At 46.6% G+C, this 72,089-nt stretch overlaps 2 protein-coding genes across 2 annotated transcripts; both read right to left on the bottom strand.

Moving 5' to 3' along the window:
* Window positions 1–23,674: 23,674 nt before the first annotated feature.
* On the bottom strand, window positions 23,675–25,590 carry LOC109778405 (cytochrome P450 CYP94D108). Its single transcript, XM_020336957.4, has one exon. It carries the CDS (start codon window positions 25,330–25,332, stop codon window positions 23,758–23,760), a length of 1,575 nt encoding a protein of 524 aa, XP_020192546.1. The 5' UTR covers window positions 25,333–25,590; the 3' UTR covers window positions 23,675–23,757.
* Window positions 25,591–41,011: 15,421 nt separating this feature from the next.
* On the bottom strand, window positions 41,012–43,095 carry LOC109778406 (cytochrome P450 CYP94D108). Its single transcript, XM_020336959.4, has one exon. The coding sequence runs from the start codon at window positions 42,917–42,919 to the stop codon at window positions 41,333–41,335; it is 1,587 nt and encodes a 528-aa protein (XP_020192548.1). The 5' UTR covers window positions 42,920–43,095; the 3' UTR covers window positions 41,012–41,332.
* Between the last annotated feature and the right edge of the window lie 28,994 nt (window positions 43,096–72,089).

Raw genomic sequence — 72,089 nt, 5'->3', positions numbered from 1 at the left:
CCCAGATTCCGCAAAATGGCTTGAGGCCATCAAATCTGAGATGGGATCCATGTATGAGAACAAAGTATGGACTTTGGTTGACTTGCCTGATGATCGGCAAGCCATAGAGAATAAATGGATCTTCAAGAAGAAGACTGACGCTGACGGTAATATTACTATCTACAAAGCTCGACTTGTTGCGAAAGGTTTTTGACAAGTTCAAGGAGTTGACTACGATGAGACCTCGCCCGTAGCGATGCTTAAGTCCATCCGAATCATGTTAGCAATTGCCGCATTTTATGATTATGAAATTTGGCAAATGGATGTAAAGACTGCATTCCTGAATGGATTTCTGGAAGAAGAGTTGTATATGATGCAACCTGAAGGTTTTATCGATCCAAAGGGTGCTAACTAAGTGTGCAAGCTCCAGCGATCCATCTATGGACTGGTGCAAGCATCTCGGAGTTGGAATAAACGTTTTGATTGTGTGATCAAAGCATATGGTTTTATACAGACTTTTGGAGAAGCCTGTATTTACAAGAAACTGAGTGGGAGCTCTGTAGCATTTCTAATATTATATGTGGATGGCATATTATTGATTGGAAATGATATAGAATTTCTGGATAGCATAAAAGGATACTTGAATAGGAGTTTTTTAAAAGACCTCGGTGAAGCTGCTTATATATTGGGCATCAACATATATAGAGATAGATCAAGATGCTTAATTGCACTTTCGCAAAGCACATACCTTGATAAAGTTTTGAAGAAGTTCAAAATGGATCAAGCAAGGAAAGGGTTCTTGCCTGTGTTACAAGGTGTGAAGTTGAGTCAGACTCAATGCCCGATCACTGTAGAAGATAGAGAGAAAATGGAAGAAATTCCCTATGCTTCAGCCATAGGCTCTATCATGTATGCAATGCTGTGAACCAGACCTGATCTGTGCCTTGCTATTAGCTTAGCAGGGAAGTACCAAAGTAATCCAGGAGTGGATCACTGGACAGCGGTCAAGAATATCCTGAAATACCTGAGAAGGACTAATTAAGGATATGTTTCTCATTTATGGAGGTGACAAAGAGCTCGTCGTAAATGGTTACGTCGATGCAAGCTTTGACACTGATCCGGATGACTCGAAGTCACAAACCGGATACGTATTTATATTGAACGGTGGAGATGTCAGTTGGTGCCGTTCTAAGAAAAGCGTCGTGGCGGGATCTACGTGTGAAGTAGAGTACATAGCTGCTTCGGAAGCAGCAATTGAAGGAGTCTGGATGAATGAGTTCATATCCGATCTAGGTGTCATACCTAGTGCATCGGGTCCAGTGAAAATCTTTTGTGACCATACTGGTGCAATTGCCTTGGCAAAGGAATCCAGATTTCACAAGAGAACCAAGCACATCAGGAGACACTTCAATTCCATCCGCGACCAAGTCAAGGAGGGAGACATAGAGATTTGCAAGATACATACGGATCTGAATGTTGCAGACCCATTGACTAAGCCTCTCTCACGAGCAAAACATGATCAGCACCAAGACTCCATGGGTGTTAGAATCATTACTGTGTAATCTAGATTATTGACTCTAGTGCAAGTGGGAGGCTGAAGGAAATATGCCCTAGAGGCAATAATAAAGTTATTATTTATATTTCCTTATATCATGATAAATGTTTATTATTCATGCTAGAATTGTATTAACCAGAAACTTAGTACATGTGCGAATACATAGACAAACAGAGTGTCACTAGTATGCCTCTACTTGACTAGCTCGTTGAATCAAAGATGGTTAAGTTTCCTAGCCATAGACATGAGTTGTCATTTGATTAACGGGATCACATCATTAGAGAATGATGTGATTGACTTGACCCATTCCGTTAGCTTAGCATTTGATCGTTTAGTATATTGCTATTGCTTTCTTCATGACTTATACATGTTCCTATGACTATGAGATTATGCAACTCCCGAATACCGGAGGAACACTTTGTGTGCTACCAAACGTCACAACGTAACTGGGTGATTATAAAGGTGCTCTACAGGTGTCTCCAATGGTACTTGTTGAGTTGGCATAGATCAAGATTAGGATTTGTCACTCCGCGTATCGGAGAGGTATCTCTGGGCCCCCTCGGTAATGCACATCACTATAAGCCTTGCAAGCATTGTGACTAATGAGTTAGTTGCGGGATGATGCATTACGGAACGAGTAAAGAGACTTGCCAGTAACGAGACTGAACTAGGTATTGAGATACCGACGATCGAATCTCGGGCAAGTAACATACCGATGACAAAGGGAACAACGTATGTTGTTATGCGGTTTGACCGATAAAGATCTTCGTAGAATATGAAGTAACCAATATGAGCATCTAGGTTCCGCTATTGGTTATTGACCGGAGATGAGTCTCGGTCATGTCTACATAGTTCTCGAACCCGTAGGGTCCGCACGCTTAACGTTCGGTGGCGATCGGTATTATGAGTTTATGTGTTTTGATGTACCGAAGGTAGTTCGGAGTCCTGGATGTGATCACGGACATGACGAGGAGTCTCGAAATGGTCGAGACATAAAGATTGATATATTGGACGGCTATATTTGGACACCGAAAGTGTTCCGAGAGATTTCGGAGAAAACCGGAGTGCCGGAGGGGTTACCAAAACCCCCCGGGGAAGTATTGGGCCTTAGTGGGCTTTAGGGGAGAGAGAGGGCAGCAGCCCAAGAGGTGGGGCGCCCCCTCCCATGGGGAGTCCAAATTGGACTAGGGGAGGGGGCGCGGCCCCTCTTTCCCTCTCCCTCTCCCTCTCTTTCCTTCCCCCTTCCCCCTTCCTAGTAGGACTAGGAAAGGATGAATCCTACTCCTACTAGGAGGAGGATTCCTCCTCTCCTTGGGGCGCACCAAGGCTGGCCGGCCTCCCCCTTGCTCCTTTATATACGGGGGCGGGGGGCACCCATAGACACACAAGTTGATTGTTCCAAGCCGTGTGCGTGCCCCCCCTCCACCATAATCCACCTCGGTCATATCGTAGCGGTGCTTAGGCGAAGCCTTGCGTCGGTAGCATCATCATCACCGTCACCACGCCGTCGTGCTGACGAAACTCTCCCTCGAAGCTCTGCTGGATCGTGAGTTCGTGGGACGTCACCTAGCTGAATGTGTGCTGAACTCGGAGGTGTCGTGTGTTCGGTACTTGGATCGGTCGGATCGTGAAGATGTATGACTACATCAACCACATTGTTATAACGCTTCCGCTTACGGTCTACGAGGGTACGTAGACAACACTCTCCCCCTCGTTGCTATGCATCACCATGATCTTGCGTGTGCGTAGGAATTTTTTTTAAATTACTACGTTACCCAACAGGTAGTGTCATATATGTCATAACATAGTACTACATGTCTTCATTTATTACTTTGTAGACTCATTTTGCATTGGAAAGCGCTATGTGATGCCTCTCTCCTCATTAATTACTTGCCACCTCATCATTTTTGCTTATGTGGCATCTATGTTACTACCTATGTTCCGCACGTCGAAGCCACCGCCGTGCTCGCACTTCTGGCACTGCCGCTGGTTCCCGGGGCGCTCGACGCGGCAGTCCGCGCAGGCCAGGTGCCCTCCCTTGCACTGCACAAATCAATCGAACAACACATCAATCAAGAAACCTGCACTTGCTCGATCAGCCGAACGGACGAGGTGTATTCGAACCACATACACTGGAGGCTTCAAGGGGCGAAGGCACAAGGGGCAGTGGAGCAAGGTGAGGTCCATCGAGACCATACAGAGCTCCATCATCGGGTCCTGTTCCGTCTGCATGATCTCACCCTCCTCGTGCACAACCATCTCTCGCTTTATTAGGGCCGGGGCATTACAAAGCTTTACTGTCACATATTCATACTACTTCAAGGTGCATTAAATCAACACATGCAAGTATCAAAAGGAGAGTCACGTCATGCATGCATGCTTTGTAATTAATGCATCAGTAAACGCAAATTATTGAAATATATCGAGTGCAGTGCTTTGATGTGTCGCGTCAACTCGTACAAGATCGAGAAGTTTGATTACTACAATGCCCTCTCGCCTTAACCGTACCTGCCTTTGGCTACATGACAGGTGGGCCACCCACCTGTTGGGCCCACCTGTCATACACGCAAAGGCAGGAGCAGTAAATCAATGAAGCTGCGTCCCTCCCTCGCCCATGAGCGTGGTGGCTGGCAGGACTAGGAGAAGCTTTCGTTCGCTACACGCTCTGCCCCCCGCACGTGGTGGACATGCAGCAGTTCAATTGGTGTCAGATGGCCAGAAGCATACTGTAGTACTCCTCCACTGCAGTAGTACTCCATCATTGTTCGACTTCCCGAAGAGGCGAAGAGCCAAGTGCAGGCCGGACGCTCGTGTGGCAGTTTCATGTGTAGAGTAGTCTAGGATAGCGTGTATCGTACCTATAAGATTAAAATCGTTGGGGTAGGCTCCATGCTTTTTTATTAAAATAATCTTCTGGCCCTACCTATCATGCTGGTGATTGTAGTTTGCACGCTCATCTGGTCAAGACAGGAATATATATTTTAATTTGTGGTGGGGTAAATGTTAGAGGTTGCAGCAAATGGAGTATTGTACACTGCGGGAGAGCCAACATCCGGGTCGACGTGTCATGCACCAGATTAGAGTGCGGAATGGAAGGGGGGCATCACCCCGGTCGTACCGCCAGTAATTCATGACTATAGTGAGTAGTCATATCACAAGTCTTTCCAGCAGTAACGCGTCGTCAAATCGCATAGCCCAACCTTTCCAGCAGTAAGTAAGTTGAATCCGCTACTCCCTCACCCTCCTCGCCTCTCTGTCAAACCGCCTACGCGAAAACTGTCGCGCGTACTGCTCGGGAAAAGCCCGCCCTCAACTTTTAACTACGCGAAAATAGTTCGAGCTTGTTCAATGAATGGAGGGCTGGGGAGCACAAGTGAACAATACTACTACTAGTAGTAGTAAGTAGGAGTCGTACAGTTAGTCACCTTAAATAGAGAGTTTCTTTTCTTTAATGCCACGTACACAAATTGAAACGCTTGTTGTGGAGAGAAAAAGATAATCACTCCACTATATATGTACGCAGGGGCCTGAGCGCTTGCTTTACTAGGGTTGCTCTCTTCATTCTCTCATCCTCCCCAGATCTAAACAAGAGAGCGGTAGTGACATTTTCTCTCTGCTCAATGCTGGTCACAGATCCGGCCGGATCCCTTCGGCTGGTGTGTGTAGAGGACTAGGTGCATCGTTCACGCGGTCATCGCCGGCGAGGGAGGAAACCCACAGCTGCCAGAGGGGCCCGATCCTCTGCCCGTGCCGTTCTCTCCGACACAGCGCCGACTCGGGAGGTCCTCCGACCCTTCTTCCTCCTTGCCGTATTGTGCGTAGATATGACCTGCCGCCGCCGACATCCCGACGACCCTCAGGTATAAGTTCTTCGAAAGCGGCCTTGCTCTACTACCCCAGCTACCCACGTGTCTGCATGTGCATCTTTTTCTACTCCCATCAGCTCTTCCAAAGCCACCTAAATTTTTAGTATTATTAGAGGTAATGCTACTTCATGCATTCGAATCTAGGACTTGGTTCAAACAACGAAGAAAGGGGGGAAAGTTGTAGCATGAATCTAGGACTTGATTCAAAGAGGAAATAATATGGTGAAAGTAGTAGAGACAGGATACCCAACCGGTCTCTTGGTTGAAAAGGGAAATAATGGGAAAACGCGGTACAAACTGGATAAGGAACAGATCTATTATTGGTTGAAAAAAGGATAGAAAGTGGCGGCTGGTGGACAAGTCAACAGAGTATGTCCATGATTAGATTTGTTGCCCTCACATAGTAAAAGGCCTCCAGAATTAGAATTACTGCCCTCACATAGTAAAAGGTCTCCAGGATTAGATTTGCTGCCCTCACATAGTAAAAGGTCTCCAGGATTAGATTTGCTGCCCTCACATAGTAAAAGGTCTCCAGGATTAGATTTGCTGCCCTTGCATAGTAAAAAGTCTCCAGGATTAGATTTGCTGCCCTCACATAGTAAAAGATCTCCAGGATTAGATTTGCTGCCCTCATAGAGCATGAACAAACTCGGCATCACCACTTTATGCCTCCTTGTAGGTACATTGTGTTGATGCGTCCACTGTCGCATGTCCTTATACCAGCCTTTTGCTGTTGTTAATGTAAGGGCGCATGTAAAATGAAGCGATCACACTGTTACCTTAGGGACATGTCTAACCAGTATTATTGTTAATCTAATGCCTCAGTGATATGATGCAATTAAACTGTGTTACAAATGGTACTCCTGCTGTTTTCCCCAGTATGATAAGTAAGTTGCTCCTTTACACTGCTGAGTGTCCTGGTGTCCCCACGGTCCCATGCCCTTAAACCAACTCTTTAGCTGCTGTTGATTTACTGTATCTGGTAAACAAGCAATGCCACCATTAAAGTAATCCCATATTTGACGAATGTCATTGTTGATCATAATGCTTCCGGTAATATGAAGCATTGCTGACGTTTTAAAATTTCTACTGTCCTTGCGTGATTGCCATGAACATAATTAAGATGCTTCTTTTCATTTCGTGTATGTTTCGCATATTCTTATTGACCAACAACTGTTTACTTTCTATCTTTTTGTGCAGATAGGGATATCCATTTCACCTTGTTGCTATTATGACCTTTTGGTGAACTGCACAAAACACTTTTTTTGGAATGAGTGTCTTGTGCAGTTCAACTAAAATGTCACGTGGGCAACATCTCTCAATTTTGGTGGAACTGCACAGAATGGTGATTGGAGTTTCCAATATCTCCGTCAAATTCTGCTGGTAATCTCGTGCAACATTTTATTAGCCTTTGCAAGATGAGCCGTCACTGTCACCACAATGGCACTTTATTTTAGTGGAACTGCACAAAAGGATAAGCAAATTATAGTTGCACCTTACATGAGCCGGACAACCAACCTTAATGTTCCTCAATTTTAGTGCAACTACTAAAGAAGAACCTGCCAGCTCGCGAGAGCAAGTACTTCTTGCTAGCTGAATGATGCAATCTTTGCTTCATTTCAGGTGAACTGCAGAAAAAGGCGCATGAATTGAATCATGGAACTCCAGGCAGACCTCATCCGAGTGGAGCTACAGGTTGAGTTCAAGGAGTGCCATTATTATAGTAATCAGGCTCCTCTTATTTGTGCTGTGCAAACAGGAATACTCAACTACAAATGTTGTGACGGTCAAGAGCATTCTCCATGTTCTTCGGTTGTATGACACGGCTAGCCAAGATGGATTTAATTCCGATATTCACTTTATCAAAAGGCTCTAATGGGTTGGTTCTGAATCTTGCAAGCTGGGAATCAATGAGATGTGTAGGCATATTTGTTGTACTTATTATTTGAATCTTATTTGTTGGTTATGAATCTTGCAAGCTGGGAATCAATGAGATGTGTAGGCATCTTTGTTGTACTTATTATTTGGATCTTATTTGTTGGTTCTGAATCTTGCAAGCTGGGAAACATGGCATGATGATGCAGAGGACAACAACCATAACAAACAGCTCAAACTTGGTAGTATTATCTGTGTGAAAGTGCGACAAATGTGCTGATCATGTGCGTCCTGAGAATAATAATTCTAATTGTTGTGCATGTTGATCCTGTGGCACTGATAGAACGAGCCAATGCATTGCTTGTTTTAAGTATAAATTTCTATTAAAGCTAATTAAATTTAAGTAAAGTGACCACTAACTCTTGTTATTACAGTACCAATACACACCCGCTCGTGAACCGACGTGTGGTCGGAGTAGGTTTCTTAATGGAGGCATTTGAATGCGCCGAGGGTGCATCTTCTGCCGGGCGTGCAGCGGGCGAGGGAGGGGTAGTAACTGTTGTCGCTTGTACACACTCAGTTTACTGTTGAATCCAGTTCCCCAAGAGCTGAAAAACGAACTGTTGTCGCCGCCTACCCACCCGTTCACTTGAAGAGACTCCAATGGCGATCCGAGGGGTGAGCCTGCTGGATATGGACTTCAGCAAGGAGTTCCCCTTTGAGTTCGCCGTTCAGTCCTATGGCTGCACCAAGTTGAATGTGATGTACACCAACGATCCGGACTCGGTGAAGCTCTGCCTCCCCGAGTTCAAGCAGTACCTACAGGACAAGAAAGCACAAGGTCGCAGGACTAGACCTTGTGCCCATCCATTTATCTCCTGACAGGGACCAGCGGATCGCCGTCGCCCAGGTATGTGTGCGGGACGAGGTTCTCATCTACCACTGCTGTAGGGCCATCAGAGGTTCTGGAGCATTCTCCCGTTTCATCGGCAGCGCCGACTGCACCTTCGCTACGGTGGAGAGAAGGAAGAACGCGATGATTCGGCCATCTGGTGCAACAAGCTTGTCGACATCCAGAAGCAATACAAGATCATCGGCAACAGGCAGGAGAGGGACTCCGTGGTTGACCTCGCCGAGACCATCATCGACCCTTGATACGCCAACATGAAAGAAGACAACGATACCAAGGACCTGAACACGTGGGAGGTACCTCTAAATCTAGCCTACATAACCTACGCGGCCAAGGACGCATACGCATGCTACGACATGTACAGGCAGATCTTGGACATGAGGGCGTGTCTGCTTCCCGTAACCGACGAGTACACGGACACTCGCAGCATCATGATCAAGCGTGCCAGGAAGGTCTAGATGTTGTACTTTATCTGTTTATAAGCACCTTTATCATCTGAGTGTTTCATGCATTATCCTATGTGTCGTAATTATCTATTTTGTCCGAAATATTTCTTTTAAGAACCCATTAACCTGTTTGCTCTTTTTAGTGGTTATTTACTTATGTATGTAACTAGTTCACTTGTCCGTTAAAAAAAACTAGTTCACTCGGCTGCCGTGCTTTGAATCTCCTTCCTCCCAACATATTCCCCTTCTCAGGTGGACCCAGCAGGTCTCGTACACAGACATATGGGACCAACCACCCATTTGTATTTCTTTATTTTGTTCAATCTTTCGTCCTCTTCCTATACAGCGGCTGGCCATCATAGCCTATGGTGTTGGCCAGGCCATCCCTCTACCCCCACACATTGTGCGGCGGCGGCGGCTCCACCGGCCCACCCTGCACCCGAACAAGTCAACCCTCGTACTCCCCTCCGCCTGCGTCTTCCCCCGCTCTGGTTCGTTTGTTCCGAGGTCTCGATGTCGTCCTGCGCCTTGGTGCTCTCGCCGCGGCGCCGCCGTCTGTCGTTCCCAACATGGTCAGCAAAACAAGAGGAATCGGGAGACAACTGTTCGTCGAGAGGCTGACAGTCCCGGGCCCACCAGGTCCATGGCATAGGTTTTGTTGTTTAACATGGGCAGCCCACGACATGTTTCAACATTTTTTGGATCCAGCAGGTATCAAGCGGCCTCTGGGCCTCCAAACCTAGCTTGTCTATAACATCAGCAGCCCAAGTTATGTTTGTTTTTTCAAGACGACGCACAGCTCAGTTCTATTTTTCTATAAGAATGCAAAACTAAACCTATATTTTCTATAAGAATGCAAAACTGAACCTATATTTATATCTTATTTTATTACATATATATATATATATAAATAGAAACAACATAAGGTTCCGTTAAACCTGTCGTTCGTCCAACCATTTTATAGACCTTCCAACTTCCTTTATTTTTCGTTTTCATTAATCCTATATCTGAATTTTCTCCCACTTTCTTTTTCGATGTAAACTGAGTTTTCTCCCAGTACTTTTCCCTAGAACCAACTCAACTATCACGCGTCTAGCCTAAAAAATAATAATACCCCACGTCCTATTAACTCATCAAATTAAAATGATATTTTATTTCGTAAGTTGAAAGTTCTTACAAAATAATAATAATAATTGTTTATATATAACTTGACAAGTTAACTCCTAGTGATTGCATACATAAGCTTGCAAAGATTTTACTGACCAATGCAGTAATAGACGTGCAATCATGTGTTTATGTTTTTATAACATTTCTCCGTCCAGCCCAACATGTATTTTCACCCAGCCCAGCAAGTCCACAGATTTCGAGAAAAATGCAAATGGGCTTTAAATTCTACCATATATATAAACGGGCTGCATAGATGCTACATCATTGTTTCACCGAGCCCACCAAATGAACTAAAAAACAAATGGACGGGCTGACATGTGGGCCAGTAGGTCGAAGCCTAAGAAGGCGTTGGATTTACATCCAACGACCGGCATTCTTCTTCAATCTCTCATCTTATTCCCCCAGCGCTGCCGGGACCGCCTGCTCTAGCCTCCGGCGTCCAGCGGCATTGTTTTGCGCGCCTCAGCGAAACGCTACCCCGCCGACGGCCAGGCCATCCCTCCACCCGCTAACAACAGCTGCAGGCTCATCAACAACTAGACAGTTGCGCTCGTCGGATTGACGGCACGCTTCCCGGCGTCGTTCAATGGTGGTGCGGGCATCCTCTACCCGCCTCTCTTGCAGCACCTGCCGTTGTTCTTGCCGCGCGCATGGATCTGAAGAGGACTGTACGTGGAGAGCCTGACGGCTGGGACCCACGAGGTCCATGGTCGCACGCAAGGAAAGTTCCTCCTTATTAAGCTGATTCCTCCCACTGACAGCTGGGACCCACCGGCTGTATCCTTGCACGGAAGCAAGTGCCTCCTTGTTATGCGAAAAAAAACCATTCCTCCCGATGACAGCTGGGACCCGATAGATTTGGTGGCTGACTTGTGGGCCTACTAAGCAGACGTGTACGCATGGCTTTGTCAACTTAATCAACAAATCATTCTAGCAGCCGGACCGTTGGATGTTAATCCAATAGCCGTGCACCTTCTTCAACCTCTGTTCTTGCTCCTGTCTCCCGTGGGCGGCAGTGCTGCCGCGCACCCGAACCAGTCAAGTTTCCCACTCCTCTCCATCTGCGACTCCACTGCCGTGTCTTCCCCATCTCCGGGTCGTTCCAGTCTGGGGCCTCGCCGTCGTCCACCGGCCTTGGTGCGCTCGGCACGGTGTGGTCAACGTGGTCAATAACCGAGAGTCATCGGAAGATGACTGTACGTGAGAGGCTGACAGTGGGGACGCACCACGCCCATGGACGCATGCATGCAACTGCATCCTTTTTACCCTGAAAATAATGTTTTCTCCCCCTGACTGCTGGGACCCACCAGCTACATCTTCGCACGCAAGGAAGTGCGTCCATATTATGGGCAAAAAAAATTGATTCGCCCCCTGACTGCTGGGACCCACCAGCTACATCTTCGCACAGAAGGAAGTGCCTGACAGTCCGAACCCACCGGGTCAAAGCGTACACAGCGTTATCATTCTGGTCACGAACGTGTACGTACATACTGGTCGATGTAGAGGCGCGCACGTGTCGTAGTAGAGGCGCGCACGTAGCATGTACACGTACGTACAACGGCCAGGGTGCAAGAAAGAAAATACGGCCACGTACGTACATACGGGCGGGTCTCAAACGCCTACTCGCGCATACGTACGGCCAGGGCTCGTGTACATGGCTGGGTCGGAACGGAGAAACTGCGTCGTCGCCGTGTTCATGGGGAGGCAACGGAATACGTCGTGTTCATCGGGACGCAACGGAACGCGTGATGTTCATCGGGAGCCAACCGGCTTGGACGGAACAGCCAATGGAAACAAGGCCTAGCGTACCGCAGAATGGAGGAAACGGCCTTGTGTTTGATCGGGCACGGTCGAAACGGGATCTTGTTCATCGGGAGGGGTCTGGCGTACCGCAAAACGGAGGAAATGGACCTCCTACGGTGGAAACGGGGTCATGTTGATCGGGAGAGGTGTGGCGTACCGCAAAACGGAGGAAACAGACTTGTGTTGGAGCGATACTGTTGAAACGGGGGTCCTGTTCATCGGGAGGGGTGTGACGTACCGCAAAACGGGACTCCACGGGATACTGTTCATCTCCACCGTCAACTGCCTCCACGGGCTACTATTCATCCACCGTCGACGTCCTCCAGCCTCCACCTCCGACTGTTCATCCACGGGCTCCTGTTCATCCAGCCTCCACCGCGCGCTCCTCCACCGGCTACTGTTCAACCAGCGCTCTCCACGGGGTCCTGTTCAACCACCCCTCCATGGGCTACTGTTCATCCTGCCCTCCACCGGCTACTGTTCATCCAGCCCTCCACGGGGTCGTCCTGTTCATCCAGCCCTCCACGGGGTCCTGTTCATCCAGCCCTCCACGGGGTCCTGTTCATCCACCGGCTCGATCGATCGGGGTACTGTTCATCCAGCGGCAACGGCCTCTACTACCATGGGGTCCTATTCATCCAACCCCCTATCGGGAACTGTTCATCCAAACCCCCCAACAATGCTCACTGTTCATCCAGAGGCAGCATCGATTGGCTTCAGTTAGCAGCAATAGCGAAGGAATCACTCGGGTTCAGTTAACAGCAAGGGATCGATCGATCGCTCGGGTTCAGTAACGCGTAGCCTGCAGTGCAATCGCTCGGGTTCAGTAACGCGTAGCCTGCAGTGCAATCGCTCGGGTTCAGTTAGAGCCCAACGCCTCGCTCGGTTTCAGTTAGAGCGTAACGCCTTGCACACACGCACGTACGTACGAGAGAAATGCGCATCGCTCGATGTCGGTGTCAAAATCGGCGGATCTCGGGTAGGGGGTCCCGAACTGTGCGTCTAAGGTCGATGGTAACAGGAGATGGGGGACGCAATGTTTACCTAGGTTTGGGCCCTCTCTATGGAGGTAATACCCTACTTCCTGCTTGATTGATCTTGATGAATATGAGTATTACAAGAGTTGATCTACCACGAGATCGTAATGGCTAAACCCTAGAAGTCTAGCATGTATGACTATGGTAATGAGTATCCCCCTATCCGGACTAAGTCCTCCGGTTTATATAAGCACCAGGAGGATCTAGGGTTACACAGGGTCGGTTACAAGAAAGGGAATCTACATATTTGGTCGCCAAGCTTGCCTTCCACGCCAAGGAGAGTCCCATCCGGACACGGGTGCAGTCTTCGGCCTTCGTATCTTCACAGCACATCAGTCCGGCCCATGGCTAACAGGCCAGACGCCCGAGGACCCCTTAGTCCAGGACTCCCTCAGTATCCCCTGAACCTGGCTTCAATGACAAGGTATCCGGTGCGTAGATCTGTCTTCGGCATCGCAAGGCGGGTTCCTCCTTCCGAACTCCAAGATAGTCTTCAGACGTATTGAATGTGTCCGGGCCTGTAACACGCACCACACACAAGCACAGAGAGAGAAAATATAATACTCCACGAGTCCGATCCATTGACAACTTTTTACAACATGACATCACGTCTGCCCGGTCATAATTTTGAACCTTTTTCGTCTGTCACTCCACGTTCCGAGACGCAGTTGTCATTGGCACGTCATATCCAAGCAAAGATCGTGTCCCCTTATTAAGGGATTCTTTATCGACACGTACATGGGTAACCCAACCGTCTTTAGGGTACAACTCCTTGGGAATAGGCAAGCTTCAAGGCCCAGGAGGAGGCGTTCGATATTCACGGCCTTTATAAAGGGGTACAGACCCGTCTTTCTTCTCCATGCTTGCTTCTTCCTCAACCCTTAGTACTTCGAGTTCCAACACCTGGGTTTCAATCGCTGCAAGCCTCAGTCATGTCCGGATCCAGCCATCGAGGCCGGTGGGTGGCTTCTTTTGTCACAGAGGAGGATATCGCGAAGCTTCGGGCGGCAAGATATCTGACCGCAGAAATCCTCCATCGGCTTCCCACAGAAGGGCAGGTTATCCCCACCCCCAGATCCGGCGAGAGGGTCGTGTTTGTTTCCCACTTCCTCCGAGGATTAGGGTTTGCCCTTAATCCCTTCGTCCGGGGGCTCATGTTCTATTATGGACTAGATTTTCACGATCTCGCCCCAAACTCTATTCTTCTCATCTCGTCGTTTATCGTCACGTGCGAAGCCTTCCTCCGAACTCCTCCGCACTTCGGCTTGTGGCTCAAGACCTTTAATGTGAAGCCACAAGTGATGGAGGGGGAGCAGGCGGAGTGCGGTGGAGCCTCAGTGAGCAAGCTTACCAGCGCTGTTTGGCTAAAAGGATCCTTCACAGAATCTTCCGACTTATGGCAGCAGGAGTGGTTCTATATCACCGAGCCCCGTGGTTCCAAGTGGGCAGCTGCGCCCGCGTTCTGATCCAGCCCCCCAATTCAGCTTGCATCATGGATTAACAAGGGGTTGGACTGGGGATCAGTTGATGAAGTGCGAACTCTGCAGAGTCGCATCTGAAGCCTTATTGAGAAGGATATTGATCTTGTCAACATTATTCAGGTAATGCTAGTCCGCCGGACCCTGCCGTGCCAGCGACGGCCTCTCCGCATGTGGGAGTTTAATCCATAAGGGCCACGGACTCTTCAGCACTTCTTCGGCACTACGCACGAAGGAATGTGGAAATTATTTTTTGGGAAACGAAAACAATGGCCGGAGACCACCGAAGATACCGGCCTAGACTGTAACCATCCGGATACCACGGTAAGTACTCGTCCGCTGAACACCTCATAATCAGATATCCTGTGGTAAGACACTAAGCAAACCATCTTTTTCCAGGGCTGGATAAAGAAAGCGGAACGGATCAGGTGTCCGGCCCCTCTTCCCGAAGACTCAGCGGCCCCCTTGTTAACAAGGATGCTGGCACCGGCGCCATACCAGGCACCAGTAGGGGAGGGCAAGGCGGAGAGTGAGAAGACCCGGGATGACCTTTGTTCCGGAGGTAAATTAGATACTGAGTCTGGAGAAATTGACATTTCCTCGCCCGAAGACAAAGGTGAAAGAGAAGCAAGTATCCCTTCTCCATTCAGGAAAAAAAGGGCCGCCTCCGAAGGTTGGGAGGGGCGGTCTCCTAAGAGGGGCAAGATGCCACCGTCGAGCGGCTCGGGATTGGAAGGCGACGCCGTTGAACAACTCCGTCATGAGGACAAGCCCTCAACCAAATCGTAAGTGAATCCGGGGTGCTTTGATAGCATCCCGCTCCTTTCTTGTTACCGAAGAGACATGTGACGTGCCTGTGTATTTTTACAGTTTGGCATAGATTTTTCTGGGCAATCCTCTTCTTCGGGAGATCTCCTACCAGAGATGATGGAAAGCGAGACGCCTCCCCCGACCTCCTCGCCCCATAAGGCAGACGACTCCGAAGTGTCATCTCGGGGGGTTTTCTTGATCAACAAGCGGTGCAGGGGATGAAAGAGGCAGTACCCGAAGGTGGACCTCTGATCGTCCGGGATTCGGGAGCTAATAATGAAAGCCCCGGACTGTCCGGTTTTCAGCCAACGATGATTCTGGAGATGGGTGAACAGGTTCCTTCAAAGGATGGTCGTGCTCCTACAGCGGCTTCAGGAGACCCGGCGGCGCCGGATATATTGAGGGATATGCTGCGACAAGCATCTGTCTTGGGGGAACAGCGTACCTTGATGGGTACGGTGGTTGAGAAGATTCTGTCCGCGAAGAGCGGATTGAATGAAGCCTTCATGAGCCTGCTAAGAGGCTTCGAGGTTTGCGATGTAATATTTTCAACTATATTTTATTTGCAAAGATGACACCTGTGTATAGGTAGTAGCCCCTGAGACTCGGGTTGGTTTCCCATGGGAGGCAAACGGAGGATCAAGAACAAATACTCAAGGACTAATCTGATTAACTGGAACACAGGCTGCTTCCCCCCTGGCTACTTCCCGGACTACGGATATGGCCAAGCTGCAGCGAAAGCTTGATGTGGCAGGGGATGACATTGCATTAATCAATATGCGTCTTGACGAGTCGCAAGGTATGTATTCGGAGCAGTCCTTTCCCATATATTTTTGTAATATAAGCATGACGTTGAAAGTTATATACTGGGATATGCATGGCTGCAGATGGTGCTACCGCCGTTGAGATTCTTCGGGCGGAGCTGGCCTGAGCCAAGGAGCGGGCCCGGTTTAGTAATGCGGCTGCCGAAAAGGCATTGGCTGAGTTAAAGGTCGAACAAGCTGCTCGGCGCCAAGACGAGGAGAAAATATCCACGATTGGGCTTGAACTAAAAAATGCTACTAGCCGCTGTGAATTTCTTGAGAAGGAGAATGAAGCCAAAACGGCTGAACTTGACAAGGCCGTACGAGAGGCGAAAGAAGCGCGGCCTGAATCCAGAGCGGCCCATGAGGAGATCCGACAAGCTGGGGAGATTGCGGCCGGTAGGCCCTTTTTGCTGCAGGCTAAGTTCGGCGATCCGAACTATGCTCAGCTTAACCAAGTGTGGAGTTCTCCGGACGAGTTTTTAGACTTGCCGAAGAGTTCTTCCGATGCGACGCAGTTTTACCATGCGCGAGAGGGGTATGCAACGGAGAAGCTTTTCTGGTCACAATTTGGCGCGTCAAAGCGCCCTCTGTTGCTGAATGAACAGATGTACCAATGGGCCGAGCTTCATAGGATATCCGGCGCTGCCATGAAGAACGTCATAATCCGGCTGTGGCCAACTGAGCCTGTTCCGAATAGCTACTTCAGCTTGGGCAGCGGCTTGTTGATGCGGCGCCACGTATCGATGCTGTGAGGCGGTCGGCGTGCATTGAGGGTGCACGGATGGCCTTTGCCCGTGTCAAGACATACTGGGGGAAGATGAAGGCTATCGATGTTGCAGCGAAGAGTCCACCCAAGGGCAAGGACCATCACGCACCGGAGCATTATTTTGAAGACGTCTTAGAGGCTGCCCGCTTGATAGAGGGTCAATGCTCGAAAGACATAGTATTCGACTGAGGTGTAAGGGAATTGTAAAAGACAATTTTATATTTCATCTATTTTTATGTTTTGCTCGAAAGCTTTTTGTTCCTCCTATGCGGCCGTTTTTATATAATCTAAAAGTTTTCCAGTCGTCGGCTTCAGCCCCCTCGTAGGAAGTACGGGGGTGTTCGCAAAAGCATTTGATCACTCTTGACCCAACGTCTTGGTCCATGAAGGAGGTGACAATGCGGCGAACCAGGCAATCAGACTATAGGGCGTTAACACTTTCACTTAGCCATAGGAGTTTTATGGTGGGTCTACGATATAGCCCATGGTATGTACGCGGCTTATTTTTAGTACGATGCGCTGTACAGATGATCTGAAAAAGATCCTTCATATAACACGGAGAGAATCGCTAAAGATTCTAATAAGTCGTCGAGTGGTTGACCAGCTCTCGCCGCATCATGACAGTCAGTTTTTGGCTTTCTCTACTAAGGTGCTTGACCAGATGAACCGGAAGCACAATCGCAGTAGTTCTCCCTTTACTACCCTAGCCGATAGAGCGGAACGTAGGGTAGCAAGCACAGGAGCCGGGCAACCCAACTATTGACCCAAGACATGATTCGGAGCTGATGCATATAAGGCCAAACTCGCGACGCCGAAGTATGCTATAAAGCTGTTCGGACTTGCCGGCAACTCATTTGTTCCCATACCGAGCCCCTGGCGAGTTATGCCGAGGTGTGTGCGTAAAACAACCACAGGAGCAAAAATTCGGGTCGATTAGGAAAAAGTCGATACTGGACACTGGTTACGTGTACTGGGAGCTAAGTGATAAGCCAATTATTATATAGATAACAAAGCCGCAACCCTGGCTATTTGACATGCCCGGGGTCGAAGGCTGATGAAAAAGGCACTTTACAGGCTCGGAATAGAGAGCTCAGTCTACAAAAAGTTATTTTGGACCTCCTGTCGCACGTCTGCGCCGCCTGTCCTCGGTTAAGGGATTCCTTGACAGGAATAACCCTTGGATGATTGTACGAACCCGAACTCTGGTAGAGTCCTCGGGGTGACCGGCCCTTGAGCTACCTGTGGAGGGGATAATAAAAAGGAAAAAAGGGGCAGTTAGAAAAGTAGGGGGGTTGCAGGTACACCCATACTGTGCTTCCGCCGGTGCCCAGGGTATTGCAAGTGCATAATTATGTATGCGCGGTACCCACTTCGAAGGCATATTAGGCGGACGGCGGAAGCTGAATTGCTAGTCCAATATGGACATTGATCGGTCATGTTGAATGGAGACCGGCGGCGTGATGGCCGAGGTGGTATGCGGCGTGATAAGGCCGCTGTGTAGTTCGGCTGAGCTAGCCGTGGTATGATCTCCTGTACGGAGGGAGTGTTTCATGCGCTCACCTCTAGGGGTGTGTGTCACGTATACCATGTTTACTGTTTTTGCTTCGGGGGGAATTTGCTTCTGACCCCCGGTATTTGGTTGGTGGATCTCTTCGTCGTCCCTATCACCGGGAGGCCTCGTCCCCTTGTGTTTGGCTTTGAGCTTGCCGGCCTGCTTGAAGACCCAACAGCTTATGTTGGTATGATTAGCTGGTTTATCGGGGTGGCGTGAATCTGGCAGGGTCGATCCAATATCCTATCTAGATTGGATGGTCCGTCTCCGTTCGCCTTGAATGGCTTTTTCCGTTGACTGGATTGGGGGCTGCTGAATCCGGCGTAGACCGCTATGTCGTGTGATCTTTCATTATCATTGCAACTTTTGTGTTTGCTACGTCGTGGCTTGCCATTGCCGTCTTGGATTTCGGAAGTGCCCGGGTCGCAGGTGATGTTGCTTCTACGAGCGAGCCAGCTGTCTTCTCCCACGCAAAAGCGGGTCATTAGAGCGGTAAGGGCTGTCATGGATTTAGGTCTTTCTTGGCCGAGGTGGCGGGCAAGCCATTCATCCCGGACGCTGTTTTTGAAGGCCGCAAGGGCTTCCGCGTCCGGACAGTCGACGATTTGGTTCTTTGTAACTAAGAACCTAGTCCAGAGCTTCCTGGCTGACTCTCTGGGCTGCTGGACAATGTGGCTTAAGTCATCGGCATCCGGTGGCCGCACATATGTTCCTTGGAAGTTGTCGCGAAAGGCGTCTTCCAAATCTTCCCAGCTGCCAATAGAATTTTCCGGCAGACTGTTTAACCAGTACCGAGCTGGTCCTTTGAGTTTGAGTGGTAGGTATTTGATGGCATGAAGGTCATCTCCGCGGGCCATGTGGATATGGAGGAGGAAGTCCTCGATCCATACCGCGGGATCCGTTGTTCCATCGTATAATTCGATGTTCATGGGTTTAAACCCTCTGGGAATTCATGCTCGATTACTTCGTTTGTGAAGCAAAGAGGGTGTGCGGCGCCTCTATACTGGGCCACACTGCGACGTACCTCCAATGGAGTCTGTTTGCAGTTTTCGGCCCGGGCGTGGCTAGGTTTGTCACGTCCGAATAGGTAGCCGTCGTCGCGTGTCGATGCACGTCCTCGTGACCCGTAGATCGATCTTGTGTGTCCTGCTCTACTGTCCAAGTCCTGTCGACGGTCGTATGTACATCCCCGAGCTGTTTTATTCTTGCCTTTACGGTGAGGTGGGCGGTCTGGTGTTCGGCTTGAGTTGCCGCTTTATCCTGACCGCGTGGCGGTCGGTCGGCTGCGTTGTGCGATGATGGTACGGGCTCCAGCGCCTCGTCGTCGAACTGAGGTAACAATTTGCGCTTCGGGTAATTTTTGGCTGGGCCGTTGAGGCCGTATTCTTCGACGGCCAGGACTTTGGTCCATCTATCAATGAGCAGATCTTGGTCAGCTTGAAGCTGCAGCTGCTTCTTTTTCAGGCTCCTTGCAGTGGCTATTAGCCGGCGTTTAAAGCGCTCCTGCTCGAGAGGTTCTTCAGGCACGATGAATTCTTCATTGCCGAGGCTCTCCTCTTCCTCGGAGAGCGTAAGATAATTACTATCCTCCGAGTCTTCATGTATGGCCTGTTCATCAGGGCTAACGTGCCCATCCTCCCGTTCATCCTGTTCGGAGATTGCCCCGACAGGGTCTTCATTGTCTTCGGCTTCATCCGGAGTATTATTTTCTCCGGCGCCGGTGTTGTTGTCTTTTGTACGACGTGACTTAGACCGGCACCGCTGACGCCGGTGCCGGGGCTGTGTCTCAGGAGGTTTGTCCTTAACTGGATCCTCCTTGTCATCGTTGTTAGTTTCTTTAGGTGTATCCACCATGTATACGTCATATGAGGAAGTGGCCGTCTAGCATCCGGTAAGCGGCGGGTTTCGGCCCTGCTCCTCGTCGGCATTGTTGTCTATACCGTCGATGTCGTCGGAGCTGTAATCAAGAACGTCGGTTAAGTCTTCGAAAGTGGCTATGAAGTGGGTGGCGGGTGGGAAACTGAATTCTCCCCCATCATCAGCCTCCAGTTCAAACCGGACATAATTCGGCTGTGAGTCCCCCGCCAGGGACAGATTCTTTAATGAGTTTAGCACATCGCCGAAGGGCGAGTGTTGGAAGATGTCTGCGGCGCTAAACTCAAAGATCGATAAGCGATCAAGTTCGGCATCCACGGATGCACATGGCTCGGAATTTATGACTAGAGACGAGTCCGGAGTTCCGGTGACAAAGACATCGTGTGACTTTAGGTCTATGTTCGGCTCCAACGTCGTGGAATCTGTGGCCTCCGCGGTGGGGTTGAGCCTCCTATCCTTGGATGGCGCAATATGCTCCGGATCTACGGCCAGAGCAGTTACAGGAGCAATCTCCTGGATGCGGTCCGATGACAGATTTAGGTCATGTTCATCGGGGTGACCAGGAGCGATCGCTGCGGTCTCGAATCCAGCGAAGATCAAGTCTCCACGGACGTCCGCAACGTAGTTCAAGCTCCCGAACCTGACCTGATGGCTAGGGGCATAGTTGTCGATCTGTTCCAGACGGCCAAGCAAGTTGGTCCGCAGTGCGAAGCCACCGAATATGAAGATCTGTCCGGGGAGGAAGGTTTCTCCTTGGACAGCATTGTCGTTGACGATTGAAAGGGCCATCAAACCTTTTGGGGACGGCACAGTGGAACTCTCAATGAAAGCACCAATGTCGGTGTCAAAACCGGCGGATCTCAGGTAGGGGGTCCCGAACTATGCGTCTAAGGTCGATGGTAACAGGAGACGGGGGACGCAATGTTTACCCAGGTTCGGGCCCTCTCTATGGAGGTAATACCCTACTTCCTGCTTGATTGATCTTGATGAATATGAGTATCAAGAGTTGATCTACCACGAGATCGTAATGGCTAAACCCTAGAAGTCTAGCCTGTATGACTATGGTAATGAGTATCCCCCTATCCGGACTAAGTCCTCCGGTTTTTATAAGCACCAGGAGGATCTAGGGTTACACAGGGTCGGTTACAAGAAAGGGAATCTACATATTTGGTCGCCAAGCTTGCCTTCCACGCTAAGGAGAGTCCCATCCGGACACCGGTGCAGTCTTCGTATCTTCACAGCCCATCAGTCCGGCCCATGGCTAATAGGCCGGACGCCCGAGGACCCCTTAGTCCAGGACTCCCTCACTCGGCCCCCGACCACCCACCGTAACCGGGAACTCCCCGATATTTTCCTCGCCCTCACTTCTACCACGGTTTTTGCTGTCATGGACGGCTCAAAGAATGTCATGCAGCTGCGTCTCCGGCCCGCCCAGGACGAAAAGCCCATTTTCTGTCATGATTTTTTGTCATAGAAGTAGGAGCCCACCACATCTATGATGATATCGGGTTTTGTCACAATTATTGTCATAGAAGTGTCATAAGTATGACAGAAAAAAAATTCGTACAGCCCAAAATGTCACGGATGTGTCTTTTTTTGTAGTGAGAATTGGGCCAGAAGGGCCCAATAGGGGAGGCGCCCCCCTCTCCCAGGCAGGGGAGGCAGAATTGGGGAGGGATTCCCCTCCCCTAGGCCAGCGCAAGGGAGGAGTCATTCCCCCCCCCCCCCCATTGTGTGGCGCCCCCTCTAACCTATATATACTAGAGGTTTTGGACACTTTTGAGATATACATGTTTTGCAGCATCCTCTAGCTCTCTAGTCTAGTTCCAATTAGAGCCAGATCTAGTTTCTCTAATCCTCATAATTAGAAGTCTAGTGTGGTTCTAATCTCCTCCCTCTAATTCTCAAGCGACGATTAGCTCTGGATGGCGAAGCACTGCCAGATCGTAAAGACCGTACGCTTGCAATCTTTGGAGAGGTCGTGCTTTCGGTCTTACGTTCGAGGCACTCTTCCTGGGCGGTTTGCGGGATTGTTCATCTACGGTTCGAGGGACTCCAAAAACGATCTACACCGACTTTTCTTCCACCGCAACTCGAAGGTGCTAACGATGCGGTCCAAATCTCATCTTTATAGTGTTCCTAGGTGATCGTAGGGCGATTTTTTTTGTTTTCTACTATGTTTCCCAGCACTATTAAGCCCACATGTGTGTGTGGCGTTAGAATTAAGCACAACGGAGCCGAGAGACAAGGCATCGATGTTCAGACGCCTGAAGTGTCATCTCTCATTTCCCCTTGTGCTTCCTCCTTAATCTCCTCCTTCTTTAGCAAAACAACCGATTCTACCTGTCAAAAAAGACGACTGATTCTAGGATTTATCGTCATTTGGTGTGTTGCCATTATGCTTACAACGTGATATTTGAATGTGGATGCTCTTCATCCAACACAACCCTATCTACAAGAACAACAGAAGGGTCACAACTTTGTAAATGGTGGATGGAGAAACTGGGGCAAACCCGATAATTTCGACAAACATGTAGCCGGTACAACTAGTATCCACAATCACGCTTGAGATAAATACTTCGTGAAATCAAAAATATCAATTGCCAATGTATTGAGATGGATGATGATGAACTCTGTTGTTCGGCATGAGTTGGTTAGGCTTACTGTCAGTTAGTCATGCTGGGACTATGTCATCTTGTTCCATTCTCGGTAGATTACAATTCAGTTTTGGGTGCATTGACGACGGAGTTCGGCGTGCATCATGTATCATGGCCGCGGTGCACTGGGTGTGCTTACAATACTTGGGGAGAGGTATCATCGTTCTATCCGAAGTCGGGTTAGCGAGCAGACCCATTCGTGGTTCTCCTCGTTCTCCTTCGACATTCCCTTTATGAGGGGTTCTCCTCATTCTCCTCAAGGCACCTGGCTTTTCTTGGTTAGATGAAGATTGACATTGAAGATGCGTGTCCAACTTTCAACTTTAGGGCGCAGGTTGTTGCTCCACGGTTTAGGCTTTCCTTTAGTGGTATTGGTGTTGAAATGACATATCTGATTATTTTTATCATCTTCTATTTCATCGAAGACTGTGTTAGAACTATTTGTACGCCAGTTTGGGCATATTTTTTACCTGTGTCTGATGAATATGATTCTATAAGACTTTAGTAAACAATTTGCACTCCACTTCTTACTTATTTTAGCCGACTTAATTCTTTTCTATTGTTAAAATTATATATGTGTCATTGAATATTTAGTCTTTTCCCCATACGCTTTTCTCTTCCAAATGGAAGCCGGGTTCCTAACTGAACAACAGTTCAAATGATATCTAGATAACAAAAAAGAAAGTAGTGACTACACCAAGCTCATTGTACCCACAACAAATAGTAAAATAAAAAGTAGAAAATAAGTCTAAAACTTCAAGGCATTGATTATGAACAAATGTTTTAGGTGTTTGCAAAGCTTGGTGGCCAAATAACATTAAATGATCTTTGTACAAACCGAAATACAAATTCTGCTTGAAAGTGCATATACGCATGAGCACAAAAATTGTTCTTTGGAGAGAGCTCCTCGGATGTCATTTGGCCTCGAAATTTTACAAGCACCTGAAACATTTGGTCATAATCAAAGCAATCAAGTTTCAGATCTTTCTAAGTTTTTTTTTTTTGCTATGTTTCCGATCACGCGTGCATCAGGTGGAATGTTGGTGGGCGTAGAAAAAACCACTCTCCTAAGAAAAACACCATTGTGTATTCTGGAATTCATCTTTCACTCACTGACGTTCTTCTATACGGTTACCATATTTAAAACAAAATTTCCCTCCATCTTGTCGTCGTGCTCAATTCACTCTAGCCTTCACCCTCACCGGGAGCCCGTCCGCCATCCGCAACGTCAAGGAGGTCACCTGCCGCGGCCGGTACGCGCCGTCCACCGCGAGCTCGAACTCTTCCAGCACGCACGCCACGATAGACTTCATCTGGATGTAGGCCATCTCCTTCCCGAGGCAGATCCTCGGTCCCGCGTGGAACGCTATGTAGCGGAACGGGCTGTCCGGCTGGAACGTCCCCTCCGCCGGGTCCAGCCACCGCTCCGGCCGGTACGCCCGCGCGTCCTCGCCCCACACGGGCTCCATCCTCCCCATGGCGTACGAGTTGTACGCCACGAACCAACCTGCCCCCACCGCCGTGCCGTCCGGCAGGACGTCGGCGGCCTCTGCCCGCAGAAAGTTCACCGGCACCGGCGGGTACAGCCGCATCGACTCCGTGATGGCCGCGTGCACGTAGTGCATCTCCCTCAGCTCGTCGAGATCGAACCCGGGTCTGCCGAGATCACCGACCGCTCGGCGGGCGCGCACGGCGGCGACCTCGTCGCGGATGCGGCGCTCCACGTCCGGGCGCGAGGACAGCAGCCAGAAGAACCAGGTGAGCGCTGAGGATGTCGTTTCCCGCCCCGCGAGGAGGAAGCTGATCACTACGTCTCGGAGGGACGTCTCGGTGTAGCTCTCGCCCTGGCTCGCCATGAACCTCGACAGCAGGTCGTGCTTCTCGCAGCCCATGCTCATCTCCTCCCGCCGCGACCGTATGATGCGATCGGCGAAGCCGTGCACCATGGCAATTGACTCGCGCAGCCGCCGCTCGGAGCCCAGGTTAAGCGCCTTCTTTATCATCCAGAATCCTGGGACGGCGTACTGGAACCTGCCCGCGCTGAGATTGGCCGCGTCCCGGAACGCGTCGGCGAAGCTGCTGCTCGCGGTCGTCGCCGCGCTCTCGACTTCTGGGCGAGCGCCGCATCCGTCGTCTCCGTCCGGGAGCTGGCCGGGGTCGTGGTCGAAGGCGACGCGGCAGATATTATCGAACGCGTACCGCTCGAGCATGTCCTGGAGGTCGAGCTGGCTGCCGGACCCGGCGGCACGACGCAGGAGCGGGAGGAGCCTGCCGTGCAGCTCGCTGTGCACGCTTCGGGCCACGAAAAGGCGGAGCGAGCACGTGTTGAACTCGTAGCTGGCCGCCTTCCGCTGCGCGCGCCACGGCTCGCCGTCGGCGTTGAAGATGCCCCGGCCGAGGAAGTCGTGGAGCAGCGCCGCGAAGCGCTGGCCCTTGGGGTAGTTATCGAAGCTGGCGCGCATGATGTGCTCCAGGTTGGTCGGGTTCGCCGTGATGACGCCGCGGACGCCGCCGGGCCGGCGGAACACGAGCGTGCAGGTGGGCTGGAGCGCGAGCACCTCGGTGAGCCAGTCCAGTACGCGGTGCCGGTTCGCCAGGAACTGCGGCAGGTGGCCGAGCAGCGGGTACGGCCGCGTCCTCGGCGTGCGCTGCGCCGGCGCCTTCTTGTCGAGTCGCCACGCACGGAGGACGAAGACTGCGCCCAGGGAGAAGAGCGGTATCAGGAGGAAGGCTGCCAATGCGATTGCCATGGCCGCTAGCTGGATTCTACCTACCGTGTGAGGAAATTCGTGGGGTTTATCTCCATCGCTTGGTTTGGTTTTGTGGAGTGTAGGTGAAGGGGAAGAAGATAAGGCAGAGGAGGAAAAGAGCGTGGTGGTGAGCGAGCCGGTCCGCCACCGGTGAGTTCTTGTGCTGACCGCACACGTGCCGCCGGTCTGCCGCAGCTACGTTGCTGCGAAATGGGAACTTCGTACGCAACGAATCGGCGGCCCTTTCCGCTGAACTCCGTCACATTCGGCGGATAGGGAGAGATATTTGTTTATACATGCAGCCGGCATTTCTTTGCTTGATATGTATAGTAGCTAAGGCGTGCGGGGCAGCATGCACGTAACTTCAACTAGAGCTGCAACCTCCACATGGTAGTTCTTAGGCCACTGATAGGCGCCGTCGCGCCGTCGCACCGCAACCGCCCGATTAAGCCGCTACCTCTCGCGCATACGGTCTTCTTCTTCCTCGCGGTAAATGCCCCCTAGCCCCTACTTGCTCCTCGCCCCAAGTTGTCTCCGACTTGCAGGTCCCGTCGCGGCGCTTGTCGGCTCGCCGTCGCCACACGCCGGCGCAGCTCGCCGGTAGCAAAAAACTCGCCGCCGTCGAGGAAACCTAACAGCCGCATGCAGCTTACATGGTAGCAAAAAAAACATGTCAAGCTTTTGCGGGTGCCGGTTGCAACAAAAATCGCAGAAACGCTCAAAAACAGCTTCTGGTCCAGGCTCGGGGCTTCTCCCGTAGTAGCAAAAATCAGTAATGGTTGCAGCGAAAAAAAAATAGTCACGATTGTGCAACCTCATGAAAAAGGAAGATGATGGTAACAAATTGGTACACTTGTTCCAGCAAAAAAGAAACGTAGTAGCAGAATCTAGGTTGGATCCAACAAAATCGAAGACCATGGTAGCAAAATGTAGAGCGGGTTCCAGCAAAAAAAACGTACTAGCAGAATTTAGGTTGGATCCAACGAAATCGAAGATGATGGTAGCAAAATGTAGAGCTGGTTCCAGCAAAAAAAAGGCCACTAATAGGCGCCGGCGCACCGGCCTAATTGTTCGGCCGGTCCACTTTCAGCCGTCTGATTAAGTCGTCTGCAGTCGTACGATCGATGCAGTTGTCTGCCACACGAGCGCGTACGAAAAAAGACCCCATGCCTCTCATCGCTCCCTTTGTCTTCCCGGGTTATCGCTCCATTTGTCCTCGCCGCCATCGCCGGATGTCCTCGTCGCCGGTTGCCGCACCTCATCGGCCGTCCTCGTCACCCTCGCCGGATGTCCTCGTCGCCGGTCGCCGCACTCGCCGCCGGTCGCCGCCTGCACTTGTCTCTGACTCCACGCATGCAACAGTTGTGCCCTGCAATTGCAGCTCCGATAGCGACGGTTGCAGCTCCAGTGGCGACGGGCCCATCGCTCGCCGTCGACGCTCACCGTCCGCATGCTCGCCATCGTCAAAATCACAAACAAAAAAGGTGGGTTGGTTCCAGCAAAATTAAAGAACAGTTGTAGCACAAAAATACACCGGTTCCGGCAAAAAAATCCAAGACGATGGTAACAAAAATAATGAATGTTTGTTCCAGCAAAAATCAAAACGGTCATAACAAAAAGAAATTATGGCTGCAACAAAAAAAGAAAACGGTTCCGGCAATACTTGTCGTTCCAGCAAAACTATGAATCATCGTCGCTGGGGTCGTAGCAAAAAAATCGCTGTTTCCAGCAAAAAAATTGCTGGTTCCAGCAATGATGGATCGCAGCCGTGGCCGTCGCAACACGGCTGTCGCCGGTTCCAGCATTTGTTTTGCTGGTAGCAACTCCACCGGCCTGCGGTTGTAGCTCCGCCGCACCGGGGTAGCAGCATCTCCACCGCGAATCACATCGGTGGTTGGTGGTGGCCGCCCCGCTTGTAGCCCCGTCCTCCGCTGCTTGCCGCACCCCCCGCTCGCCGTCCCCTACACAGAAAAAGAGGGCATCAGCAGGAGGTGCGGTCGCAGCAGTCGAGAACGACGGCGTGCACGACATGGCGACGAGCTCACCTGGACGACCCATAGTGACGAGTGCATCCTGGCTGCGCAACTCCCCCCTTTGTAGCAGCTCTGAAGGGTGTGGTGCGGGCGCTGTCAATAGCCCTCTGTAGCTCAGAGGGTAGGGGAGGGAGGAGTAGAGAGAGGAAGGAGATAAGCAAGATTGGGGCTGCCGCTCCCATGGCTGACGATGGAAAAAGAAGTGGAGGAAGAGAGATGCGGGAGGAGGAGATAAGGATGGGAGGGCTGGGCGGTGCTAGGACCTACAAAACGAGTGGCCAGGGGTGTTTCTATCGTACAACACACGAGCGACCGGCCCAAGCGTTGCGCCGGCGCACCGCACAGAAACGTTTCCCAAAAAAAACCTTCCCGGATCTCCAACACTTGTTGCCGTCTCCACCATCGGCAGCTGCTAGTTGTAACAACCATGGTTGCTGGTTCCAGCATCTTCGGGCTCCGCTCCAGCACCATGGTTCGCCCCCCGTTTGCGGCAGTCGTCGGGATCCGGTTGCAGCCTTCCACCGCAGGCGTCAACGCTCGGCGTTGCAGCACCATGCTCCCCCTGGCCGCAGCTCCGGTCGTCTCGAGCAGCGGCGGATGCAGTTGAGAGAGAAAAAACGAGGGTAGGATGTTGGCTCGATGATCGGCTTTGTGATGCTCACCGGAGGAGAGGGCGGGCGAGAGAGACAGAGAAGACCAAGAGATAGCTCGGGCAAAGAGGGGAAGAAGAAAAGACAAGTGGACGAGAGCGATTTGCGGGAGAACATTAGGCAGAAGGAAGAGCGGTTGCTGGGCCCACGAGAAAGAGTTGTGCGTTTCGTTCGTGTCGAGAACGTATGGTCTGTTTTGATCGAACGCTGGTCGCGCGACCGGCCGAACGATTCAGCCGGCCCGCCGGCTGCAGACGTTTCCCTAGTTCTTATCACAGTTTTTTTGTCTAAAGGATAAATTATCACCAAATCTAACGTAGTTTGGTACTGTAGAGGGGAATAGAGAGGGAATTGGTGGAATTATTCGTTAATTGCCTGAGCCTCGTGGGCATATATATAGGAGTAAAGTGACCAACTTGGAGTACCAGACAATGTAGAATAAGATCCTACGCTATCTTATCTTTCCTAATAATCATAATACTCAACATCCCCACGCAGTCACAATGGTAGCGACGCGGACGGTGAGACCGAAGAAGAATCTGAAGGTAAGCCGGCGGACATTCCTCCCACAGTCGTAACGGGCGATGCATCGCGGATGTCGTGGCTGGAGTGAAAACCGATGAGGTTACTCAAGCAAGGGGTAGCCCTTTGTGCCGATGTTGATGTAGCCGAAAGCGCAAGATGGTGTAGCCGTGGTCGTGGTAGCCGTGCGAGGCACGCCTTGGTCGATTACGAGTCGGGATGGCCAGTGTTGAGGTAGTCGCCGTGGAGCCGCGGGCGCAAGGAGATGCCGAGTTAGTCATGGGTGCAGTGGTGTCGAGGTAGTGGTGCACCAGGAAGAAGATGGTGTTGACGAGGCATCGCTACGGGTTTGCCAAGCCCGGCGACACGTCATGGACGAAGGCACATGTCGGTGTTGCCAGCATCGGGCATGCGTAGACGGGACCTGCACGAGCTGGACGCCATGTCGAGAGTGCTAGCATAGAAGGACTCGACGACGGTTTTAGCGCCAGTCGACGTAGGGTAGAAGGTGCCGATGTCAGCCACGGTTGTCAGAGTAGATGAAGTGGTCGAGGAAGATGACGGCGATGCTGATAACCCACAAGTATAGGGGATTGCAACAGTTTTCGAGGGTAGAGTATTCAACCCAAATTTATTGATTCAACACAAGGAGAGCCAAAGAATATTCTCAAGTATTAGCAATTGAGTTGTCAATTCAACCACACCTGGATAACTTAGTATCTGCAGCAAAGTATTTAGTAGCAAAGTAATATGGAAGTAACGGTAACGATAGCGAAAGTAATATTTTTGGGTTTTGTAGTGATTGTAACAGTAGCAACGGAAAAGTAAATAAGCAAAGAACAATATGTGAAAAGCTCGTAGGCATTGGATCGGTGATGGAGAATTATGCCGGATGTGGTTCATCATGTAACAATCATAACATAGTGTGACACAGAACTAGCTCCAATTCATCAATGTAATGTAGGCATGTATTCCGAATATAGTCATACGTGCTTATGGAAAAGAACTTGCATGACATCTTTTGTCCTACCCTCCCGTGGCAGCGGGGTCCTAACGGAAACTAAGGGATATTAAGGCCTCCTTTTAATAGAGTGCCGTACCAAAGCATTAACACATAGTGAATACATGAACTCCTCAAACTATGGTCAGCACCGGGAGTGGTCCCAATTATTGTCACTTCGGGGTTGCCGGATCATAACACATAGTAGGTGACTATAGACTTGCAAGATAGGATCAAGAACTCACATATATTCATGAAAACATAATGGGTTCAGATCTGAAATCATGGCGCTCGGGCCCTAGTGACAAGCATTAAGCATAGCAAAGTCATAGCAACATCAATCTCAGAACATAATGGATACTAGGGATCAAACCCTAACAAAACTAACTCGATTACATGATAAATCTCATCCAACCCATCACCTTCCAGCAAGCCTACGATGGAATTACTCACGCACGGCGGTGAGAATCATGAAATTGGTGATGCAGGATGGTTGATGATGACGACGACGACGGATTCTGGAGCCCCGAACGGACTCCAGATCAGCCCTTCCGAGAGAGTTTAGGGCTTGGCGGCGGCTCCGTATCGTAAAACGCAATGAATCTTTCTCTTTGATTTTTTTCTCCCCGAACACGAATATATGGAGTTGGAGTTGAGGTCGGTGGAGCAACAGGGGGCCCACGAGGCAGGGGGGCACGCCCAGGGGGCAGGCGCGCCCCCCACCCTCGTGGACAGGTGGTGGGCCCCCTGGCCTTGATTCTTTCGCCAATATTTTTAATATTTTCCATAAATAAGTTCCGTGGAGTTTCAGGTCATTCCAAGAACTTTTGTTTCTGCACATAAATAACACCATGACAATTCTGCTGAAAACAACGTTAGTCCGGGTTAGTTCCATTCAAATCATGCAAGTTAGAGTCCAAAACAAGGGCAAAAGTGTTTGGAAAAGTAGATACGACGGAGACGTATCAACTCCCCCAAGCTTAAACCTTTTCTTGTCCTCATGCAATTCAGTTGATAGACTGAAAGTGATAAAGAAAAACTCTTACAAACTCTGTTTGCTCTTGTTGTTGTAAATATGTAAAGCCAGCATTCAAGTTTTCAGCAAAGATTATGAACTAACCATATTCACAATAATATTTAGGTCTCATGTTTACTCATGTCAATGGCATAATCAACTAGCGAGCAATAATAATAAATCTCGGATGACAACACTTTCTCAACACAATCATAATATGATATAACAAGATGGTATCTCGCTAGCCCCTTTCTGAGACCGCAAAACATAAATGCAGAGCACCTTTAAAGATCAAGAAATGACTAAACATTGTAATTCATGGTAAAAGAGATCCAGTCATAGTGATACCCAATATAAATTAATAGTAATGAATGCAAATGAAAACGGTGCTCTCCAGCTAGTGCTTTTTAATAAGAGGGTGATGACTCAACATGAAAGTAAATAGATAGGCCCTTCGCAGAAGGAAGCAGGGATTTGTAGAGGTGCCAGGGCTCGATTTTAAAGCAGAGATAAATAATATTTTGAGCGGTATACTTTCATTGTCAACATAACAACCAAGAGATGGCGATATCTTCCATGCTACACACATTATAGGCCGTTCCCAAATAGAATGGTAAAGTTTATACTCCCCCTCCACCAACAAGCATCAATCCATGGCTTACTCGAAACAACGAGTGCCTCCAACTAACAACAGTCCCGGGGGAGTTTTGTTGCAATTATTTTGATTTGGTTTGCATAAAGCAGGGACTGGGCATCCCGGTGACCAGCCATTTTCTCGTGAGTGAGGAGCGGAGTCCACTCCTCTTGAGAATAACCCGCCTAACATGGAAGATAAGGACAGCCCTAGTTGATACATGAGCTATTCGAGCATACAAAACAGAATTTCATTTGAAGGTTTAGAGTTTGGCACATACAAATTTACTTGGAACGGCAGGTAGATACCGCATATAGGAAGGTATAGTGGACTCATATGGAATAACTTTGGGGTTTAAGGGATTGGATGCACAAGCAGTATTCCCGCTTAGTACAAGTGAAGGCTAACAAAAGACTGGGAAGCGACCAACTAGAGAGCGATAACAGTCATGAACATGCATTAAAATTAATGAACATTGAGTGCAAGCATGAGTAGGATATAATCCACCGTGAACATAAATATCGTGAAGGCTATGTTGATTTGTTTCAACTACAAGTGTGAACATGTGCCAAGTCAAGTCACTTGAATCATACAAAGGAGGATACCACCCCATCATACCACATCACAACCATTTTAATAGCATGTTGGCACGCGAGGTAAACCATTATAAACTCCTAGATAATTAAGCATGGCATAAGCAACTATAATCTCTAATTGTCATTGCAAACATGTTTATTCATAATAGGCTGAATCAGGAACGATGAACTAATCATATTTACAAAAACAAGAGAGGTCGATTTCATACCAGCTTCTCTTATCTCAATCAATTCATCATATATCATCATTATTGCCTTTCACTTGCACGACCGAACGATGTGAATAATAATAATAGTGCACGTGCATTGGACTAAGCTAGAATCTGCGAGCATTCAATAAACAGGAGAAGACAAGGCAATATGGGCCCTTGGTTAAATCAACAATAATGCATATAAGAGCCACTTCAACAATTTCATTATGGTCTTCTCCTATCGACCCCCAAAGAAAAGAAAATAAATAAAACTATTTACATGGGAAAGCTCCCAACAAGCAAAAGAAGAATGGGAAATCTTTTTGGGTTTTCCTTTTAATTATAACTACTACAGCAAGAAAGTAAACTAGCTAAAAGCTACCACTAATTTTTTTGGTTTTTTCTTTAAAGTTTATCAAACACACAAGAAGAAAGCAGGAAAAAGGAAAATAAACTAGCATGGATAATATAGTGAAAGAGTATGAGCACCGAAAACTAGCAACGAGTGTGTAAACATAAATGTAATGTCGGTGGGAAATACGTACTCCCCCAAGCTTAGGCTTTTGGCCTAAGTTGGTTTATTGCCACGGATGGCCTGGCGGATATCCATAGTTGTAGTTGGGGTTGTACTGAGATGCAGCGGCTATTGCATCGTGGGCTGCGGCTTGGAGGCGAGCTGCCCTCGTCCTCCTTTCGTACTTATTTGCCTCCTCCCTGGTTATAAAATGTCTCCCCTTTGCCTGAAAGTCAAAGAGAGTAGGGGCAGGGAGAACAATATTGACGGCGTGACGCCTATCAAAGATTAGTCGGTACTGGAGAGGTGGTTCATTCCTCTCGACAACCTGATGGAGAACCATAGCATTAAAGTCTAGATAAGTAGGAGGCAATTCAATATCATCATCGCGTATGGTTACACCAAGAAAATCAGCTAAGCGGGTTGCATAAATTCCGTCAAAGAAATCTCCATTAAATCTATTATGATGCAACCTACGTGCAACAATGGCTCCCAAATTATAAGATTTATCTCCTAACACAGCACTCCTAAGAATACTGAGGTCAGGGACACACATGTGACATACTTCATTCTTACCATTTATGCACCTACCTATGATGAGAGCAAAATAATATATAGCAGGAAAATGAATGCTCCCTATGGTAGCTTGTGCTATATCTCTAGATTCCCCCACAGTTATACTAGCAAGAAAATCTCTAAATTTAGATTTGCGAGGTTCACTAGTACTACCCCATTGTGGAAGTTTGCAAGCAGTAGTAAAATCCTCTAAGTCCATAGTATAAGAATTTTCATAAAGATCAAACAGGACAGTTTGAGAATTGCGTGAAGATGAAAATTCAAACCTCCTCACAAAGGAACTAGTGAGATAGTGGTACTGACGGCACTTTTCTGCCTCGAAGCTCACAAGATCAGCGTTACGCAAATATGCGTTAAATTCTTCCTTGATTCCCGCTCGATCCATAAAGTCTTCTGAAGGCCATTCACAAGGCCGCACTGGAGCGTCCCTTGGTGGTTCATCGTTAGCATCTGCAAGCCTGGGTCCTTGCTTCCTTGAAGAACCACCTTGGTACATTTTCCTAAACATATTTCTTCCTCTGAAAAAATTCTGAAAATTTTAGTAACTTCAAATAAAAGTGAACCAAGCTCAACAAAATTGATAGCAACTACTCCCACAAGTGCCTAGAGACTATATCATGCATTAGAACTACTTGAAACCATATAAATTTGACATGCAAGCTCAAGAACATGGTCACCTAGGCAGCACAAATTTGCAATGAATAAAGCACTAGAACAAAAACTAATTTGACCAATGGAGGAGTCACATACCAAAGAACAATCCCCCAAAGCAGTTTTGTGAGAGGTGCTTTGAGCAAGGAGATCGAAAATCGCAGCAAAATGAGCTAGAACTCGTGCTTGAGCTGGATGGTGATTTTTTTTGGGAGGAAGAAGAAGCGTGTGGGTGCAGGAATAAGTGGAGGGGAGCCACCGTGGGCCCACGAGGCAGGGGGCGCACCCTGTAGGGGTGGGCGCGCCCTGGACCCTCGTGGCCAGGTGCTTGCTCCCCCTATTGTGTTCTGAGTGCCAGATATTCTCAAATATTCCAGAAAAAATTATATTTCAATTTCGGGGCATTTGGAGAACTTTTATTTTCGGGGTATTTTTATATTGCACGGATAATTCAGAAAACTGACAGAAAATACTATTTTTACTTTATTTCAACTAAATAACAGAAAGTAAAAGGAGGGTACAGAAGGTTGTGCCTTCTAAATTCATCCATCTCATGCTCATCAAAAGGAATCCACTAACAAGGTTGATCAAGTCTTGTCAACAAACTCATTCTGAATAACATGGAACCGGAGAAATTTCGAATAACAATATGTTACCTCAACGGGGATATGCACATCCCCAATAATAAGAATATCATATCTCTTCTTGACAGTAGGTAGAGGAAATTCAAAACCTCCAAAAATAATCGATGGAATTTTTCCAATAGAATTGATACTGTGAACTTGAGGTTGTTTCCTCGGTAAGTGTACCGTATGCTCATTACCATTAACATGAAAAGTGACATTGCCTTTGTTCCAATCAATAACAGCCCCTGCAGTATTCAAAAAAGGTCTTCCAAGAATAATAGACATACTATCGTCCTCGGGAATATCAAGAATAACAAAGTCTGTTAAAATAGTAACATTTGCAACCACAACAGGCACATCCTCACAAATACCGACAGGTATAGCAGTTGATTTATCAGCCATTTGCAAAGATATTTCAGTAGGTGTCAACTTATTCAAATCAAGTCTACGATATAAAGAGAGAGGCATAACACTAACACCGGCTCCAAGATCACATAAAGCAGTTCTAACATAATTTCTTTAGTGGAGCATGGTATAGTTGGTACTCATGGATCTCCAAGTTTCTTAGGTATTCCACCCTTAAAAGTATAATTAGCAAGCATGGTGGAAATTTCAGCTTCCGATATCTTTCTTTTATTTGTAACAATTTCTTTCATGTACTTAGCATAAGGATTCATTTTGAGCATATCAGTTAAACGCATACGCAAGAAGATAGATCTAATCATTTTAGCAAAGCGCTCAAAATCCTCATCATCCTTTTTCTTGGATGGTTTCGGAGGAAAAGGCATGCGTTTCTGAACCCATGGTTCTCTTTCTTTACCGTGTTTCCTAGCAACAAAGTCTCTCTTATCATAATGTTGATTCTTTGATTGTGGGTTATCAAAATCAACAGCAGGTTCAATTTCTGCATCATTATCATTACTAGGTTGAGCATCAACATGAACATCATCATTAACATTTTCACTAGTTTCATGTTCATTACCAGATTGTGTTTCAGCATCAGAAATAAAAATATTATTGGGATTCTCAGGTGTGTCTACAACAGGTTCACTAGAAGCATGCAAAGTCCTATCATTTTTCTTTTTCTTCTTTTTAGAAGGACTAGGTGCATCTATATTAGTTCTTTGAGAATCTTGCTCAATTCTCTTAGAATGACCTTCATGATACAAAGGTTCCTGAGTCATTTTACCAGTTCTAGTAGCCACTCTAACAACATAGTTATTATTTTTACTATTCAATTCATTGAGCAAATCATTCTGAGCTTTAAGTACTTGTTCTACTTGATTGGTAACCATAGAAGCATGTTTACTAATGAGTTTAAGTTCATCTTTAACTCTAGACATATAATCACCCAAGTGTTCAATCATATAAGCATTTTTTTAATTGTCTACCAAAATAAGCATTAAAATCTTCTTGCTTAACCATAAAGTTATCAAACTCATCCAAACATTGGCTAGCAAACTTAGTAGGAGGGATTTCAGCTTTATCATATCTATAGAGAGAATTTACCTTTACTACCTGTGTCGGGTTATCAAGACCATGAGTTTCTTCAATAGGTGATGAATTAAGACCATATATTTCCTCAACAGGCGGTAAATTAAGACCATGTATTTCTTCAACAGGAGGTAAATTCTTAACATCTTCAGCTTTAATACCTTTTTCTTTCATAGATTTCTTTGCCTCTTGCATATCTTCAGGACTGAGAAATAGAACACCTCTTTTCTTTGGAGTTGGTTTAGGAATAGGTTCAGGATCTGGCTCAGGAAGTGTTCAATTATTTTCATTTGTCAACATATTATTCAATAGAATTTCAGCTTCATCCGGTGTTCTTTCCCTGAAAACAGAACCAGCAAAACTATCCAGGTAATCTCTGGAAGCATCGGTTAGTCCATTATAAAAGATATCAAGTATTTCATTTTTCTTAAGAGGATGATTAGGCAAAGCATTAAGTAATTGGAGAAGCCTCCCCCAAGCTTGTGAGAGACTCTCTTCTTCAATTTGCACAAAATTGTATATATCCCTTAAAGCAGCTTGTTTCTTATGAGCAGGGAAATATTTAGCAGAGAAGTAATAAATCATATCCTGGGGACTACGCACACAACCAGGATCAAGTTAGTTGAACCATATTTTAGAATCACCCTTTAATGAGAACGGAAATATTTTAAGGATATAAAAGTAACGAGTTCTCTCATCATTAGTGAACAGGGTGGCTATATCATTTAATTTAGTAAGATGTGCCACAATAGTTTCAGATTCATAGTCATAGAAAGGATCAGACTCAACCAAAGTAATTATATCAGGATCAATAGAGAATTCATAATCCTTATCAGTAACAAAGATAGGTGAAGTAGCATAAGCAGGATCATATTTCATTCTAGCATTCAGAGTTTTTTGTTTAAGCTTAGCTAATAATTTCTTAAGATCACTTCTATCATTGCAAGCAAGAAAGTCTCTTTTAGTTTCTTCATCCATAACATAGCCCTCAGGCACAACAGGTAATTCATATTTATTGGGAGAGCCTTCATCATCACTCTCATCAATATTACCAGTTTCAATAATTTCATTCTCTCTAGCCCTAGCAAGTTGTTCATCAAGAAATTCACCAAATGGCACAGTAGTATCAAGCATAGAAGTAGTTTCATCATAAGTATCATGCATAACAGAAGTGGCATCATCAATAACATGCGACATATCAGAATTAATAGCAGAAGCAGGTTTAGGTGTCGCAAGTTTACTCAAAACAGGAGGTGAATCAAGTGCAGAGCTAGATGGCATTTCCTTACCTCCCCTCGTAGTTGAGGGATAAATTTTTGTTTTCGCGTCTTTCAAGTTCTTCGTAGTGACCAGCAGATATAAATCCCAAGTGACTCAAAGAATAGAGCTATGCTCCCCGGCAACAGCGCCAGAAAATAGACTTGATAACCCACAAGTATAGGGGATCGCAACAGTTTTCGAGGGTAGAGTATTCAACCCAAATTTATTGATTCGACACAAGGGGAGCCAAAGAATATTCTCAAGTATTAGCAGTTGAGTTGTCAATTCAACCACACCTGAATAACATAGTATCTGCAGCAAAGTATTTAGTAGCAAAGTAATATGGAAGTAACGGTAACGATGGCAAAAGTAATATTTTTTGGTTTTGTAGTGATTGTAACAGTAGCAACGGAAAAGTAAATAAGCAAAGAACAATATGTGAAAAGCTCGTAGGCATTGGATCGGTGATGGAGAATTATGCCGATGTGGTTCATCATGTAACAATCATAACATAGGGTGACACAGAACTAGCTCCAATTCATCAATGTAATGTAGGCATGTATTCCGAATATAGTCATACATGCTTATGGAAAAGAACTTGCATGCCATCTTTTGTCCTACCCTCCCGTGGCAGCGGGGTCCTAACAAAAACTAAGGGATATTAAGGCCTCCTTTTAATAGAGTACCGGACCAAAGCATTAACACATAGTGAATACATGAACTCCTCAAACTATGGTCATCACCGGGAGTGGTCCCGATTATTGTCACTTCGGGGTTGCCGGATCATAACACATAGTAGGTGACTATAGACTTGCAAGATAGGATCAAGAACTCACATATATTCATGAAAACATAATAGGTTCAGATCTGAAATCATGGCACTCGGGCCCTAGTGACAAGCATTAAGCATAGCAAAGTCATAGCAACATCAATCTCATAACATAATGGATACTAGGGATCAAACCCTAACAAAACTAACTCGATTACATGATAAATCTCATCCAAACCATCACCGTCCAGCAAGCCTACGGTGGAATTACTCACGCACGGCGGTGAGCATCATGAAATTGGTGATGGAGGATGGTTGATGATGACGACAGTGACGGATTCCCCTCTCCGGAGCCCCGAACGGATTCCAGATCAGCCCTCCCGAGAGAGTTTAGGGCTTGGCGGCGGCTCCGTATCGTAAAACGCGATGAATCTTTCTCTCTGATTTTTTTCTTCCCGAACACGAATATATGGAGTTGGAGTTGAGGTCGGTGGAGCGACAGGGGGCCCACGAGGCAGGGGCGCGCCCTCCACCCTCGTGGACAGGTGGTGGGCCCCCTGGCCTTGATTCTTTCGCCAATATTTTTAATATTTTCCAAAAATAAGTTCCGTGGAGTTTCAGGTCATTCCGAGAACTTTTGTTTCTGCACATAAATAACACCATGGCAATTCTGCTGAAAACAACGTCAGTCCGGGTTAGTTCCATTCAAATCATGCAAGTTAGAGTCCAAAACAAGGGCAAAAGTGTTTGGAAAAGTAGATACGACGGAGACGTATCAGACGCTGACGATGAGCAGATGCTGGACGAAGATGAAGGGGTGGACGGATGGCGCGGCTTGGGTGAGCGACCGGCAGCGGTGATGAGGAAGCAGAGCGGTGGCAATGACCTGAGAAGGTGGCGGTGGAGGCTAGGTTGCGAGTGTGGCGGCGGTGCTCGAAGTAGGCGAGGAGAACCCAACAACATGACGAAGACCGACGCGGACGACTGCGTTCCCGTGCCAAGGAAGGTGGCGCAGCGCATTCCACGTGAAAGTCGACACGCGGAGACGGTAGAGTGGAGCTACGGCCCGAAGGGGCGACGCAGCGGCAGCGTGCTAGTCAGAGCAATGGCAGAAGACCTCGGGACGCCGGCGTGGACCACGTGTCGCGATGCTATGGCACGAAGGGATGACGCAACGATGACACGAGGGTCGGTGCAGCCATGGGGACGGTCTCGGAGCGACAGTGTGGACCCCGTGCATAAGTTTGGCCTCTAAACCATTGATCCGTGGGGAAGTTTCATGAACATTGGAAATGTTCGCAGTACGCGAACGATATGATCATTTTGGTTGAAAATAATGATCTATGTTTTTTTGCTTCTCTGTTTTAAAGTGGTGGTGGACAATTCTTAATACTGCTCCTGGGTTGCTATGGTTTGATATTTTTAAAACCAAATACTTCCCTAACTGTAGCCTTCTGTGTCCTTCTGTAATTGGGGGCTCCCAGTTCTGGCGACAATTCGTTAAAATTAGTGATGAATTTCTCTCACATGTTAAGTTTGTTGTTGGGATGGCGCGTATGGTTGTTTTTGGCTAGACTGATGGCATGGTGATGTTCATTTAAGCTCTTCCTTCCCTGTGCTCTTCTCCTATTGTGCCTCACCGGGGATTTGCATCTTGGAGCTCTCTCACAATTATTGGGACCTTGAGTTTCGTTGGGTTCTGTCTCCTGTAGAGTTGTAAGAGTGGCATCGTCTCGCTATCATCGTCTTTGTGCTTTCGAAGATGGGTGACTTGATGACCTGGCCCCACTCTTCATCTGGGTCCTTTACGGTTAAGTCGATGTACTCTAGACTTATTGAAATATTGAGGGTTCTATTACCAACAAGTTTAAGGATATTTGGCGTGCCGGATTCCTTGAAGATGCATTTTTTCATCTGGCAAGCCATGTGTGGTAGGTTGCCGGCCTTGGACCAAATTCGCAAACGAAATGGGCCAACGTCTGAGTTTTGTGCGCTTTGTGCTGTGTGGGAAGACACTGACCACATCTTGTTCATGTGTGATTTGGCTGCTTTGTTTTGGAGTTGCATCCATTCATGACTGGGTGTGATTTGGGCTCCCACTTTGTTTGCTGAATTACATCCTCTCTTCGGGACCTTATTTTGGTTTGTTTTTCTGCCATGTGCTGGGTTTTGTGGATGACTAGAAATAGTTCATGATTGAACATTCTTTTCCTAACTAGCCCGGTGACTGCCTTTGCAAACTTCTTACCTTTTTACATTAGTGGAAACCATTGACTAAAGCTCGAGACAAAGAGGCTACGGAGCTATTGATCTCTCGCGTCCGGGCTATGATGATACCCATCTATCATCCTGATCAAGCTCATGTGCCTTAGGATGTACTCCTTCCATTCCACAATGTAAAGTGACTGTCGCAGTTTTCCATGTTGATTAAATTTATGGTTAAATTTAATTCTCGAAAAACACGAGCGCACTACATTATGGAATAGAGGGAGTAGTTGGTGCTCTGCGAGTTGGTCGTTCTTTTGTGCGTTGGTTGATGGCTGGTGTGTCATATTTGTATGTTATTGTTGCATGAGCAGCCGTACACTTTATTCATGTATCCCGCCCCTATGGGTGTTTATCTATGTGAACCGGTGACCGTTGCTAGATGGCTTTATCTATAAAGTCAGGCTATGTGAACTGGTGACTGTGCCGAACTTATACTTCATGTTTTAATTACTGATGTGAAGAGTTTCAATCTTGTACGTGCTCTAGGAATCATTTTGATGCAAATTATCAGCTACTAATTCATATCAATGATGCAGAGATTTGAATTTATGCAATATAGCTACTTTGGAGACGCAGTTCAAACTCTATGCAGAGAAAAGCGCAGCCAAACACCATTAAGATTAATTCATGTTTAAGCATGTTGTTGCGACTAGATATAATTCTCCGAGTCTCAATGGCGAGCGCAAAGCAACTTTTTTTTCAACTATTAAAATTCAAAGACACGTCTTTGCAATAAAATTTGAGACAACTTGCTTCACAATTGCATGATAATATACACTGAAAGATAATTAGCAACTAAAATACCTTCTGATGAAATTAATAGAAAACATGATCATTGGAAGCATAGAGGCAAATTTGAACTAATTCAAATGTAATGATATTTTTATAGCGCCCAAGCAAAACCTTGTTGTAATATTAGTATATTATATTTTTTCACACTGGATATTTATTTTATCAACTTGATTTGGTCTCCCTATATGTGCAAATCCTGGCTCCATCACTGTTTTTCCATGGCACTAAATCCATGGAAGTCTTTGGGAGCCAAAGCGTGAAAAGATACCACACAAGATCGAGCTTGATGATGGACCAACAGCCCAAGTAGAAACGCCCTATGAAACCATCCGCCCCGGTGAATCCATCTTTCACTCACTGGCATTCTTCTACACGGTTATCATCCAAAGCAGATTTTCCGTCATCTTACTCAATTCACTCTAGCCTTCACACTCACCGGGAGCCCGTCCGCCATCCGCAACGTCAGCGAGGCCACCTGCCGCGGCCGGTACGCGCCGTCCACCGCCAATTCGAACTCCTCAAGCACGCATGCCACGATAGACTTCATCTGGATATACGCCATTTCCTTTCCCAGGCAAATTCTTGGCCCCGCGTGGAACGCCATGTACCGGAACGGGCTCTCCGGCCGGAACGTCCCCTCCGCCGGGTCAAGCCACCGCTCCGGCCGGTACGCCAGCGCGTCCTTTCCCCACACGGACTCCATCCGCCCCATTGCATACGAGTTGTACGCCACGAACCACCCCGCCCCCACCGCCGTGCCGTCCGGAAGAACGTCCGCGGCCTTCGCTTGCAGCGAGTTCACCGGCACCGGCGGGTACAGTCGCATTGACTCCGTGATGGCCGCGTGCACGTAGTGCATCTCCCTCAGCTCGTCGAGGTCGAACCCGGCTCTGCCGAGGTCGCAGATCGCTCGGCGGGCGCGCACGGCGGCGACGTCGTCGCGGATGCGGCGCTCCACGTCCGGGCGCGAAGACAGCAGCCAGAAGAACCAGCTGAGCGAGGAGGACGTCGTCTCCCGTCCGGCGAGCAGGAAGCTGATCACCACGTCGCGGAGTGCCCTCCCGGTGTAGCTCTCGCCCTGGCTCACCATGAACCGCGACAGGAGGTCGTGCTTCTCGCATCCCATGCTCATCTCCTCCCGCCGCGACCGGATGATGCGATCGGCGAAGCCATGCACTATGGCGATGGACTCGCGCAGCCGCCGCTCGGAACCCAGGTTGAGCGCCTTCTTTATCTTCCAGAATCCTGGGACGGCGTACCGGAACCTGCCCGCGCTGAGATTGGCCGCGTCCCGGAACGCGTCGGCGAACCTGCTGCTCGCGGTCCCGGTGCTCTCGACCTCCGGGCAAGAATTGCCGTCGTCTCCGTCCCCGTCCGAGAGCTGGCGGGGGTCGTGGTCGAAGGCGACGCGGCAGATATTGTCGAACGCGTACCGCTCGAGCGTGTCCTGCAGGTCGAGGTGGCCGCCGGAGCCGGCGGCACGGCGCAGCAGCGGGAGGAGCCTGCCGTGGAGCTCGCTGTGCACGCTTCGTGCCACGAAGAGGCGCAGCGAGCGCGTGTTGAACTCGTAGCTGGCCGCCTTCCGCTGCGCGCGCCACGCCTCGCCGTCGGCGTTGAAGATGCCCCGGCCGAGGAAGTCGTGGAGCAGCGACGCGAAGCGCGGGCCCTTGGGGTAGTTGTCGAAGCTGGCGCGCATGATGTGCTCCAGATTCGCCGGGTTGGCGGTGATGACGCCCCGGATGCCGCCCGGCCGGCGGAACACGAGCGTGCAGGTGGGCTGGCGCGCGAGCACCTCGGTGAGCCAGTCCAGTATGCGGTGCCGGTTCGCCAGGAACTGCGGCAGGTGGCCGAGCAGCGGGTACGGCCGCAGCAGCCCCGGCGCGCTCTGCCGCTGCGCCGCCGCCTTCTTGTCGACGACCCTCCACGCGGCGAGGACGAAGAGAGCGCCGAGGGAGAAGAGCGGCAGCAGCAGGAAGGCTGCCAGTGCGATTGCCATGGTCGATCGCTAGCGAACTGGACTGCGCCTACCGTGCCAGGAAATTCGTGTGGTTTATCTCCATGGGCCTGTGGAATGTAGGTGGGCGTACGGGAAGATGATAAGGCAGAGGAGTAAAAGAGTGTGGCGCTGATCTGGAAGCGCCTCCGCCGCAGGTGATTTCTTGTGCCGGAAGCGCCTCCGGTCTGCCGCCGCTATATACGTTGGACTGGTAGTGGGTGCCGCGTAACGGGAGACCTGATGTGGACTTTTCGTTGGTTCAATAACGAACCGTCAGCCATTCGCCATGAACTGCGTCACATTCGGCGGATCGGAAGATATTCCGATTTTATGCTCCACATAACCGTTTGCATATGTTTTTGTTAACGTACTTCCAAGCGCAACATATGTCTGTCCCCCGGAGCACTGAAGTGCATAACAGACCGCTTCTTTCCTTTGGAAACGTCGAGAACAAGTTTTTAACTACTTCATCCGTCTCAAAACAAGTGTCTTCAATTTAGTACTTCCTTCCATTCATATTACTTGTCATTTAAATAAATATATCTAGCATTAAAATACATCTAAATATATTCATTCGAGCGACAAATAATATGGATCGGAGAGAGTATAATTTTAAACTAAACTTTAAGACACTATTTTGGAACTGAAAGAGTACCATACTAATTGGTTCAAGAAAATAAAACAACTGGTACTAATCGCATGCACCTGAACTACAACCGGGGAGACTAAAAGAGATGAAATATTCTTAGCGGGCTTCTGGAATCTGGAGTGAATATTCTTAGCATTTTCAGGGACTTGGTTGCAACTCTCCATCACAATAGCCACTCCGGCAATCGCATTGAACTCATGTGTGTTTCTCCATGGATATGGATGGAAACAAAAAACAATTTTGTGGCAAAGAGCAGCAAAGCGCTGCTTTCATGCATGTGTAATAAGGAGAAAATTATCTTACATAATTGCATGGTTAAACCACAGAGGCTACAAAGGGTAAAGAAAGAAAAAGCAAACATGTGAAAATCTATGGAGAAGTTTGCATCTGACTGGTCGCAGCTCGCGCAACAAGTCACGGCGCAGAAGTTTATGACCTTTGATCATCTCCATTATGTACCCGATGGCAAAAGAATTGAAGCCCCTCTAATCTTGTCAAATCTTCATTCTGACGGTTCCTCTCTGATTTTATATATTATGTCGTCAGTAGTTTGCATAGTAGCCCTGAATACCTGAGCGCTCCGCTCAATCCATATGAACCACAAAGCAGTGGTTGTAGCGGCCGGCCGTCTCTCCATGCGCGCCTAGGTGGCAACCACAGCATAGCCCTGCTCCCACAAACCTCTGAGTGAAACCGTATCCACCATGAGAGCAAGGTTCTGATGAATACTAAAGAGCCGAAGGCCTTCTACCACAACCCTATGGAGAAAGGGCATTGCATGAAGATGTGCAACGCCGTCTCTAGAGCGCTGGAACACAGGGGCAAAGAGGGTCATGCTTCTTGCCACGCTTGGTAAGACGATTCCTCTTGGACGTATATGAAGGAAATATGCCCTAGAGGCAATAATAAAGTTATTATTTATTTCCTTATATCATGATAAATGTTTATTATTCATGCTAGAATGGTATTAACCGGAAATATAATACTTGTGTGAATATATAGACAAACAGAGTGTCACTAGTATGCGTCTACTTGACTAGCTCGTTGATCAAAGATGGTTATGTTTCCTAGCCATAGACATGAGTTGTCATTTGATTAATGGGATCACATCATTAGGAGAATGATGTGATTGACTTGACCCATTCCGTTAGTTTAGCACTCGATCGTTTAGTATGTTGCTATTGCTTTCTTCATGACTTATACATGCTCCTATGACTATGAGATTATGCAACTCCCGTTTACCGGAGGAACACTTTGTGTGCTACCAAACGTCACAACGTAACTGGGTGATTATAAAGGTGCTCTACAGGTGTCTCCAAAGGTACTTGTTGGGTTGGCGTATTTCGAGATTAGGATTTGTCACTCCGATTGTTGGAGAGGTATCTCTGGGCCCACTCGGTAATGCACATCACTATAAGCCTTGCAAGCATTGCAACTAATGAGTTAGTTGCGGGATGATGTATTACGGAACAAGTAAAGAGACTTGCCGGTAACGAGATTGAACTAGGTATTGAGATACCGACGATCGAATCTCGGGCAAGTAACATACCGATGACAAAGGGAACAACATATGTTGTTATGCGGTCTGACCGATAAAGATCTTCGTAGAATATGTGGGAGCCAACATGAGCATCCAGGTTCCGCTATTGGTTATTGACCGGAGACGTGTCTCGGTCATGTCTACATAGTTCTCGAACCCGTAGGGTCCGCATGCTTAACGTTTCGATGACAGTTATATTATGAGTTTATATGTTTTGATGTACCAAAGGTTGTTCGGAGTCCCGGATGTGATCACGGACATGACGAGGAGTCTCGAAATGGTCGACACATGAAGATTGATATATTGGATGACTATATTCGGACACCGGAATGGTTCCGCGGGTTATCGGATATATACCGGAGTACCGGGGGGGTTACCGGAACCCCCCCGGAGGCTATTGGGTCTCATGGGCCCAATTGGTGGAAGAGGAGAGGTGGCCAAGGGGCAACCGCACGCCCCTCCCCCCCAAGTCCGAATTGGACAAGGAGGGGGGCGGCGCCCCCCTTTCCTTTCCCCCTCTCTCCTTCCCTCTCCTCTCCTAGTCCAACAAGGAAGGGAGGGAGTCCTACTCCCGGTGGGAGTAGGACTCCTCCTGGCGCGCCTCCTCCTGGCCGGCCGCACCTCCCCCCTTGCTCCTTTATATATGGGGGCGGGGGGCACCCTAGAGACACAACAATTGATCGCTTGATCTTTTAGCCGTGTGCAGTGCCCCCCTCCACCATAGTCCACCTCGATAATACTGTAGCGGTGCTTAGGCGAAGCCCTGCGTCGGTAGAACATCATCATCGTCACCACGCCGTCGTGCTGACGAAACTCTCCCTCAACACTCGGCTGGATCGGAGTTCGAGGGACGTCATCGGGCTGAACGTGTGCTGAACTCGGAGGTGCCGTGCGTTCGGTACTTGATCGGTCGGATCGTGAAATGTACGACTACATCAACCGCGTTGTGCTAACGCTTCCGCTTTCAGTCTACGAGGGTACGTGGACAACACTCTCCCCTCTCGTTGCTATGCATCACCATGATCTTGCGTGTGCGTAGGAATTTTTTTGAAATTACTACGTTACCCAACAGCGGCATCCGAGCCTGGTTTTATGCGTTGATGTTATATGCACGAGTAGAACACAAGTGAGTTGTGGGCGATATAAGTCATACTGCTTACCAGCATGTCATACTTTGGTTCGGCGGTATTGTTGGATGAAACGGCCTGGACCGACATTACGCGTACGCTTACGCGAGACTGGTTCTACCGACGTGCTTTGCACACAGGTGGTTGGCGTGTGTCAGTTTCTCCAACTTTAGTTGAACCGAGTGTGGCTACGCCCGGTCCTTGCGAAGGTTAAAACAACACCAACTTGACAAACTATCGTTATGGTTTTGATGCGTAGGTAAGAACGGTTCTTGCTAAGCCCGTAGCAGCCACATAAAATTTGCAACAACAAAGTAGAGGACATCTAACTTGTTTTTGCAGGGCATGTTGTGATGTGATATGGTCAAGGCATGATGCTATATTTTATTGTATGAGATGATCATGTTTTGTAACCGAGTTATCGGCAACTGGCAGGAGCCATATGGTTGTCGCTTTATTGTATGCAATGCAATCGCCCTGTAATGCTTTACTTTATCACTAAGCGGTAGCGGTAGTCGTAGAAGCATAAGATTGGCGAGACGACAACGATGCTACGATGAAGATCAAGGTGTCGCGCCGGTGACGATGGTGATCATGACGGTGCTTCGGAGATGGAGATCACAAGCACAAGATGATGATGGCCATATCATATCACTTATATTGATTGCATGTGATGTTTATCTTTTATGCATCTTATCTTGCTTTGATTGACGGTAGCATTATAAGATGATCCCTCACTAAATTATCAAAGTATAAGTGTTCTCCCTGAGTATGCACCGTTGCGAAAGTTCTTCGTGCTGAGACACCACGTGATGATCGGGTGTGATAGGCTCTACGTTCAAATACAACGGGTGCAAAATAGTTGCACACGCGGAATACTCAGGTTAAGCTTGATGAGCCTAGCATATAACAGATATGGCCTCGGAACACGAAGACCGAAAGGTCGAGCGTGAATCATATAGTAGATATGATCAACATAGTGATGTTCACCGTTGAAACTACTCCATCTCACGTGATGATCGGACATGGTTTAGTTGATATGGATCACGTGATCACTTAGAGGATTAGAGGGATGTCTATCTAAGTGGGAGTTCTTAAGTAATATGATTAATTGAACTTAAATTTATCATGAACTTAGTCCTAGTAGTATTAGCATATCTATGTTGTAGATCAATAGCTCGCGTTTAGCTCCCCTGTTTTGTTTTGATATGTTCCTAGAGAAAACTAAGTTGAAAGATGTTAGTAGCAATGATGCGGACTTGGTCCGTGATCTGAGGATTAACCTCATTGCTGCACAGAAGTATTATGTCCTTGATGCACCGCTAGGTGACAGAACTATTGCAGGAGCAGATACAGACGTTATGAACGTTTTAACAAAAGCTCGGTATGATGACTACTTGATAGTTTAGTGCACCATGCTTAACGGCTTAGAATCGGGACTTCAAAGACGTTTCGAACGTCATGGACCATATGAGATGTTCCAGGAGTTGAAGTTAACATTTCAAGCAAATACCCGAGTTGAGAGATATGAAGTCTCCAACAAGTTCTATAGCTAAAAGATGGAGGAGAATAGCTCAAGCAGTGAGCATGTGCTCAGATTGTCTGGGTACTACAATCACTTGAATCAAGTGGGAGTTAATCTTCCAGATAAGACAGTGATTGGCAGAGTTCTCTAGTCACTATCACCAAGTTACTAGAACTTCGTGATGAACTATAATATACAAGGGATAACGGAAACGATTCCCAAGCTCTTCGTGATGCTGAAATCGACGAAGGTAGAAATCAAGAAAAACATCAAGTGTTGATGGTTGACAAGACCACTAGTTTCAAGAAAAGGGCAAAGGGAAGAAGGGGAACTTCAAGTAGAATGGCAAGCGAGTTGCTGCTCAAGTGAAGAAGCCCAAGTCTGGACCTAAGCCTGAGACTAAGTGCTTCTACTGCAAAGGGACTGGTCACTGGAAGTAGAACTGCCCCAAGTATTTGGTGGATAAGAAGGATGGCAAAGTGAACAAAGCTATATTTGATATACATGTTATTGATGTGTACTTTACTAGTGTTTATAGCAACCCCTCGGTATTTGATACTGGTTCAGTTGCTAAGAGTAGTAACTCGAAACGGGAGTTGCAGAATGAACAGAGACTAGTTAAGGGTGAAGTGACGATGTGTATTGGAAGTGGTTCCAAGATTGATATGATCATCATCGCACACTCCCTATACTTTTGGGATTAGTGTTGAACCTAAAATAAATGTTATTTAGTGTTTGCGTTGAACATGAATATGATTGGATCATGTTTATTGCAATACGGTTATTCATGTAAGTTAGAGAATAATTGTTGTTCTGTTTACATGAATAAAACCTTCTATGGTCATACACCCAATAAAAATGGTTTGTTGGATCTCGATCGTGATGATACACATTTTCATAATATTGAAGCCAAAAGATGCAAAGTTAATAATGATAGTGCAACTTATTTGTGGCACTGCCGTTTAGGTCATATTGGTGTAAAGCGCATGAAGAAACTCCATACTGATGGACTTTTGGAATCACTTGATTATGAATCACTTGATTCTTGCGAACCATGCCTCATGGGCAAGATGAATAAGACTCCGTTCTCCGGAACAATGGAGCGAGCAACTGACTTATTGGAAATAATACATACTGATGTATGCGATCCGATGAGTGTTGAGGCTCGCGGCGGGTATCGTTATTTTCTGACCTTCACAGATGATTTAAGCAGATATGGGTATATCTACTTGATGAAACATAAGTCTGAAACATTTGAAAAGTTCAAAGAATTTCAGAGTGAAGTGGAAAATCATCGTGACAAGAAAATAAGGTTTCTACGATCTGATCGCAGAGACAAATATTTGAGTTACGAGTTTGGTCTTCAATTAAAACAATGTGGAATAGTTTCACAAATTTGTGCCACCTGGAACACCACAGCATAATGGTGTGTCCGAACGTCATAACCGTACTTTATTGGATATAGTGCAATCTATGATGTTTCTTACCGATTTACCACTATAGTTTTGGGGTTATGCATTAGAGACAGCTGCATTCACGTAAAAAAAGGGCACCATCTAAATCCGTTTGAGACGACACCGTATGAATTTTGGTTTGGCAAGAAACCAAAGTTGTCGTTTCTTAAAGTTTGGGGTTGCGATGCTTATAAGAAAAAGTTTCATCCTGATAAGCTCAAACCCAAATCGGAGAAATGTGTCTTCATAGGATACCCAAAGGAGACAATTGGGTACACCTTCTATCACAGATCCGAAGGCAAGATATTCATTGCTGAGAATGGATCCTTTCTAGAGAAGGAGTTTCTCTCGAAAGAAGTGAGTGGGAGGAAAGTCGAACTTGATGAGGTAACTGTACCTGCTCCCTTATTGGAAAGTAGTTCATCACAGAAATTTGTTCCTGTGACTCCTACACCAATTAGTGAGGAAGCTAATGATGATGATCATGTAACTTCAGATCAAGTTACTACCGAACCTCATAGGTCAACCAGAGTACGATCCGCACCAGAGTGGTACGGTAATCCTATTTTGGAAGTCATGTTACTAGACCATGATGAACGTACGAACTATGAGGAAGCGATGATGAGCCCAGATTCCACAAAATGGTTTGAGGCCATGAAATTTGAGATGGGATCCATGTATGAGAACAAAGTATGGACTTTGATTGACTTGCCCAATGATCGGCAAGCCATTGAGATTAAATGGATCTTCAAGAGGAAGACGGACACTTATAGTAGTGTTACTATCTACAAAGCTAGAATTGTCGCAAAAGGTTTTCGACAAGTTCAAGGTGTTGACTACGATGAAAGTTTCTCACTCGTATCTATGCTTAAGCTTGTCCGAATCATGTTAGCAATTGCCGCATTTTATGAAATCTGGCAAATGGATAAACAAAACTGCATTCCTTAATGGATTTATTAAAAAAGAGTTGTATATGATGCAACCAGAAGGTTTTGTCGAGCCTAAAGGTGTTAACAAAAAGTGCAAGCTCCAGCGGTCCATCTATGGATTGGTGCAAGCATCTCGGAGTTGGAATATACGCTTTGATGAGTTGATCAAAGCATATAGTTTTATACAGACTTGCGGTGAAGCCTGTATTTACAAGAAAGTGAGTGGGAGCACTACAACATTTCTGATAAGTATATGTGAATGACATATTGTTGATCGGAAATAATGTAGAATTATTCTACAAAGCATAAAGGAGTGTTTGAAAGGAGTTTCTCAAAGAAAGACCTCGGTGAAGCTGCTTACATATTGAGCATCAAGATCTATAGAGATAGATCAAAACGCTTGATAAGTTTTTTCAATGAGTACATACCTTGACAAGATTTTGAAGTAGTTCAAAATGGAACAGTCAAAGAAAGAGTTCTTGCCTGTGTTACAAGGTGTGAAATTGAGTAAGACTCAAAACCCGACCACGGCAGAAGATAGAAAGAGAATGAAACTCATTCCCTATGCCTCAGCCATAGGTTCTACAAAGTATGCCATGTTGTGTACCAGATCTATTGTATACCCTACCACTGAGTTTGGCAAGGGAGTACAATAGTGGTCTAGGACTAGATCACTGGACAACGGTCAAAATTATCCTTAGTGGAATAAGGATATGTTTCTCGATTATGGAGGTGAAAAAAAAGGTTCGTCGTAAAGGGTTACGTCGATGCAAGTTTTTGACACTGATCCAGATGACTCTAAGTCTCAATCTGGATACATATATAAAGTGGGAGCTATTAGCTAGAGTAGCTCCGTGCAGAGCATTGTAGACATAGAATTTGCAAAATACTTACGAATCTGAATGTGACAGACCCGTTGACTAAAATTATCTCACAAGCAAAACATGATCACACCTTAGTACTCTTTGGGTATTAATCACATAGCGATGTGAACTAGATTACTGACTCTAGTAAACCCTTTGGGTGTTGGTCACATATCGATGTGAACTATGGGTGTTAACCACATAAAGATGTGAACTATTGATGTTAAATCACATGGCGATGTGAACTAGATTATTGACTCTAGTGCAAGTGGGAGACTGAAGGAAATATGCCCTAGAGGCAATAATAAAGTTATTATTTATTTTCTTATATCATGATAAATGTTTATTATTCATGCTAGAATGGTATTAACCGGAAACATAATACTTGTGTGAATACATAGACAAACAGAGTGTCACTAGTATGCCTCTACTTGACTAGCTCGTTGATCAAAGATGGTTATGTTTCCTAGCCATAGACATGAGTTGTCATTTGATTAACGGGATCACATCATTAGGAGAATGATGTGATTGACTTGACCCATTCCGTTAGCTTAGCACTCGATCGTTTAGTATGTTGCTATTGCTTTCTTAATGACTTATACATGTTCCTATGACTATGAGATTATGCAACTCCCGTTTACCGGAGGAACACTTTGTGTGCTACCAAACGTCACAACATAACTGGGTGATTATAAAGGTGCTCTACAGGTGTCTCCAAAGGTACTTGGTTGGTTGGCGTATTTCAAGATTAGGATTTGTCACTCCGATTGTCGGAGAGGTATCTCTGGGCCCACTCGGTAATGCACATCACTATAAGCCTTGCAAGCATTGCAACTAATGAGTTAGTTGCGGGATGATGTATTACGGAACGAGTAAAGAGACTTGCCGGTAACGAGATTGAACTAGGTATTGAGATACCGACGATCGAATCTCGGGCAAGTAACATACCGATGACAAAGGGAACAACGCATGTTGTTATGCGATCTGACCGATAAAGATCTTCGTAGAATATGTGGGAGCCAATATGAGCATCCATGTTCCGCTATTGGTTATTGACCGGAGACGTGTCTCAGTCATGTCTACATAGTTCTCGAACCCGTAGGGTCCGCACTCTTAACGTTTCGATGACAGTTATATTATGAGTTTATATGTTTTGATGTACCGAAGGTTGTTCGGAGTCCCGGATGTGATCACGGACATGACGAGGACTCGAAATGGTCGACACATGAAGATTGATATATTGGATGACTATATTCGGACACCGGAATGGTTCCGGGGGTTATCGGATATACACCGGAGTACCGGGGGGTTACCGGAACCCCCCGGAGGCTATTGGGCCTCATGGGCCCAATTGGTGGAAGAGGAGAGGCGGCCAAGGGCAATCGCGCGCCCCTCCCCCCAAGTCCGAATTGGACAAGGAGGGGGCGGCGCCCCCCCTTTCCTTTCCCCCTCTCTCCTTCCCTCTCCTCTCCTAGTCCAACAAGGAAGGGAGGGAGTCCTACTCCCGGTGGGAGTAGGACTCCTCCTAGCGCGCCTCCTCCTGGCCGGCCGCACCTCCCCCCTTGCTCCTTTATATACGGGGGCAGGGGGCACCCTAGAGACACAACAATTGATCGCTTGATCTTTTAGCCGTGTGCGGTGCCCCCCTCCATCATAGTCCACCTCGATAATACTGTAGCGGTGCTTAGGCGAAGCCCTGCGTCGGTAGAACATCATCATCGTCACCACGCCGTCGTGCTGACGAAACTCTCCCTCAACACTCGGCTGGATCAGAGTTCGAGGGACGTCATCTGGCTGAACGTGTGCTGAACTCGGAGGTGTCGTGCGTTCGGTACTTGATCGGTCAGATCGTGAAGACGTACGACTACATCAACCGCGTTGTGCTAACGCTTCCGCTTTCGGTCTACGAGGGTACGTGGACAACACTCTCCCCTCTCGTTGCTATGCATCACCATGATCTTGTGTGTGCGTAGGATTTTTTTTTTTTTGAAATTACTATGTTACCCAACAGTATAGCCAGGCAGAGAGCTTCACCTTGGGCGGCACCGGGGCCTTCCAGATATAACGGCCTTAAGGTTGGATGGAGAACTGCCAACGAATTGGATGTTGTAAGCAGATTCCAAGGAGTAGAAGCCATCTACTGTCCATCTCCGATCAATCTCATCATGTCTTTGCGACAACATTATATCCTACGTGGCATTCCAAAGCTGAAGGTAGTCCTGCAATACTTTGAGGCCTGGCTTGGGCTTGATCGCTGAGATCCACGCATTCTGCAGTAGGCCATCACAGAGTGAGTGCTTCTTTTTTCCTTTCTGTGAGAAAACAGGTCCGAGAACAACTACCTCGGAGCACCGTAACCCAACCAATTATCATCCCATAATAGAATCTTAGTTCCATCCCAAATCTCATTTTTTGTTGAAGCTTGGAACAGAGAAACAACATGCTCATCAATGAGAAGAGGGAGATCTTTTCAGTGCCTCTCCACATCTGTCCACCCCAGCCACAACCATCTGCATTAGAGAGCCCGACTATTTTTTAGATCAACAATACCTAGCCCACCATAGTCAAAAAAGCCTACATAACCTCTTCCAAGCCATGAGGCACCTTGCTAACCCCAAACCCTATTTGATGATTTAAGCGTCAAATAAAGGCCATTTGGCAACTAGCGCACCCCCCCCCCCAGGAACTAATGGTTTGGCCCATATAACACACTATAGTGGTTTTTAGGTGGTTATACGTTTCGCGTTGGCCAGTTATTCTTTTTTTCCTTTCCTTTTTAGTATTTATCAAATGTGTGAACACTCAAATTCGTGAACTTTTTTCCAATTTTTGCAAACTTCTTTTTAGTTTTTGACTTATTTTTTAATTTGTTTTTGAAACTTTTTAATTTTCGCGAACTTTTTCCAAATTGTGAAGTTTTCTAATTCATGAACTCTCTGTAAAAATCATGCGCCTTTTCCCAAATTTGTGAACTTTTTCCAAACTTTTGTGAACTTTACAAAATCGTGAAAATTTTCATTTGTGTGAACTTTTTTCTAAATTTATGAAGCTTTTCAAATTTGTGAGCTTTTTCCAAACTAAGATTTCTTTTCGATTTTGAGTTTTTTCAAATTTCATGAACTTTTCAGAAAAATCAATGGTCAATGGCCTGGTCAACAGCTAATGGTCGTTGCGAACGCTAAAGCGAAAACCAGCGAATGAGCAATAGTAGAGCTGACCGAATGAGCGATATAAGACGCAGCGTCCTAATGGGCCGCGTCCGCACGAATTCCGCATGAGCGCTCTGGATCTTCCTGGCGCGTGTAGCGCTAAAGAGGATGTCTCAAGTCGGCATTTCCTATTTGGCGCCACAGGCATCGGTTACAGCTGTTTCTGCAAACCGGCGCCTGCAGCGTGTTAGCTGGGCTCAGCCCATTAGTTTTTGTTCGCATCGCAACCTGCACCGCTTGTGCTTTGATGAATCTTTTCCTAATAATAAAGCACGGATTGACTCCGTGGGTTCACCGTCACAATACACTTCTTTCCGTGAATTTACGCTTTCAGTTCGAATTTAAAACATATACGTGAGTAGAGGTGGGCATATAATCCGAAAACCGAAGGACCGAACCGAGTTAACCTGGACCGAAGCCGAAGTGACCGAAACCGAATATTTCGATGTACAGCTCGGTTAACAATTCTTAGAAACTGAATATAGTTCGGTAGTTTCGGTCAGCAACCTCAGTCAACCGAACAGACCGAAGCACCGATACGGGGAGGCCCATTCCAGCCTGATCTCTAACTTGCAGTGACTTGCCTGAAACACCCCCAGATTATCGCTAGCTTTTGTTGTTTCTTATGTTGTCTAGCTGACGTGCTTTTCCCTAGCCCAATCGAACTACCGTTTCCAGCCCAGACAAGCTACGAGGTAGCAGCTTTCCCAGCAGGCCAGCCCAGCCCAGCGTGGAAGTGCCCCAGGCAACAGCCCACTTCTGTCTGCTCGGTACAACACCGAGTACCGAACCGATGGACCCGAACACCGAACGCTGGGTTCCGTTAATTTTTGGAGACCGATCGGTGCACGTTTTTTAGGAACCGTAAAATCTAAAATACCGAAGTACCGAACCGTTCGGTTCGGGGGAACCAAACGCCTCACGTAGTCTTTTCCTAATCTTTCCCTAATCTTCCCCTAATAATAAACCACGCATTGCTTCCGGTCGTACGTTGCGCTTTTTTTTTTTAAAAGCCCTTGTTTTTTCAGTAATTGAACCCGCCGTCCTATTTTAAGTGGATTATAGGAGAAAACGTTTCGTTTATGCAAATAACACCCTGTAATTTGGTATATTCAACGTCAGTCCGGTGAGAAAAACAGAGATGCAGATGGGATAGAGTAAATGCAAGGAGTAGTTCGCTCCCGCCGGCGACGACTGGCTTGCCCACGCGAGCGAGGCCGAGGGACGACCCAGACGGTCGACGGTGGCGTTGTCATCGTTGTCCTCACGCATGTAGACGAGGCAGTGGGGAGGGTGGCGGCGCCGGTCGCAGGGGAGGACAAAGGGCGTGGACAAGCCAGATCCGGGGCGGAGGACGGACACCGGCGTCTTGGGGACATGGATACCGCAGATCTGAGCGGCGGCTGACGAACTCGGAGGCGGCGGTGGCGCGAAGACGTCCGTGGTGGTGGTGGCAGCAGCGGCGAGGCTCCTTGTGTGCTCCTGCTCATGGACAAGGGAAAAAAGAAAGAAGTGAGAGGCAGGGGAGAGAGAAACGAGGGAGGAGGAGAGGCGGGCTGGAGCTCCGGTAGGGGACGGCGTGCACGATGCATCGGGCGCTGAGAAGAGAAGGGAATCGGGGATGGGGAGAAGAAAGGTATGGGGAAGAGACGAGAGGATGAGAGGACGGGGCTGAGAAGATAAGGTCGGAGGGAAGAGCGGTGGAGGGCCAAACGACACGCGTTGCCTTCGCGTGAGACGGCTGGTGCCCAAGCGCGGGCTGGAGACACCCAAGGCTTGGTTCTCGCCATGCAAACAACGAGATTAAAAAAAAAGTTAACTAAATCAGGAGGGATGAGCTAGAAAAAGGATTTTTTAACGAGAAAGCTACAAAACGATAAATGCTTGATTATTCGCCGTTGCATGTATTTGTTTGCTTCTCCGTATCTACATGCACAATTGCACACGATTGACTGGTTTGGTTCTACATTTCTTTTCCTTCTTGATGAAGTTGGATACATGCACAGGATTGATGGGTTTTGTTCTATATTTTCTTCTTCTTTTATTTTTTGATTAAAATTTTCAATCCTTTGTACCCATTGTAACCCCATCTGTTTGTGTTGACGTACTCATCCTGACTACATAGGTCAGGACACAGCTGACTAAGAATTAATTAAAGGGAGTAACGTTTCTTCCTTATGATTTTTGTGTTTTTGTATTCCGTAGGGCCTAGACCTTCAAATATGTTTATTCTTAGAAAAAGATTGTATGTTAAGTGAATTATACAAGCGCAATTTGCACTAGCATTGGTTTGGATATGTGGTCCATGTGCTTCTGCTGATGCACGCATGGCGCAGCCTCCACCTGTCCTCTATCACTCTCATCATCGCAGCGAACACCATCATTGTCCATGAAATTATAAGTTAGTATAGCGAGGTGCTCGCGAGAACGACATGCTACAGTGCGATGACCAAACTCATCACCATGGAATTGACCACATTCATTTTGAATTGGTTGACAATGTGACAAAGGGAGGGGCTGGCAAAAACAGTGTCTTAAAGTGTGGTGACCAAGCTCACCTTGAGATTGATCATGGTCGTCGTTAATTGGTGGATGACTAACAACCATCGGCGATGGTGATGAAGAGAAGTGACAATATGGACGGGCTACTATGTGCATATAAGGATTTGTTTCCCCGTTGCAACGCACGGGCTCGACCACTCTGGGAAGTCATCGTGCACTCAAGCCTAGGAACTTCCGGTAGACGGCAACTCGATACGGCTAGCTTTGCTAGCTAGCTACATAGTCAAATTGTACAATGTACAACGTCTACCTGTTGTTATCTTTCTTATCTCCTTCCAACTGCACAATCAATTTTTGTAAGGAAGTTTCACCCGTAAAAAAAATGTAAAGAATTTCACCACAACAGTATTATTGTATATAGTATGCTGAAATCAGCAAAATGTGGTCATAGGTTCATAGCCATTGAAGCAGTGGCGGAGCTTCAGTAGCAAACATGGGCGGGCCAGTACGAAGGAAGACTCAGTATTTTTATTCTGATGGCCCAATTTACAGTTTGTCTCCACTGCATCTCCCTTTGGCTGGGCGGGCCACGGTCGTTTTTCCTAACACGTAGCTCCGCCAGTGCATTGAAGATTATGTTTTTTTCTTCCGTTGCAACGCACGGGTCCTTTTGCTAGTCTTTCCCTAATAATAAAGCACGGATTGACTTTGTCGGGTTCACTGTCACAATACGCTTTCTTCCTGTGAATTTACGCTTTCAATTTGAATTTAAAACATATAAACGAGGTGGTACTAATGTTGCCATGGTATAGATTTGACAAATACGTTTGCTAGATATAGAAAAAACGGTTCAACATCCCACCGACGAATAAAAACGAGGCCCACGGGTCGTCCCGTCTCGCCCTTGTCTCGGGTTCGTAGTGGAGGCATATCACATCTTCCTTCGGCGCTGGTGGCGCAGAGCCATCCTTCGATGCCCTAGGCAGACTCACGACCCTCCGCGTGCTTGCGACGGCGACATGCCCCACCAGCCCTAGCGCTCGATACGCCCAAGAGTCGCGGCCGCTCCTCACCTGATGACCCTCGCGATCTAGATTTGGAGGAGGGGTGCCTCCTGTTCCGTCCCATGCACCGGATGTGGAAGACGGATAGAGGAGCGAGGGAGGGGGCAAGCATAGAGGATTCTGGCGGTGGTGCTGCTCAGAACGGTGGCAAAGGAGGATGCTACTTTGGTTCTGACCTGCAGCGCCGGTGTGGCAGGAGATGGGGTTGGCTGCTAAAGCGGTGAAACATGGATTGTTGAAGGTACGTGTGATATAGATGTTTGGTAATCTGTCGTCAGTCCTAACGGATGCTAATATGTGAATTTTGTAATATATCCTTATATTCTGGGCCATGATATATAAGCACTCAATAAAGCTATTCCGACATACTTTGATCGCCACCTTGCTTGGGTCATCATATAGACATGAGTATTTAATTGTTTAATTTTATCTAATTTATTCTGACAATTTTCAAATTTAATTTGATTGAGGACCTAAAACATCACCACACTTTGACAACAGAATTGGAGTGGTCTCTTATGTGTAATTTGATGTCATAACTTCTTAAATAGGACATTGCAGACGGACAATGCTTTACTAGACATATTGGAGTTGGCTTTGCTAATCAACAAAGGAAGTGGCATGGGTTAAGGACTAAAGTTGCTAATCTGGTGAATTGTATTACTATTGTATGCTTCTCAATATAAGTCTACAAGGCGTTCGTTGATCCTCTTGCCTAATATCATGAATTCTACATCTGAAAAAAAGGATCAACTCGAGGGTCTGAAAATTAGGGTAACTCTTTCATATCTTCTGATAAGCTTTGTTGATTTTTCAATTCTTAATCCTATTTCTCAGCATCTCAATTTTGGTAATGTAGATTGGTGCTACAAAACATAGCAACCCACCTGACATCCGTGTCATGTTGCTGATCTTCATTTTTTTAATATTCATCATACTATTCTGAACTCTGTATCTCCTTTAAATAGAAAGTGATTATTCATTTAACATTTAAATGGGTGAAACTTCATATGTTGTTAGCATTGTGTGACATCCTGATTTCTAGGTGATTCAGTTTTGTTATTTAAAGCCGTGACCCATTTTTTAAATAAAAAAGTTGAACCTCAGAACATATGGATGTTGCACATAGCAAAGCTTTATTTCTTAAATTTCACCCCTCCGCCCTCCTTCCCTTTTGCTTCCTTCCTGCATAGGCAGCCGATTTGAAAGAAAATAGTGAAGCACTGAGTTGATGTTTTTGCTGTTGTGGCATTCTTCAGTTCGAGGAGCTTCGTGTAGGAATCGCTCCAAAATAAACCAGAATCTGCCATGTCTACCTGTCTCTGATTCAAAAGGAAGCTCCTGGAGGTACAGAACCTCTGAGAATTCTTTTTACAGGAAGCACTTTCGATTGTCAATATGTATATCTAAGTTGTATAGTGCAAATGATTGAGTGGACTTCATCTTTGCTGTAGAACTGAATGTTGTTCTTGCTGTAACATCATGTAGTTTCTGATGCTTCGTAGTTTAATTTGGGTCAGTGGGCTTGGTGCTGCAGGAGCGGGTGTACATGATGCTGAGCTTACAGGGCAAGGAGTACGCGGTACTAACTAACAACGAGGACGAGGAGGTGGGCGAGCGGAGGGCACCGAAGTGGACCCGAGTCCGGTCAGCGTTTAAGGAGGCACATACCAACCTATCAAACACTAACAGTCATGTTGCACTTTAAGGTACGATGTTTAGTAACATTGATACTATCTTAGGTTGATGGTGCCTATAGTTTTCTTTGATGTTCTTTGGCCCGTCCCGCGAGAAACATTACTACTAGCATTTGACTGATTATTACTATGTGAATGAATGTTCCAACACATTAATGGTTATCTGCTACTGCTACGCTCCATCACTTCTAATTTTTTGATATGTTTTTCCAAGACAATTAACTGGTTCTCCTCACTACTATTCTATTCGTGCAGATTGGGTCAAGTTAATTTCCAATTTAATTCTCCATCCCTTTTGAATTGCCTTGTCATCTACACTAGATATTTATGAATAACAGTGTCTTGGTTTGATAGAATTTGAATATGGCGGTTCATGTTTCTTTTTCTTTTTTGCTTACACACATTTTTCGCAATATCATGATTTGTGATAGAACAGGCTACCATTAAACCATTTTTTGACTAATTTTAACATAGCAAATTTACCATTCTGCTGGTAATAATATCTGGATTATGATTGCATTAACATTCAGCATATACTCATCTTCCTCTCCATCCACATACCTTCAACTACTTGAAGCTACGTATGGCTTCCAGAGAGGAGAACTGTAAGTTCCTTCGCGCGCCCAGCAGCAGGAAGCCTCGGAAGCCTTTGGACTGGCGCGTCATGAATCCTAAAGGCTTTTTGTATAGCGGCAAAGAGGAAGGCTTTTTAATTCAGACTCGGTTGCTGCTAGCTCCATTCTGCTTCCCATTACATTTAATTTAAGTACACACATTTTTTCTCTCCTGGTGCAATGCACGAGCATATGTGCTAGTCTATCCCTAATAATAAAGCACGGATTGACTTTGTCGGGTTCACCGTCACAATACGCTTTCTTCCTGTGAATTTACGCTTTCAGTTTTTCTTTACCTATATTATTTTCTACATCCGAGGTGGTACTATTCATGTGTCATAATACGCCTCCTGCAAGTCCTAATACACTATCTGTAATCGTTCCACCTAGATTTGTTTCTCCCCGTCCGTCGCGATCGATCCGGTCTCTCCCCAGGATTTGAGTCCCTCACGAGCTGGTCTCTCGCCTGCCTTTGCTAGCCTCTTCCTTAAATACGTTGCCCGAGACAACAGACGGAGCCGCCGGATGAGCAGCATAAACCAAGGCCGATCCCATGGACAATTCATCCAGGTGCGTGCCCTTGCCGAAGCGGACGGTAGCAACAGCCGAAGCCGCCGAAGCGGACGGTAGCAACAGCCGAAGCCAACGCGGCAACGCCAACAGGCCCACATCTTTGGGAGGATTCTCGTTCTTTGGATTCGCTGCGCCGGCACGGTAATGGATGATGATCGTTGACAATAATGAGAAGATCTCCAGACACGGCACCCGCGCCCACGTGGTACGTTAACGACGGCAGGTTCCGTCGGCATGGGCCACCCTGTAGGCATGGCCGTTGATCACGTAAAGCGCACGGGCTCATTGACGTGATGGCGGTGCCCGTCACAGAGTGCTGTCGATGGCTAGGAGATGCCGAGCTCGACGGAGTGGAGAGCCGATCATAGGTGCTGGCGGAACCGCGGATGTACGCGTTGCCATCATGTGTCACTGGCTGCGGGGAGGGTTCCGCATACATGGTCACCCCCACATCGTCACCTGATAGTCGCACCGCCAAAACGATGAAGGCCGGGCAGCCCTCCATGAACAAACGCTGAGTTCATGTGGCCGCTCATCCTGATCCTACTCCACCGACCACTGCCTCAACTTTAATCCCGTGAGTGGCCTCTAATATCTTCCCTTTGCTTTGTCAATGCAAACCGCAACAGAGAGCCTGTGGCTGCTGGCCAATGGCTAATTAGCTCAGATTTTGATCTGATTGGAAGATGGCATGAACGAGCTTGCCTGTGACGACGCCGGGCGGCGGCAGGCCAACAACAACATGCGAGTCTCTGATTCGGTCAAAACAGGTCAAAGCACTGGATGGTGTCAGGCAAGAACTAAAAGTATAGCGTTGCATGACTTGCCTCTCCTTGCCTAACGAGTATGTTTAGCTCTGGCAATGTCGACGATACAGTGATCAAGCTTCCAAGCAATCCTTCAGTTCATGCCTTTGTTTTTTCGGACTTATTATATGGGCGTGCTACGCCTCCGCCGAAAGATCGGCTGGATCGCGAGACGTCAGATCTAACGCCATCGAGAGGCTGACCGACACCCTTCACCGTTGCAACAAAGCTAATGTTGCGAAAACTAAGTTTTTAGGCAATGACAATGACGTCGAAATTTGGCTTCATGGCCCATGTGTAAGCAAGGGCGGTGATGCCTTTTACTACACAAGGGGTTCAGAGGAGGTATGTCTATTTTTGTCGAGAGAAAACTATGAAGAAATATCACTCCGTTAGTTTGATAGTATATCAACCATTTTAGTTCACTTTGACCTCTTGAATACAGATTCTTAAAGTTTGTCTTGTGAAGTTGTGATTGACCGGAACCTGGGGAAAGCTAAGGATTTTTTCAGTGGTAGTGAACATATTTTTATGTCTATTGGCAATGACAAACATGATGAAGATCTTTCCGAGGTACCAAACATGACGAACATTGTTCTAAAGTATGGTTTTGATTAATTATTTATTCTTTGGGCATTCTTCTTCTTCTCTTTAACAAAAGGTGGCTTACGTACACCTGTTTTTGGAAGGTGCTTCAAACAATAGGAAGTTGGCGGTGAAAAGACGAGCAACATCTTGGAGAGGAAGCTTCGACGTGAAGGGAAGGGACACGTTGTGAGGAAGCATGGTTTGGTGAGGTCAACCTCTCCCCTCTCCAGCCCTAGCAGCATCGTTGCCCTTGCGCTCCCCCTATGCCACCACGCCCACTCTTGCTGTGCACAGCATCACAGGTGGACAAATATCGTCGCGACCATCCTGTTGACAACTCCTTCGCAGGTTAATTTTTTCACGTTGCAACGCACGGGCACATGTGCTATCTATATCTATATATATACCTCTATATTCTTCTAAGAAAATCTATACCTACTAATATTTTATAAAAAAACCCCAATATTTTTGACATTAAACCCGCAGTACATATCAAATGTTTTTTAAAATAATCATATCTTCTTAACCGTAGCCCCAAATTTAAAATGTTATATATGAAATTTGATTAGAAAAATATATAGAATCTTAATATGATGTTATTTTATCTGTTATCCATTAAAAAATACTATCTAGGGTACAATCTTAATCAATAGTGCTTTATCCGATCCGGATTGTGGATGAACATCTCAGCAAAATTAGGATCGGAGATGAAATTGAAGATCGCTTGCCCGTTTCTTTGCACGTATTAAATCTACATGCAAGCCGTGTTTAAATAGAAGACATGTGAAATCTTAAACTTGCGCTTTTGTAGGCAAAGACAATCTTTGTTTGGATCGTAGCTACAAATACTCACATTATAGACAATTTTTTGTCTAAGAGGGTGTGGTACTCTTTTCTTCCGTTGCAACGCACGGGCCCTTTTGCTAGTCTATCCCTAATAATAAAGCACGGATTGACTTTGTCGGGTTCACCGTCACAATACGCTTCCGCCCAGTCATATTACGCTTTTACGTTTATGTTTTGGAATTAACTGATGTGGTACTAAAGGAACAATTCATTTTTGCCTCCGTGGTAGCACGATGGCAGACTTGGGCCTGCTTTAGTCCAGCCCATACACGTACAACTTTTTATAATCTCTATCTCTATCAGTCACACGTTTTGTTCATTGGGATTTTTGGGCTAATGGACTCGCCTGAGTCACGTTGCTGCACGCTGCCCCCTCTTTATGTTTCTCTCACTTCTTCCTTTTTCCCTAAAGAAAAGAAATTCTAATCTCAATTCCTCTACAACTCAGAGAAGATTTCTTTACAAATTGGAGCAGAGCAAGGGAATCCCGTCAGCTATATTTCGCCTGCGTCGCTGCCGAAGACGCAACCCTAGAACACCGAAGGACACCTCGCGAGGAGAGCACGCACGCGGGTCGACGCAGCCGCAGGTCCGCCCCCGCCACCAATCCCCTCTCTTCCTCGCTTCGTGGCGCTGGCGCATGCCACCCTCACCCGCGCTGCTGCTGGACGGCGGGGCCTTGTGGCCTGCCTCGCTCGAAGCAGCAACAGGGGGCGACAGAAGCAAAGAAGCCGTTGGTATTGGGCGGCCGGATGGAGGCCGCGTCGCCATACGAGCACGCGGACGATGCTCCTGCGGTGGCAGCGGTGATGGCCGGACTCAGAAGTGCTTCAGGGAGGAATTGGATGGGTGGGAGCAGCTGCGGGTGGCGTGCGGCAGGGTCAATGAGATAGTCGACGATGGGAACACCAGTTTGACGCCGACGTGAGAAAAGTAAAGAACAGAACGATGCATGGCACCAATTCCTATACTCAAGTTATCTATACGCCGACGTGAGAAGCCTTTCCCCTATGTTCGAGGCTCCCGGCACTTCCCCTGCAGCTACCTGGCGAGTTTAAGGCAGATTCGAACGCAGACAACAGAACATATTATTAGGGGCAACAGTGTGCTAGATGGCCTGCTCCTGCTGCCACCCCAGCAAAGTGTACTGCTATAGCCAAGTCGTGGGAGAAACCACCTGAGGGCATGATGAAATTGAATTTTGATAGCTCATTCATGGGGAGTACAGGCGATGTGGGTGTTGTCATGATCCTTCGAGCTGCACAAGGACAGATTGTGTTCTCTTCCTGCAGATCATTGCAACGCTGCTGGTCAGCCCTTGAGCCCGAACTATGTGCCTGCTTGGAGGGCATGTCGCTTGCACTAGATTGGAGCCATGTGGATGTTATGGTGGAAACTGACTCAGCTGAACTTGCTACAATGATAAATAGCTCCTCCCGTGACTGCTCACAGCTGGGACATCTCGTTGAGCAGGTGAAGTATCTCATGAGACAGGGAAGACGTTTTTTCATCAACAAAATCACTCATGAACAGAACCAGCAAGCCACCTGCTAGCTCGCTTTGGGCGCCAAGAAGATCGCACAGTAGTTTGGTTAGGATCGGGTCCTGATGAAATTTTAGGCCTTACCCTTCGGGATTGTAATGTGACAAATACTTAAGCAATACAATCCTTTTACCCCGCAAAAAAAATCCATGGTGAGCTATATAATGTATGGGCTTAGCTTTCAGATTTACTGTCCTGAAGTAGGATTGTCCTGAAGTAGGATTCGAGATGTGACGAGCGATCTGGTTTATAGTGTTGATGATGGTGTGTTTTAGTGCTGATCTTAACCTCTCTTACGGTGGTCATACTTGATGATGGTGTGTTTTAGCGCTGATCTTACCTCTCATACGGTGTTGTCATACTTCTGAACTGAAAAATATGGATCCGGCATCAACTACTTAAACAGGTTTGTTATTTGATTTTCCTCTGTACTTAGCTTGACCCCTGCTTTATGTACATGGAACAGTATTGGAGGATTCATGAATGGAATGGCTAGATTCCTTCTTGGATGCTCAGATTCTTGACAATCATCCTTTTACTTCACCTTTATAATTATTTGCTACCCAATAAATTGTTAGCATCAAGTTACATGAGTTTTGTATGCAGATATACATAGGCAAAGTGCTTGTCTTTCATGGCATGTGCATGCACTGTGCAATATGAAGCATCACATTGAATTTATTGGTTTTTCTTTGTCTGCTAGCATTGCTTTTTGGCTTCTACATATCCGAATGCTTGAATGTGTGATAGTCTTGAGAATAGCTAAGCTATATTGCAATCTTGTAGGCATAGTCATACATTCTGCTCATTTGTCATATTTCTTCTGTGCATATTGAATCTAAGCATGGTCTATTATGAAATTGTGTAATGTTTGTGTGGTTAAATCACAATTAGATATGAGAGTAGCTGGCTGTAAAAATGCAGTTAATGCATAATAGCTGATTCATGTTTCCTGTTTTATTGTCAGGCAAATGAGCGTGTTATAAGGAGTTCAAATATGACCCTGGACTGCAGATGGATACCTATTAGTAAACACAGAAATTGTGTACTGCAAGTCTGAGATCTTCCACTTGCTACACGTGTTGATCCACAGCCAGTTTACTTGCCAGGTAGAACATTAGTTTTAATGCCAATGCAATCATATGTATCTTTCCACTATACTTGCAAACTAGGATCAACTCGTGGTGCTTGCAAGTTGTTAAAATTTTATCGCTCTTCTCCAAACCTCTCATTTTGTCCACCCTTCCTTGTGCCCTGTAGCTTTCATAGCTTTTTGGGTATAAACTACACTAGATAGCAGTAGTTATGTATACATTGTTAGCATAAATCGACGCCGAGTCTTGTGGCTGACTTCCAGCAACAGAAAGACTGGTCCTAAATCCGAAAGTCAATGGTCGACTTCAAGCAATCTGTTGCGACACAATCTCGGATGAGGTTTTTTGTGACCAAAATGAATTTTGACCGCGGTATAAATGTAAACAGCTAATCTGAGCTATGCATGGTTGGATTTTCCATATGTTTATATCAATTATTATTTCTCTTCTCAGGTGAATGCTACTGCTGGTAATTGTTTTTTGCTCTGCCATATGTGATATTTACTGGTATTTTCCTTTTGTATCCTTGCTCATCTAAGAATTACTTTATTTGTAATTTACAGTAGTTAGTGATTTCACTGGAATCGGATGCACGTTCTATAATTTCTAAATTGTATGCATACCATTCTACGACTTTATTTTGTCATGGCACAACATGTAGGTATTTGTTAAAAACTTAAAATGTACAGGAGATGCAGGGTCCTTCGAATAGAAAAATACTTAAAGTTGTATTAAGTCAGCGATAATTAATATGGATCGGAGGGAGTACAAATATCAAATAAGATACCACCCAACGATATGCCTTCTTCTATGAATTAGTGTTATCAAGATTTGAAAAACACATGGTTAGAATGTCATGTGATATTGATTACTAGGAAAGCCGTGAACTGAAAAAATTATACATTTCGTAGCCGCTTTGCAGAGATGGCTAGGATGTGATGCTATGATTACAAGAAAAACCATGAACTAAACAATTCATACACTAAATAGCCACTTTGCAAAGATGCTTTCACTGAAAGCACAATTCTTCTTCATGCTGGAGTATTTGATGTGGGTGCTTATTGGGCTAAGGAGAGAGTGATGTGTTTCCCATCCGTTGCTTAGTTTTTCTTCCGTTGCAACGCACGGGCATGTTTCCTAGTCTCTCCCTTATATATATATATATATATATATATATATATATATATATATATATATATATATATATATATATATATATATATATATATAATAATAATAATAAAGCACGGATCGACTTTGTCGGGTTCACCGTCACAATACGCTTCTTCCCGTGATTTTACGTTTTCAGGTTGAATTTAAAACATATACGCGAGGTGGTACTAAAATATGATTCTGATTGTACGTGCGCACTAAAAGTTTCGCTAAAACTCCTTAAAACTATCTTTCCGACTCGCCCAAGCCTCAGCCCATCGATGGACCTCGCTGTGGCAGACGGCCCGGCTGAAATGGCGGCCCACAACCGATGCAGTCCGACAGGGACGCAAAAATAATGTGCTTTCGTCAGGGATCGAACTCCCAACGTGAGGTTAACTGCCGAAGGGAGCACACAACTGAGCTAGCATCCCCCCTTATGTATTTATAAGAGATTATTTGTTCAAAGATAGTACCACCTCGGTACTTCATATCCAGACCCACCAATTTAAATACGGTTATGACTTGAAATATGCAAGCCACCTGAAAGATCAATAGGCAGAGGGAACAAAAGGATGTTGCCATGAAGGAATTAATTGTAAATCCCCAGGATTGTGAGGCTGCCATGAAGGAATAAATCCCGGGGCCATGCATGCACACTCACGTGGAGGAGGGATTGTAGGCTGAAGGAAAATAAATTCCCAGAATTGTGAAGGAAAACCTGCCATGCACATACATCACGGGAAGGAAGGTTGTATAGGGTGAAGGAAATTAAATCCCGGGAATTGTGGGCGCTGCATGCACACATCGTGATTAAATGAGCATCATCGACCGGTCCATTATGGCTGCCCACGCATGATGCAAGGGCGTACATGCTTAAAAAATACTCCCTTCGTTCCATAATATAAGTCGTTTTAGAGATTTCACTACGGACTATATACTGATGTATTTAAACATATTTTAGGGTGTAGATTCACTCATTTTACTCCGTATGTAGTCTGTAGTTGAATTTCTAAAAAGACTTATATTTAGGAACGGAGGGAGTACTAGAGAACGTTGCACAATTGACTGGGAATTAATTAAAGGGAGTAACGTTTCTTCCTTATGATTTTTCGAATGTTCCTCGATCCGTCGCGTGTGTTTTTGTACTCCGTAGGGCCTAGACCTTCAAATATGTATATTATTAGGGAAAGATTGTATGTTAAGTGAATTATACAAGCGCAATTTGCATCTAGCATTGGTTTGGATATGTGGTCCATGTGCTTCTGCTGATGCGCGCATGGCGCAGCCTCCACCTGTCCTCTATTACCCTCCTCACCGCAACGAACACCATCATTGTCCATGAAACTATAAGTTAGTATAGCGAGGTGCTCGCGGGAACGACATGCTACAGTGCGATGACCAAACTCATCACCATGGAATTGACCACATTCATCTTGAATTGGTTGACAATGTGACAAAGGAAGGGGCCGGCAAAAACAATATGGCTGCCCACGCATGATGCAAGGGCGTACATGCTTAAAAAATACTCCCTCCGTTCCATAATATAAGTCTTTTTAGAGATTTCACTACGGACTACATACTGATGTATTTAGACATATTTTAGGGTGTAGATTCACTCATTTTACTCCGTATGTAGTCTGTAGTTGAATTTCTAAAAAGACTTATATTTAGGAACGGAGGGAGTACTAGAGAACGTTGCACAATTGACTGGGAATTAATTAAAGGGAGTAACGTTTCTTCCTTATGATTTTTCGAATGTTCCTCGGTCCGTCGCGTGTGTTTTTGTACTCCGTAGGGCCTAGACCTTCAAATATGTATATTATTAGGGAAAGATTGTATGTTAAGTGAATTATACAAGCGCAATTTGCATCTAGCATTGGTTTGGATATGTGGTCCATGTGCTTCTGCTGATGCGCGCATGGCGCAGCCTCCACCTGTCCTCTATCACTCTCCTCACCGCAACGAACACCATCATTGTCCATGAAACTATAAGTTAGTATAGCGAGGTGCTCGCGGGAACGACATGCTACAGTGCGATGACCAAACTCATCACCATGGAATTGACCACATTCATCTTGAATTGGTTGACAATGTGACAAAGGAAGGGGCCGGCAAAAACAATATGGCTGCCCACGCATGATGCAAGGGCGTACATGCTTAAAAAATACTCCCTCCGTTCCATAATATAAGTCTTTTTAGAGATTTCACTACGGACTACATACTGCTGTATTTAGACATATTTTAGGGTGTAGATTCACTCATTTTACTCCGTATGTAGTCTGTAGTTGAATTTCTAAAAAGACTTATATTTAGGAACGGAGGGAGTACTAGAGAACGTTGCACAATTGACTGGGAATTAATTAAAGGGAGTAACGTTTCTTCCTTATGATTTTTCGAATGTTCCTCGGTCCGTCGCGTGTGTTTTTGTACTCCGTAGGGCCTAGACCTTCAAATATGTATATTATTAGGGAAAGATTGTATGTTAAGTGAATTATACAAGCGCAATTTGCATCTAGCATTGGTTTGGATATGTGGTCCATGTGCTTCTGCTGATGCGCGCATGGCGCAGCCTCCACCTGTCCTCTATTACTCTCCTCACCGCAACGAACACCATCATTGTCCATGAAACTATAAGTTAGTATAGCGAGGTGCTCGCGGGAACGACATGCTACAGTGCGATGACCAAACTCATCACCATGGAATTGACCACATTCATCTTGAATTGGTCGACAATGTGACAAAGGAAGGGGCCGGCAAAAATAATATGGCTGCCCATGCATGATGCAAGGGCGTACATGCTTAAAAAATACTCCCTCCGTTCCATAATATAAGTCTTTTTAGAGATTTCACTACGGACTACATACTGATGTATTTAGACATATTTTAGGGTGTAGATTCACTCATTTTACTCCGTATGTAGTCTGTAGTTGAATTTCTAAAAAGACTTATATTTAGGAACGGAGGGAGTACTAGAGAACGTTGCACAATTGACTGGGAATTAATTAAAGGGAGTAACGTTTCTTCCTTATGATTTTTCGAATGTTCCTCGGTCCGTCGCGTGTGTTTTTGTACTCCGTAGGGCCTAGACCTTCAAATATGTATATTATTAGGGAAAGATTGTATGTTAAGTGAATTATACAAGCGCAATTTGCATCTAGCATTGGTTTGGATATGTGGTCCATGTGCTTCTGCTGATGCGCGCATGGCGCAGCCTCCACCTGTCCTCTATTACTCTCCTCACCGCAACGAACACCATCATTGTCCATGAAACTATAAGTTAGTATAGCGAGGTGCTCGCGGGAACGACATGCTACAGTGCGATGACCAAACTCATCACCATGGAATTGACCACATTCATCTTGAATTGGTTGACAATGTGACAAAGGAAGGGGCCGGCAAAAACAGTGTGTTAAAGTGTGATGACCAAGCTCACCTTGAGATTGATCATGGTCGTCGTTAATTGGTGGATGACTGACAACCATCGGCGATGGTGATGAAGAGGAGAAGTGACAATATGGATGGGCTACTACGCACATATAATGATTTGTTTTCCCCGTTGCAATGCACGTGCTCGACCACTCTGGGAAGTCATCGTGAGAAGGAAAAACTAATTAACAGGAGGTGCGGGAATCAATGGCAGGTTGCCATGCCATCTTATGAGTAAAAATGATGTGGCATTTTTTAAACCTCACAAATTCATGACATTTTTTTTTCTTCCATTATGTTTTCCTTGCTCTTATAATCTTTACAAAATTTGCGCCAAATTTGTAGCACATTGAACATTATGTTTGCACATACAATCCTCACTAAATTTATGTCAATTGTTTCTACCGTTCTAACCCACGGGCATATATACTATTTTTAATATATAAATGGAGGTATAATATTATTGGTCCTCCCATTTCGTATGTCCATGGTGTTTCCTCATATTGAGCTAGGCTATTCTACCAATCGTCAGTCTTGGGCCACTTGGCCTTTGCCACATTTGCCCGCGTAACGTTCCACCAGTAAAAAAGAAACATGCCCTCCCAACATGTCCGTGCAATCTGGCCCAACAAATCAAACCCACCACCCTGTTTAGGAGATGAGGCAACCCACCATCCTGTTTAGGAGATGAGGCAAAAAATAGTTGACCGTCACTGGAATCAAACTCACAACCTCCAGTGTTTTTGGCGTTGATTGTGTTACCCGACAAAAAAAGTGTTGATTATTTTAAAATAAAATTGAATTTAGTTTTTGTTTGTGTCCTTCACGGATTGGTAAAATCCAGATAACATAAACACATGGCACAAGTATTTGATTGTGCAGATGTGGGTCATGTGGCCGGGATCTCAAACGCGACCGTTCGCTGGTCTGTCCATGTAGGTGATGCAATTCTTTATTGGTTCCAAGCTTAGGTGGAATGTTCGTCGTGTAGTGGACATCGTTACCGACAATGATGACAAAGAAAAGAAGTGTTAACTGGAATGGGGGCGCTAGGGGTGATAATTATTTCTCCCGTTGCAACGCACGGACACTTTTGCTAGTAATAATAAAGCACGGATTGATTCCGTGGGTTCACCGTCACAATACGCTTCTTCCCGTGATTTTACGCTTTCAGTTTTTTTTCAATATATCCATATTTTTTTTCCAAAATCCAAATCCAAGGTGGTACTAATCTACCTATATATATTATAACTTTTTTTCTGCAAGTTATTATAGTCATGTATGCCCGTCTATTACACCGGCCCATATATGTTTCCAGCCAACTAGCCCACGTTTTCTTAATTGGTTGATCCATCAAGAGGACGTAGTGTGTACGGCACCACCGTCGCTGTCGCCGTGTACGTTTTAGTCATAATCATCATACGAGAACTATTCCAATACGAAGTCATGAGTGCCCCGACCCGGATTTCACACAGAATTTTTCATTGTTAAAAGATGAAAGGCTCGACCGGAAATCCAGCTAAATTGCGCCTCTCGCCGGCCCTGCTGTCCCACGCACATTCGTAAGCACTCCCTCCACGCGTTCCACGAGCCACGCACGACGCACCAAGCGCCATCGTGGACGACTCGAGCGACCGGCCACCGACCACCACGTTCAATCTGCAGCCCAACCCGCCACCAAACGCACGCCGCCGTCCCGATCTCCTCCGTCGCCTCTCTTCCCCGACGCCACGAGCTCGACTCGCTAATGCCATGGCGCCCGCTGCCTACCTTCGCTCGCCCGCGCGTCGCGGAAGAAGACCATGCATGGCAGGCTCCATGAACCGAGTCGCCCTGCCGCCGGGACCAACGCCCGCGAAGGGAGCCAGCATGTTTGTTATGGAGCACGATGGCGCCGCGCCGGGGAACGACGGAGCTCGGATTGGAGATCCGGGTGGTAGAAGTCGGAGAGGACAAGCCATGGCCG

This window comes from Aegilops tauschii, chromosome 4 (assembly GCF_002575655.3).
Source record: "Aegilops tauschii subsp. strangulata cultivar AL8/78 chromosome 4, Aet v6.0, whole genome shotgun sequence".
Taxonomy (NCBI): domain Eukaryota; kingdom Viridiplantae; phylum Streptophyta; class Magnoliopsida; order Poales; family Poaceae; genus Aegilops; species Aegilops tauschii.
This window is presented reverse-complemented; position numbering and strand designations above follow the sequence as displayed.

Coding starts and splice junctions, on each gene's coding strand:
- LOC109778405 (XM_020336957.4), bottom strand. CDS start 25,332: ATGGCAATCGCATTGGCAGCCTTCCTCCTGATACCGCTCTTCTCCCTG.
- LOC109778406 (XM_020336959.4), bottom strand. CDS start 42,919: ATGGCAATCGCACTGGCAGCCTTCCTGCTGCTGCCGCTCTTCTCCCTC.